The sequence below is a fragment of the Giraffa tippelskirchi genome, chromosome 4 (assembly GCF_054371585.1).
Source record: "Giraffa tippelskirchi isolate mGirTip1 chromosome 4, T2T-mGirTip1v1.2.pri, whole genome shotgun sequence".
Taxonomy (NCBI): Eukaryota; Metazoa; Chordata; class Mammalia; order Artiodactyla; family Giraffidae; genus Giraffa; species Giraffa tippelskirchi.
In genome coordinates, this window is record NC_137278.1 from 80996997 (window position 1) to 81069085 (window position 72089).

A 72089-nucleotide genomic window follows, 5' to 3' on the forward strand; every position below is an offset into this window, starting at 1 on the left:
GGGGAGAGGAGCTCATCACGGGATGATTTGTTGAAAGACTTTATAAGGAACAGTTAACGCACAGGGCCCTTCCACACCCTACCCTGCAAGATGACTACCTCTCCTTTACCCCAGAGGAAGAAACGAAGTTTATTTGCTTAAGAAGTTCAACCTCAGATGGTCCCCAGCTTATGATATTTTGACTTATGATTTTTCAGCTTTACGGTAGTGCAAAAGGAAAACTCATTCAGTAGAAACTGTACTTCAAACTTTGATCTTTTCCCAGGCTATCAGCATGCCCTATGATATTCTCTCACACATGAACTGCAAAGGACCCAGAAGAGTCACAACAACTTGGAAGAAGAAGTACAAAGTTGGAGAACTACAACTGCCTGGTTTCAAATTTTATGATACAGCTATAGTAAGCAGCACATAGAGTGGCTCCAAAGTGGAAACAGCCCCAAATGCCCATCAACAAGTGACTGAATAAGCAAATGGTGGTATGTCCATGCATAGTGTCACTTCTGCCACACCACAAGCCTAAGCAGGTTCAAGGGAAGGGTACACAGACCCCACTTCTCACTGGCAGGAGGCTAAGTCACAGTGTAAGAAGAGCATGTGGGATGAAAGCTACTGCTGAATATGTCACGGTGTCCTTAGAAATACTAACACTTTTTAAAGCCCTACATCATATGTCAAGCTCAGACAACAGAGAACCATTGTCCCATAGCATGGTACAGGGCTTTTGTTTGTTGAAAGCCCATTAACTAGAACAGCTCTGCCTCTGCTTAATGAAAGCTCTTTTCTGAGAGGCAACAGAGTATGTGCTATCATAAACTCAGTGCTCTTCAAGAACTGTCTGAGCTCAAAGAAATGAAGTATAGGATCGTGGCTTGAGGGTCAGGTATGAACACTGTGACTAGCTTGGGTCAACACTCACTGTGTTGGACTTCCCTGGTGGTTCAGATGGCAAAGAAGCTGCCTGCAATGCAGGAGACCCGGGTTCAGTCCCTGGGTTGGAAAGATCCCCTGGAGAAGGGAATGGCAACCTACTCCAGTATTCTTGCCTGGAAAATTCCTTGGACAGAGGAGCCTGGCAGGCTGCAGTGGATTGTTTAAACCAGATGCATAGGACATTTTAGGGATGACTGAGGAAATCTGAATATGGATTGGTATGAGAAAAGATAAAATTTTATTTATATGGAACAGTAGTAATCATTAAATTAAAAAGCCAGGTATCAGGTTACGTAATAAGGTCTGATTTTGGTATAAAATATACAGAAATACATTGTTGTCTCTCAGTATCCCAGAGAGATTGGTTGCAGGATGCCCTTGTGTATAACAAAATCCAAGGATGCTTTAGTCCCTTGTATAAAATAATGTAGTATTTGCATATAACCTATGCATATCCTTCTGTATATTTTAAATTATCTCTAGATTATTTGTAATATCTAATACAATATAAGTGCTATGTAAGTAGCTGTAAATGCTATGTATATTGTTAGCAGCACAGCAAATTCAAGTCTTGTTTTTTGGAATTTTTCCCCCTAATATTTTCAATTTGTGGTTGGTTGAATTCATGAATGTGGAAAGTGAAAGTCGCTCAGTCGTGTCCAACTCTTTGCGACCCCATGGACTATAGAATCCATGGCATTTTCCAGGCCAGAATACTGGAGTGGGTAGCCATTCCCTTCTCCAGGGGATCTTCCCAACCCAGGGATCAAACCCAGGTCTCCCGCATTGCAAGCAGATTCTTTACCAGCTGAGCCACTAGGGAAGCCCATTAATGTGGAACCCATGGATAAAGAGGGCCAACTGTATATGCAAATTGATTGTCTAAACTGGAACACCTAGGAAAGTAAAGGAGAGCACTATTGATAGTTATGCTAGGACAATAGATACAGGTTGGTTCTTCCAGGGGAGCCAGGAGACTGGCCATCCTAGGAGCAGCTGTTCTCAAATCTTACCGGGCTGCAGAATTGACTGGGGTGGGTGGGTGGTGGGGTGTGTAAAATAAAGTTTCCTAGCCCCATTCTCAGAGATTCTGACTCAGCAGCCCTAGGGTGGGCCCAAGAATTGGCCTTTTTCACTAGAGCCCAGGTGATTTTGGTGCTGGGAATGGCACTTGTCCTAAAGCAGTTTTTCTGATGACAGTAAACAGGGATTGGCTAACCTTTGTAGACATATTTAACTGAATTCTGCTGTTTTTTTTCCTTCTTGAATTAATGGCTCAGAAATGCATCTGTTGTCTATTAAAAGAGACAGGAAATCACAGTGGTTTATTGAATGGCCTCTACAGTCTGATAGAATAGGTTTGAGCATCAGCTTTAGCACGTATTAACTGTAGGAGATGGCTATGTTTCTTCACATCTCTAGGTTTGTTTTCTTTTAGGTAAAATAAGAATATTGATAAGGTTATGAGAATTAAATGAGATAAGACATTTAAAGCATATAGTAAGTCTCAGTAAACAGTGCTTATGACTATTTTTATGATCATTATTACCTTACTGAACCGGCAAGGATTGCACTGGGCTGACCCTGGGAGTGTGCAATGTGTGTCTGTCACTCCCTCTCAAATACAGGGTGTCTCCTGGAAAGCAAATGGGCTCCTCTCTCCTGACCCATCATCAATGCTTGGTGAACAGCTTTATCTGCTCCCTGAGAGCCTCTGAGAAGTCTTTGGAACAGTTTTCAGCGTCTTTGGCATGGGAGCCTGGCATGAGAGTCCTACACGGCACAGTTGCTTCAATACTGTGCTTTGAAATCTTGGTTCTGGTTGCTGCAGAATAAAAAGCTGAGCACAGGAACCAGAGGGAAATTTGCCAGCCTTTTGAACTCAACTTGTCCTTTCTGGGTGTGTTTTATTCCTTATCCAATGTAAGTCTAAGAAGGTGAGATTTTTGTGGCAACATAATGATGGCTAGCCAGTAAGAGAAGATGATTTCCTAAAAGATTTCTGCTGTTTTCTTAGCAGGTGGAAACTTGTGTCTGCTGCAGAGACTGTGTGCGGTCATTGTCCTTTCTGGGTTCATTCTTTGTGTTCTTGAGACAGGAAACAAAACATTCAGAGGAAACAATTGGTAATCTGTCCCTATTAGCACCTATTGGGGGCACGGGTTGGTTTTTGTTTGTTTTTTTGCTTTGTTTTCTTTGTCTTTTGTATTTCCATTCTGTAACATTATCACCTATATTTTTTGAAAAGTCAAGATGCATCATTTGACTCATGGCCTGATAAAATATTTGAAATAGGAACTGTCTTGAAAACTCTGGGGCTTCTGGCTGCTGTGGGCACTTCCTTCTAGAGGACAGCTCTGTGCAAATACTTGTGAGGGATTTGCAAAGGTGCCCTTGGTGTGTCCTACTTCATTTCATATAAGGCCCAGGGGCAATTTTATCCTTAAGTTTTAGGAAATTAAGCTTCTGTACCCATCACTTGCCAGGGTCTGGTTCTTTCTAAGACACTTGAAGGGGACGTAGTGATATGTTGATATGTTTTTGTATAAATAGTAAAAATAAGACATTTTGTATTGTTTTCCATTAAAGATGATCTCAAACATTTTTTAAGCTTTAGGCCAGACAAATCTGCATCTACTCCTGACCAGGCTTTCCTTTCTGGCCACACCTGTTGTATTTCACCTTTTCATAACCAGGTGGTAAGCAACCTCAATTTCAGGCCAAGACACACTGGAATGCCAAGGTTCAAATGCAAGAACAGAGCAATATTCACCATTCCATTAGCTACTGCAGGACCACCCTGGCAGTCCAGTGTTAAGAATCCGCTTTGCCACGCAAGGGATGTGACTCTGACCCCTGGTCGGGCACATAAGATCCCACATGCCACGGGGCAGCCAAGATCCCCCGTGCCACAAGTGAGACCCAATGCAGCCAAATAAATAAGTAAATTATTTAAAAGGTATTATCTACTGGATGAGGAGAAAACCACAAGCTGAGGCAAGAGCACACCTCTAGAGGGAAGAGGAGTTACAGATTCTGGTCTGGTGCGAAGGGTTCTTTCTTCAGAGGAATGGGTGGCTAATCATTTACTTGTGTAAAAGTCTTTGAGAAAAATTAATGATCTACATTTAAATCCTTTTCATATTAAAATGTCTGGCGTGCTGCCATCCATGGGGTCGCAAAGAGTCGGACACGACTTAGCGACTGAATAACAACTTTAAAATGCCATTGCCTATGTGCTGTGTCTCAACCACCCAGAGACCTTGAGGGTTTATCTCCTGCAGTGGAGAGAACCCCTAGTGGCTACTCCTAACCCCAGCTACTTTGCTAAGCCTGTGATTTTGGCCAAATTATTAATCTCCTCCAAGCCTTACTTTGTTCATCTTTATTTATTTTTATTTTTGGTTGCCACTGCAGAGCTTGTGGAGATCTTAGTTCCTTGACTGGGGATTGAACCTGGGACCTCAGCAGTGAAAGCTTGGAATCCTAATTGCTGGATGACCAGGGAGTTCCCATTTTGTTTATCTTTAATATGAGGTGTAGGATTAGGGAGCCTTATTCTGAAACTTGAATAATTTTATGGTATACAAGTAGAGTTTAGAGGATTTCTATAGTGATATGAAGAAATTTCCACTGGGAAATATGATGCACCTGTTGGGAGGGAGATGGGCATATGGAGAAAAATTGGACCATATGGGATTAGGAAATTAAAAATTATCTCCTTCTGCTAAGTAAATGTGCCAAATATGAGCCTCTCATCCTAAGAACTGTCTTTCTTTTAGCAAGTGAGAAGACATTATGAGCATTTCCAAAATTAAAAAAAAATATTCATGTCATGTCAAATGTGAGATGAGTGTAGGCAGTGATGTGTTAGGTTCTAGGAAGGAAATTTGTATTTAAGATGTGTTATGGGTTATTTGGGAGACTACAGCTAAAATAAGACTATCCCAGATGAAACAATCAGCAAACAAAGCTGATCAGATATAACCATGAGCCAAAATTGATGATGAGTTGATTTAGGAAATCATGGTGCATCCATTCTGTGGAAAACTATCTAATTATCAAACACAATGAATCACGTTTATATGTATTGACTTAGAAAGGTGTAGAAGACATATTGTCAAGTGAAAATAAGCAAGTGTTGAACAATATGAAGGGAACAATCGTGTTTCTATAAAGAGCAAAACTGAGACTCCAAATAGATAATTCTCTGTTTGTGTAAATGTGAAAGAAGCATGGAGGGATACACACCAGCATCCTACCACTAGTTACTTTAAGAGGATGAGGTTGGACAGAAGAGGAAGAGAGAATTGTTGTTTAGTCTCTAAGTCATATCTGAGTCTTTTGCCGCCCCATGGACTGAAGCCTGCTGGCTCCTTCTGTCCATGGGATTTCCCAGGCAAGAATATGGGAATGGGTTGCTATTTCTTTCTCTAAGGGATCTTCCTGACCCAGGGATCGAACCCATGTCTCTTGCATTAGCAGATAGGTTACTACTGAGCCACCTTTTTTTTTTTTTAAATCTTTCTGTAATCTGAAATGTTTAAACTGTTACAATAAGTGTGTCATATACTTTTTACAAGTGTTCTTGTAAAACAAAAAAAAAGCATAACCTTTGTTTCTTCAGGCCTCACCAGTGTGTGGGTGTATGTTGGTTCATATGGTTCAATCTTTGACTCTGCAGTGTGTATCCCCAACTCTGTACTAAAACCGACCCAGTGGTTTCAGAGTCAGACTCCGCTGTTTAGCACAGGAGAGACTTTAGCACAACCCTGGAGAAGGAAATGGCAACCACTCCAATATTCTTGCCTGGGAAATCCCATGGACGGAGGAGCCTGGTGGGCTACAGTTCATGGGTTCCCAAAAAAGTCTGACATTAACTGAGCGACCAAGCAACAACAAAAGAACTTAACATGCCTGGTGGCTCAGATGGTAAAGAATCTGCAAAGCAGGAGACCTGGGTTCAATCCCTGGGTCAGGAAGATCCCCTAGATAAGGGAATGGCAACCCACTCCAGTATTCTTGTCTGGAGTATTTCATGGACAGAGGAGCCTGGTGGGCTACTGTCCATGGGGTCAGAAAGAGTCAGACACAACTGAGTGACTACACTTTTACTTTCAAGGCAGATGCCTGTCGCAAGGGGGCGCTGACGGTGCTCAGCGCTTTGCCAGAGCTCTTTCCCTTTCGGATTCCTGAAGCATCTTTGTTAGGGAAGGAGATAGGCCTTTCCTCTCGCTTCCCCATCACCCTTTACTGGGTGGTCACCGGTGGAGGGCCCACTTGGGCTCCTCGAGCAATCAGCCCTCCCAGTCTGGTCCCACTCGTCAGAAATGCCTGGGCCCTCGACGTGGGTTCAGCCTCCATGGGCATTGTGAGGGGGAAGCAGAAACTCGGTAAAGGGCAAGATCTAGGGTCCAGATGGGGCTGGAAGGAGGGACGGAGACAGAGGACATCAAATTGTGCACAGTAATGCCAGCAACATCAACAGAGTGGAAGGAGAGTAAGAAGGGGAAGAGCAGCCGGCCCAGCACTGTTGGTCAGTGTGGGGCACATTCTCCTTAAACACCATCTCATTGAAGGGTCCGTGTCAGACAAGACCACTTTGTGACCCTGATGGATGGAGACAAAAACAAGACTCCTCTGGTATATCTGACCATAATCAAAATCAAGAAATCATCTAGACCACAAAAATGGCCACCAAACTCTATCCTGGGTAATATGAGTGACTTTGGCTTCTTTACCAATTACAGCTGTGGGCTTGCTTTGCTCCTTCTGCCTTTTAGGTAAAGAATAAGGTACCAAGTGCTTTGGAACAACCTAGAGGGATGGAGTGGGGAGGGAGTTGGGAGGAGGTTCAGGATGGGGAGACACATGTGCACCCATGGGTGATTCATATCGATGTATGGCAAATACCACCGCAATATTGTAAAGAAATTACCCTCCAATTAAACCAATAAATTAAAAGAATAGTAATAAGGTACCAATCCTAGAATCATCCCTGCTTCCTGACAACATCCAACCCAGAGCAGAGCCCCACTTCCTTGAGCCCTCCCCAGAATCACCAAACACAAGCCCCCCAACCCTATCCTCAGTCCCTTTTAACACTGTATTACTCAAAAGAAGTCACAATGTCCCAGCTGGACATGGGAGAGAATGAATGATGGGGGTGGTGGTGTCTGATACAGCAAGCCTTCATGGGATAGGGTGGAAGGAAGAAATGCTATAGAGGGGGACACTTCATGAAAGGCAGCCACACCTTGGGCTAATGGAGACAGCAAGAGAAACAGGTCCCCTCAGAGTGCAGTCGTCAGCAGAGGGATTCCCACTTCTAACCCTGAAGTACATGGACCATAACCCCTTCCACTTGTGTGTTGTTGCCAGGGCTTTGCCATCACACAGAGAAAGGCTCCTTCCAATGGGAAGGACAACGCTGAGCTCCAAAGGTCAGTTCTGGCTTCTTCCACATCTTACTGTAGGTGAGTGACCAAGGTGGGCCATTTCACTTTAGCCCAAGGGCAACCGACCCCAAGGAGGAGAAAATAGATGATAGGTGTCCAGAGCTACATTTTGCAACCACTCTTTCCTCACCAGCTCTACCTCTAGTGGTTGCTGAATTTTACAGTTAATGGTACCCCAGCGGACCTTCAAGCTAGTGCATCTCTCACCTAGCAAGGAGGTTTTGGATCTGGAGGGTCTTCCCTGGTGGCTCAGATGGTAAAGAAACTGCCTACAATGCAGGAGACCTGGTTCATTTTCTGGGTCAGGAAGATCGCCTGGAGAAGGGAATGGATATCCACTCTAGTATTCTTGCCTGGAGAATTCCATGGACAGTGGAGCCTGGTGGGCCACAGTCCATGGGGTCACAAAGAGTGGGACATAGCTGAGTGACTCACACTTTAACTTTTGTATCTGGAGCATTTATATTTCAAAGCAAACAAAATTCATGGTGAGTTGTGAATGACACACAAAAAATTCCAACATGTACCATACTGCAGGTGGTGTACAAGAGAGCAAAGTCAAGTCAACAGCAAGTTGCCTCCATGATTAGAATAATCAAATCAACCAACGTTTATTGGGGACCTACTTTATATGAGGCTGGGCACTGAGGAATTAAAAGATAAATAGCTAATCTTCATTACCTAGTGGGGAAACTGAAAGTATATCAACAAATCTAATGCAAAGTCATAAGAAATGTACCGAGATCACCATGGTGATGGAAAGAAGGGAATGATTACATCCATCAAAAGGATCAAGCTTGTAAAGTTTGGATTTTAAAAGAAGAAAAGGATCTTGAGGAGTTCTTAATTTAGGCTTCAGTACATTGGGCAACAGCCAGGAACATAAAGGTCACCTCCATGTCCCTCTCCTGGAAGTGTGTGAGGGTCCTGGTCCCTAAAAGACATTTTTTCTGTCTCTTCATGTCTCTGCCTTGCCTCTTGGTAGCCTGATAGAAGGATGGACTCAAAAAGGAGTCAACCACTGCTCAGCTCTCTTGATCCCAAAGGAACCTCATCCCCAAGGTGCAGAGGCCATAGGAATTGAAGATGTATCATTATCACACTCTCAGCATCCTAATCCAGACACCGGAGAATGATGATCAGAAAAGGTATTGCAAGTGTCAAAAGTGTAATTGTGATAACTCATGCAGCTTGCTGAAAGAGACTGGAGGGATTGGGAATTATGTCCCTTGGTCTAAGTAGTCTCTCTGCTAGATTTAATGCGGTCATGTTTTTTTTCCTGTTTTGAGAATGAGAGGAAGACAGATGCCTACTTCATAAATATAAGAAAAACAGCACTAAGGTCTGTAGAGCACGGTTGATTCAGTGAGGGAATCCACTTAGCTTATTCAAACCACAAAGTGTGTGTGTGTGTGTGTGTGTTTGTGTGTGTGGTCTCCCTTGCATTTTCTGTTCAGTGTCCTCCTTTGCAAAATGGGCATAATACCAACTTTACAGGGCTGTGAGGATTAAATAAAGTCTTTTTGTTGAAAGTGTCTTGTAATATAAATATCAGAAGGTCTCAGACACCCTGATGCTGGCTACTGCTATTATTACACAGAAAATAAGCTAACCCTTTCCAAAGAAGCTCAAAAACATCCCTAAGCGCTGCCTGATCCTGCCTCCCATTGTGTCAGCATCTTCCGTCAGGCAGTATGTAGTGACACAGCCAGCAGTAGTGCAAATTTCAAACAGTTGAATGAGAACCCTATTATTTGTCTAGTTTCCATTTTCTTGTCTCAAAAGGGTCTTAATGTAAGGAATATTTGGCAGTTCTTGATCTGTAATGTAAGGAATATTAGGCAGGGGTGTGTGTGTATGTTTATGTCTTAAGTCAATAATTTAAAATGTTAACACAGTTCCAAGATGCCTTGAGGGGAAAAATTTGGCTACAATTTCAGTGTGAAAGTGACACTGACATTGTAAAAAGAACACTCTAGGAGACAATGGTTCTAGTGTGCGACCCTGCTCCACCTGGAAATATTGGGTATATATCCTAAAATCAAGTGTCTGGAAAAGTGGTTTCTTCTTAAAATGGATCATATACTGCTCTGTGTGCAGGAATCTAACTATTTAGGAGACATCTCTTTCCCTGATGGTGAGAATTCAGCCTGGGGTGGGTCACCATGGATCCCAGAGATGCCTTTGGATTCTCCCTGGAAGGGAGTCAGGGGCTGAACACATGGTTCCTTCAGTAGAGAGAAAACGTCTCTTGAGAAATGGGAGTACTTTTCCAGGAAAGAAACTGCTACTGATTCAACATTCAGTTCCAGCTTCTATGTCAGATGCTGATGTGGAAAAGATTCTTGTGTGTGAGAAATCTCGGGACTGATGACTACAACAGATTGCACAGAGACAATATTAAATAACACTGAACTTTAAAAATACTGTGTAATAGTCAAGTATTTACAGACGAAATGATATGAGATGAGATTTGGGATTTGCAACTGACTGGGGGTAGAGGATGTGGGATACAGATGAAACAGAACTAGCCATGTGTTGATAATTATTGAAAGTAGGTGATAGCTCCTTGGGGATTCATTATACTATTTTCTCTACTGTTGTAAACGTTTGAAAATTTTCATATAAAAAGTTAACAAAAACCCCCAAAGGTATGACTTGTCTTGTTTGAATGAAAGATCTTTTTTAAAATAAATAATTCATAGACGTTGCATACTAAAATATATAACATTATTGGTGCTCATTCTGTGCTTGGCATATAACTTTATATTATGTATATATATTAATATAATGATGTATTTTATGTAACGTATAGATATTCATATGTATTTAATATCATATATAATTTAATCTACACATATACTAAATACACACGTCTAGGCAGTGTATCAATTCGTTTAATTCTTGTCAACAATCCTATGAGGTAAGCTCAATGTAAATTAGTGGCATCTACAGAGAAGGCAATGAGGTGATATGCAGGTTAAATACCGTACACAAGGTTGTTACAGATTTGAACGCTAACTCCATCACCCACGCCCCCTTTTTCTCTATTTATATTTAAATTTATTTATTTTAACTGGAGGATAATTACTTTATCATATTGTAATGGCTTTTGCCATACATCAATATGAGTTGGCCATAGGCATACACGTGTCCCCTCTTTCTTCAACAGCACCTCTGCTGTTGCCTGTGTTCAGGCTGTTCTGTACGTTGTCGCCAGCTTCCCTGATCAGTTTCTTTTTTATTTTTAAATTGATTTGGGAGGAACGTTGGATGGCATCACTGACTCGATGGACATGGGTTTGGGTAGACTCCGGGAGTTGGTGATGGATAGGGAGGCCTGGCGTGCTGCAATTCATGGGGTCGCAAAGAGTCGGACACGACTGAGCGACTGAACTGAACTGGGAGGAACGGGCAGTTGGAAAATTTTTTTACAAGACTGTTCAGCAACTCTGCTGAAGCAGTCTGTCCTCCTTGGCCCCAGGCGCGGGGCTGGTAGGACCGAGACCCGGGTGCATTCAGGGGCTGGGGGAAGGTTGGCTCAGAAGGCCGGTTACCGCGGATCCCCGCCCCATCCCGGGACTCGCACCTGGAGCGGCGCGCTGGCTGCCTAGTGGCGCCATCTGGTGGCCAGAAGCCCCACAGCGGCGCCTCCGCAGGGCGGGGACGAAGCGGAGGAGGTCCAAGACCTCTCAACCCGCGCGGATGGGCCGCCCTTTAACTCTCGTCTGAACCGAGCGGGCCTCGGGGAGGGCGATCGGGTCTCCGGCCACGGACACCGAGGGAGCGCTCCGCTTCTTCCAGGCTGCCTTCCCATCCCGAGGCAGTCTTCCCTTCAGAATTTGCTCCACCTTCGAAAAGGGAATTCATTTAAGAGGGGGTGGTTTTGCCTAAGGACTCCTGAAATGAGCCCTTAAACATTTCCAAGTACTTGAAATTCATGTATTTATCCATGTAGGCACATGCATATTTCTTTATAACCTCCCTTCTTTCCAGAAAGGGCTATTAAAGCTGGAATTATAACATATAATTGTCCCCCTGACGACAGTCATCTTAGTCTTGTGAAGAGCAAGTATGATGACCCCTCAGAGCCCTGACCTATGGAGTCAGCATCTGGCAGCAGTCTTGAGGACCTCCTGCATGGGTTCTGAGACCCCTTGACTGGCAGATCGGCCCTTCCCCCTGGCGCTGGAGGAAAATGACACAACTGGAATGGCAGAACAGTGCTTTGGGGCCCTGGCAGAGGGCACAGTGCTCCAGAAGGTGCAGCTCCCATCAGAGCAGGGGTCTGGGTACCGATTCTCCCTCTCCCATTAGCCTGCCTGTACAAGGTGAATTCCCAGGACTTCGCTGGCTTCCTGAACCTGAAGGCAACCCTCTATGGCGCATGCTCCCGTTCCTATGGTCGGCACTGCTGTGGGGCTAGGCACATCCTGAAGGAAGCTCCTTCCTGGGCCCTCTTCAACTCACAGGTCACAGGCCATGTTCTGTTCCACACCTCCTACTACATGAAGCAGGCCCTGGGTGCCACAGAGGTGGGGGCCACCCCCCAAAGGTGGCCCCTCACCCAGACCTGCTAGAGATACTTCAGTGACTGCCCAAGTCTATGGCGCCTTTCCTGGCCCAAGACTGTGCTGGCCATCTACTTTACCTTGTGAACACTGTGTTATTGTGCTTAAGGGCACCCCTCTCCATGAAAAGGCAGTTTCCTAACTGAAGGGTGAGATCATTTATTATGTCACTCGATTAAAGAGGAGGAATATTTCTCAAATCTGATCCTGCTGTCTGAGCAGAGAATATTCCAGTGGGCTACAGAGCCAGTGATCTCACTTTGCATATAGAGAGAGGATGTCAGGATTGCCAATGAGGGGACTCTTGGGGGGCAGGGCTGGAGGATGGTGTAGAAATGAGAAACCCAAGGGAGATTCGTGAAGACTTGTTTCAGACCCTTTGGGCAAGCGTATAGGTCTCTCAGATACTGAGTGAACTGGGTTACAACTTGTGAACTCTGGGGACAAATTAGCCATGTTGGAGGCAACTTGCATACTGGCAGTGCCACTTGTTCTTAGCAGAGTCGAGAGAAAACCACCAACAAGGGAAGATGTGGTTCTACTCTTAGCCTAGAGCTGGGACAGAGGCTGCAGCCCCAGTACCAGTGCAGTGTTGACCTGGTACCGGGAGTGACAGCACGCAGAGCTTAGTGATGGAGCTGGGGATCCTTAGATAACCATCCTTTCCTCTTTGCCTTCTTCTGATGGCAAACCTTGCAAGATCTAAGATCTTGCAAGATCTAAGATCTTGCAAGATCTAAGCTTAGTTTTTATTTAGGAAAACATGTCTCCCTGTAACCCGTGGTTTTGATATGAGCCAATAGAGAAGCTGGTTAAAAAGGTAAATGTCAGGTTGGTTTGCATTAATAGCAGCACAGCATCTGGGCCAAGGGATGTAATGATCTCACTGTAGTGTACTTATTCTTTCTTGGCTGTCAGCTGTTACTCTGTTGGAAGGAGATGGAGATGGCTGGGTCTGGCCAGCCCTTGCGACTGGGTGAGCTTCGAGCACTCTTTTTCCCTCAAACTAAGTGAAAAACCTCTTTGGCCCCCTTTATCTGAACTTTTTTACTTGGTTGATGAGTAGGCCTGGCAGAGGGACCACAACATTGCTCTTGATCTAGAGTAGAGCTCTAGGTCAGTCACTCCCTATCTCCTCTACCTGGCTTCAGCTTGGTCCTGCTGGCCAGGGCAGGTTCCATCCCCACATAGGGGGCAAGTCCTGGTCCTTTTGACTAGAGGCATGTGCTTCTGTGGGATGGAGATCCTAAGGAGGAGAGTGGAAGAGGTCAGCAGAATGCCCAACTCTGTACCCTCGACCAGGTTCCAGATGCCTCCTTTCCAGACTAAGGGGGCCTTGACTGTCCCCTTGTGGCTAACGTGTGTCACAACTCTGGTCAAAGCATCTCTCTAAAAAGATGTGTGGTCCATCAGCATACAGCTGGCTAAAAGGCCATCCTGGATGACAGGCCTGGGAACCAAGAAGCAGTTGCTATAACTAAGGATGTTTAGGTTTAGGATAAAGAAGATATGCAAAGACCAGTCTCTCTTTTAAATATTTAGAATGTTCCTGGAAGAGAAGATTTTTTTTCCTGTGTAAGATTTGAGGGCAAAATTGGGACCAAGAAATAAATTACTAGGAAATGGATTTTATGTTTGTTTGTTTCAATAGTAAAACCAGCCCCCATGGAGATATTCAAGGAGATGCTTCTGACCATGTGGTGTTGCTCTGGGAAGGAGCATCCTTCTGGAAAGCCATCCAATCCTCCTATCCCTTGTCTCAGGTTTTTGGAACAGTCCTGTTTTCAATATTCTCCCTGTGATGGTGACTATAAGCCATCACATGTCCCGGAAACTCCATAACCCTTTGAAAGCCTCTTGATTTTGGAAACAGAATAAAGATGTTTGGTCAAATATATTCTGACTTATGGTTCATAAAATATGGGCAAGATTTTAGGGTTTTATCCAACTCTGAAGGTCTGTAACTCCACATTTACCAGACAAGATTAAGTAATCACTTTTGATTATCTAATGACATAGTGGCAGAAGAGGAGCTAGAACCAAGGATCTGACTTCCCTCTGGATATTATTTGAGACTTTTACAAACATGGCTCAAGAGGAGTCAGCTTTCCTAAATGAGTTGCAGGAACCATCTCTTGGTTTGGAGCAAGCTCTGCCTGCTCCATCTTGCAGGTCTTTACTCATCCCCCTTCTTCCTGTTTAACACATCTCCATAATGATGGCTTTCACCTGTTGGCTCGCATGCGCCTGGCACAGTTTGAGACGAGACAGAGTTCACTTCTGGACTGAACTGTGTTTTTCTGCAGTATTATATCCATCTACCCTTGGCAAGGACAAGCCCTGGTATAACTCAGTGTCCCTACACTAGCAGTATATTTGGAGAGTCTGCTATTGCCTTAGAGGCTATAAGTCCTTGAGGGCAAGGAGCACGGAATCATTACTCTGAGTCTCCAGACAGTTAATAAAATATTACACCCTGTGGGCATTTGATAGCTATTTGCTATTTGCTTCTCTTCTCCCACATGAAATCTTAAGATTCCACCATTTGGGGACTCAGTTCTACCGGGCCACTCCTCTTCCAAGCTCAGCTTTGGGAAATAAGGAGTGTGTCTTCCCACATACGGCTCTTTTCAACTTAATGTGTTCATTTGAGCACCTAGAAACCATGGTGACAGGTGCCATAGAAATAGAAAGAGCAGGGAGGTGGAACACAGAAAGGGAGGGCCCAAAACACCACGGGGCTGGAAGCAGTGCTTTTGGGACACCAGTGTTTATTTTGAGCCAGCTGGATTATTTATCATGTCTTCATGCACAGCCTCTCCCTTGGGAACGTAGATGCTGTCGCTTCCTTACACACTTACTTTCTCTGGGTCTCCAGAGGAGGAGAGACGCTGCATTGCATGTTTAAAGATACACGTCACCATCACTGTCTTACTTTTGTGTCCCTTGTCACTTTTCAGTGCACATTCATGCACATTATTTCCCTCATTTGATGCTAACTGCGGGCAGATATTAATAGTATTCATTCCTGTTTTTCTGGCTCAGACTAACTTGTCTAACATCACACGGCAGGTGAGGGGTCAGAGCTAACCTCCAGCTCTGTTTCCTTGAGCAGGCCTGCCTCTGCTAAGATCAGGCTGTACAGTGATGGGAATTCAAAGCAGGCAGGACAGATGGCCAGTGCCTTTTGGCCAGTGTCATTCAGGTTAGAATGAGCAGGGTGCAGTGAATCATGGAGAGACAGCTGGCACTTCTGCATGAAGCCCACAGAAAGCTGTGATTGGATGCAGGAGAAATTTTGCTAATTTTATGCCCTGAGACAAACAAAAAGGTAAACCATAAATGGATCCTGTTTTCGAGGCCGATGCTTCTTCACCGGCATGAGCAAACTCAAGTGCTTTCAGCTTGATCTGCCTGTGCTAACCCTTTGGTCCTGAGAAAGGCCACACAGCTGTCTCTGTCCCTCCTTCAAGCACACTGAGCCAAAGGCAACAGGAAATAGAGTCCTGGGCATAGTGGCTGGGCATGTTCCAAACTCATATCAAGGACCCCGCTTTGTGCACGTCTGATGTAGTTGAACAGTGCTGCCTACAAATCCTGCCCCTTCTTGTCCTCATGTTACTGAGAAGCACCCTATAGGGCTTTCCTGGGACAGATTTCCCTGTCCTTCTGCCTCTTCTATGATTTGCGTAAGCAACAGAATAAGTTCGTGTGTCCTGAGAATGAGTGGTGAATAAGTTTATTTGAACCACCATAAGGAGTTTTCATCATGGCTGAAGGTACTTTTTAATGTAGAAATTCCTTTTTCTATTTTAAGTAACCAACGTCCATTCTCAAGAATACATTGTCCAACAACTAAAACCCTCCCAGGATTTGTTTCTTATTTATACTGATTCTGCCTTCTGTTATCATCCAAGAGCCTCTGGAATGGCATTTGCTTTTCGGCAGTTATCTAGAATCTAGGGTCAAGAACTAACTCAGAAAACGAAGTTTCTTTTAAAAATTTTGATCAGACATGAGTTTGATCAGACATGACCTCTAGCACATCTATGCTACTATGACACAGGGCTTGTGTACATCTTTTAGCAGAGTCCAGCCCTTCTTGTTGGTGGACAAGCTTTGTTACGTCTGCAGCAAGTTGTTTTTGAAGACCCCACTTCACTGGCTCTTTGACATGCAGCTGCATTATGTATGTGATCAGTCTCTGGAAGGGGCAGAAAAACGAAGAGTTTCAGGAACTTTTCTATCAAATCATCTTGCTGTCTGTGAAGAATGGATACAACTCAAATGGTGATGTCTTATCTCTGTTTAGCCAAACAGCATTGCTAGTGGACTTTCCCAGTTTTGCTCCATTTGTAATTAGAGGAATAGATTCCAAATATGTCTTCTCTAGTCAGCTTATGGATGAACTCATATCCGAATATGATATTGCCCAGCTGATCAGATCCACCTAGTTAGACCCAGCGTCCATAAGGCTGGAACATGTAGTAGAAGTCACAAGCCTAGATACAATAGCCAGGACAGGGAAGCAAACTAATTGACAGAAAAATGGATAAAGAAGATGTGATACATATATACAATGGAATATTACTCAGCCATTAAAAGGAACAAAATTGGGCCATTTATAGAGATATGGATGGACCTAGAGTCTGTCATACAGAGTGAAGTAAGTCAGAGAGAAACAAATATCATATATTAACATATATGTGGAATCTAGAAAAATGGTACTGATGAACCTATTCACAGGGCAGGAATAGAGATGCAGACATAGAGAAGAGACAGGTGGACACAGAGGTGGAAGGAGAGGGTGGGAAGAATTGAGAGAGTGGCACTGATATATATACACTACCATGTGTAAAATAGATAGCTAATGGGAACCTCCTGCTGTATAGCACAGGGAGCTTAGCTCGGAGTTCTGTGATGACCTAGAAGGGTGGGATGTGGGGGTGGTGTGAGGGAAGTCCAAGAGAGGGGGATATATGTATAAGTGTGAGGCTTTCAGTCGTGTCCAACTCTTTGTGACCCTCATGAACTGCAGCCCACCAGTCTCCTCTGTCCATGGAATTCTCCAGGCAAGAATACTGGAGTGGGTAGCCATTCCCTTCTCCAGGGGATCTTCCCAACCCAGGGATCAAACCCAGCTCCCTGCATTGCAGGCAGGTTCTTTATGGTCTGAGCCCGATATATGTATACATATAGTTAATTTACTTCCTTGTACAGTAGAAACTAACACAATATTGTAAAGAAATTATTCTCCAAAAAAAAAAAAAAGAAGAAAGGAAAAGAAATCATAGGCCTGGAGTGCCTGCTATAAGAGCTTTGCCAGACTATTGCCTTTTAGGCTCTTGAGCCCAGTCTAAGTGCCCAGCCAACTCAGCAGCATGCCCCCTGCCCCCCACCCCTACGTAAGGGGCCACCCACTGCCTTTAGGAAGCCCACTAGGAGATACTTCTGCTACCATGCAAGGTGTCCAGCCCCACGAAGTTGCCCCAGGTCCTCCCATTAGTGAAGAGCTGCCGGTGATGAACCGCCAGGGCCTCGAGCCCTGGGCAAAGGCATGCACTCTGCGATCATCGCCTGGTGCTCCTCGGAACCGCCACTCTGATCTCTCAGGGGTGCTCGGCGCCTCCCACTAGTGCCATCACACTGTGGCCAGCTCGCTGGAAGAGAAGAGGTCCAACAGTGCCAGCAGGTGTTCACCATGAAACGAGTCAGCCTGGGGTCCCGCCCGCCATAGATGGTCCTGGGGAAAGTTTTCCGCCAGGTTGCAATGGAAGATCTCTGGGAGCTCTGTTGTTGTACATGTCTCGGGGAAGAACTCCTTGAACAGACCTCGAGCCTTCTGCACCACCAACCACCCCTGAGTGTCCATGTAGGCCTCACGACTTCCCGGGGGCAAGACTCCTAACCCGCCTGCGGTACCAAATCACTGTGAAATGCACTGCAGTAAGGGTGCCGCCTTCTTGGTGAAGCACTGGACTAAGAGAAAGAGGATGATGAGGGTGGGGATGAAGATGATGAAGACGAAGCTGGTCTGCCTGAAGGATATGAGGAAGAGGAAGAAGAGGATGAGGATCAAGATGAACCAGGACTCTGGTGTCTGTCTAGTTTGGTCTGGTCTGTGAGATACCTCTGGTAAGTGGTAGAACCCGGAGTGTGAGGGCACCAGGGTATATTTCTGTACTGAGGTGCACTGATTGGAGATTTTCCTTTTGAGGGGAAAGAGGTATGATTTGGTCACCTGGTTTTGAGTGGAGTGCCCACTGTAATTGGATTTTCCCTTCTGGGATGAGGAGTCCTTTGGCCACCTGGCACCGCCTGAGTTGTGTTTGGGAAAATCCCCTTAAGGCCAAGGCTCGTCTCTACCCCTGTCTGAAGCAATAGGTAGGAAATCTTCCATTCTTGTACTAGGGAACTGTAGCCCTGGGAAGCCATTGAGCACTGATTTATCTGGTTCTGCTTTGTCTGTTTCTGGTAATATCTACTGTGTGAAAGAACAATGGGGAAACTGAGGGCCCGAATGACAATTTTTAAAAAAACGAGAGTTTCTAAGAATGGCTAATGTGGAACTAAGTTCACTGGCCTGGCTGCCCAACTTAAATAGACTTTGAAAGTTGGAACTTAGTCACAATATAATTTCTGGAGGCTTGGAAGTCCTGGCAGAGAAATGTCTAAATCTTCCTTATAATTTGAGTGGAAACGAAATCAAAGATCTTTCTCCCATGTCTTGGCTGTTGTAAATAGTGCTGCTGTGAACATTGGGCTGCATTTATCTTTTCAAATTAGGAAATTTTGTTTTGCTTTTCCCAGATATATACCCAGGAGTGGGTTTGTTGGGTCACATTTGTTGTTGTTGTTCAGTCACTAAGTTGTGTCTGGCCCTTTGTAACCCCATGGACTGCAGCAAGCCAGGCTTCCCTGTCCTTCACTATCTCCCTGAATTTGCTCAAACTCATGTCCATTGAGTTGGTGTTGCTGTCCAACCATCTCATCCTCTGTCACCCCCTCCTTCTCCTCCCCTCAATCTTTCCCAGCATCATTGTCTTTTCCAATGAGTAAGCTCTTTGCATCAGTGGCCAAAGTATTCGAGCTTCAGCATCAATCCTTCCAATGAATATTCAGGGTTGATTTCCTTTAGGATTGACTGGTTTGATCTCCTTGCCATCCAAGGTACTCTCAAGAGTCTTCTCCAAGACCACAAATGGAAAGCATCTATTCTTCAGTGCTCAGCCTTCTTTATGGTCCAACTCTTACATCCATACGTGACTATTAGAAAAACCATAGCTTTGACTATACGGACCTTTGTTGGCAAAGTGATGTCTTTGCTTTTTAATATGCTGTCTATATTGGTAGCTCTATTTTAAGATTTTTGAGGAATCTCCATATTGTTCTCCATAGTGGCTATACCAATTTGTATTCCCACCAACAGTGAAGGAGGGTTCCCTTCTCTCCACATTATTGTTTGTAGAATTTTTGATGATAGCAATTCTTACTTGTGTGAGATGATAATTCATTGTAGTTTTGATTTGCATTTCTCTGATAGTGATGTTGAACATCTTTTCACATTTTTTGCCCATCTGTATGTCTTCTTTGAAGAAATGTCTATTTAGAAAGGTCTCCCACCCATTTAAAAAAAATTGGGTTGTGTGTGTTTTGGTTATTGAGCTGCATGAGCTATTTGTATATTGGAAATTAATTCCTTGTCTGTTGCTTCATTTTCAAATATTTTCTCATTCTAACGGTTGTCTTTTTGTCTTGTTTATGGTTTCCTTTGCTGTGCAAAAGCTTTTAAGGTTAATTAGGCCCCTTTTTTTTTTTTAATTTTCATTATTCTAGGCAGTGGATTGAAAAAGATCTTGCCGTGATTTATGTCCGAGAGTGTTCTACCTGTATTTTCCTCTATGAGTTTTACAGTATCTGCCCTTACATTTGGGTCTTTAATCCATTTTGGACTTATTGTTGTGTGTGGTGTTAGGGAATGTTCTACTTTCATTCTTCTACATGTAGTTGTCCAGTTTCCCTGGCACCACTTATTGAAGAGACTGTATTTTCTTCATTGTATATTCTTGCCTCCTTTGTCATAGATCAGGTGGCCATAGGTGCGTGGGTTTATCTCTGGGCTTTCTATAGTTTGGGTAAACTCCGGGAGTTGGTGATGCATAGGGAGGCCTGGCGTGCTGCGGTCTATGGGGTGGCAAAGAGTTGGACATGATTGAATGACTTAACTGAACTGAACTGAATCCTGTTCCACTGATCTATGTTTTTGTTTTTGTGCCCGTACCATATTGTTTTGATTACTGAAGTAATCAAGCTTTGTAGTATAGTCCGAAGTCAGGGAGCCTGAGTCCTCCTGCTCTGTTCCTCAGAAAAAGCATTTTTGAACTGCTGCAGTGAATCACATACTTAGATACATTTGACCGGGAGGAGAGGCCCCATAGGGTCCTGCTAGTTACAGACTCAGTCTTAAAGCTGAGATGATCAAAGGTGACTGGAAAGCTATAGAACATGGCAAAAAAGTGATTAAGGGACCCACTATTTAGGAAAAGAGGGATGGGCCAATTTGGACTGGTTAGAGAGTAATTATAGGATCAAAAATCGTGTTTGTATTTTCCAACTAGTTGACATTATTCACTAAACTCTTTAGAATTATTTTTGCTCCTGGTTTGTCTCTCGTTTTAAAAATTGTGGAAAAAGACACAAGATTTATTATCTTAAACATTTCTAAGTGTACAGCATTAAGTATATTCACACTAGTGTGCAACCACTCTCCAGAACTTTTTAATCTTGCAAAACTCAAACTCTGTGCCCATTAAACAACTTCCCCAGCCCCCTCGGAACTATCATTTTACTTTCTGTTTCTATGAATTTGACTTCTCTAGATGTCTCACATAACTGCATTTGACTTTTTGTGACTGGTTTATGTAACTTAGCATAATGTCCTCCCTGTTCCTTTATGTTGCAGCATGTGCCAGAGTTTCCTTTTTTTTTGAGGCTATATAATAATCCATTGTACGTATATATACATTTTAATTATCCAGTCACCTGTTGATGGATACTTGGGTAACTTCCACTTCTTGGCTATTGTGAATAGTGCTATTATGAACATGAGGATGCAAATATCTCTTCAAGATCCCGCTTTGGATTCTTTTGGCTATATTCCCAGACATGGGATTCCTGGCTTGTCTTAGTTTGTTTGGGCTGTTATAACAGAAGACCTTATATTGGGTGGCTTATAAACAAGGGAAATTTATTTCTCAGGGTTCTGGAGGCTGGAAAGTGCAAGATCAGGACAAATTAGGTGTCTGCTGGGATCTGTTTTTGGTTCATAGATGGCAGTCTTTTTGGTGTGTTCTCACATGGTGAAATGGGTGAGGGAGCTCTGTGGGGTCTTCTTTATAAGGGCACTAATCTGATCATAAGGGCTCTGCCTTCATGACCTAATCACCTCACTTCTTAGGGACCCTGGCTCCAAACGCCATCACAGCAGGGGTTAGGATTTCAACATATAAAAATTAGAGGGAAACAAACATTCAGTCCCTTACATGGATCATATAGTAATTCAATTTTTAATTTTTGGGGGAGCTACCAAACTGTTTTACACAGTGGCTACACTATTTTACTTTCCCACCAGCAGTGCACAAGAGTTCTTATTTTTCCATATCCTGGCCAACAATTGTTATTTTCTTGGGTTGTTTTTTTTTTTTTTTGGCAGTAGCCAGCCTCATGGGTGTAAGGTATTATCTTACTGTGATTCTGACTTGCATTTCCCTGATAAATAATGATGGGGAGCATTTTTTCATATGCTCGTTGATCATTTGTATATCTTCTTCAGAGAAATGTCTAGTCAAATCCATTGCCCACTTTAAAATTAGGTTGTTGTTGTTGCTATGGTTATTGAGTTGTAGAAGTTCTTTATATGTTCTGGATAGTGACCCCTTATGAAGTATGATGTGCATGCACGCTCAGTCGAGTCCAACTCTTTGTGACTCCATGGACTGTAGCCCACCAAGCTCCTCTTCCCATGGAATTTTCCAGGCAAGAATACTGGAGTAGGTTGCTATTTCCTTCTTCAGAGGATCTTCCAGACCCAGTGATCGAACCGGCGTCTCTTGTGTCTTCTGCATTGGCAAGCGAGTTCTTTACCAGCTGAGCCACCGGGGAAGCCCCAAGTATATGATATATACTATGTATATGATTCGCAAATACGTTCTTCCATCCCATCGGTTGCCTTTTCACTGCTTTTTCACTGTCTGTTTCAACTCCTCAGACCCTAGGGGTCGCCATCCCTGAATCAGCCCAAAGAGGGCGCATCATTGCAGAGCTGGGGGGAAGATGTCAGGATCTACTGGGTTATGCTGCTGCCGCCACGTCGCTTCAGTGTCCTCTGTGCGACCCCATAGACGGCAGCCCACCAGGCTCCCCCGTCCCTGGGATTCTCCAGGCAAGAACACTGGAGTGGGTTGCCATTTCCTTCTCAAATGCATGAAAGTGAAAAAGGAAAGTGAAGTCGCTCAGTCTTGTCTGACTCTTAGGAACCCCATGGACTACAGCCTACCAGGCTTCTCTGTCCATGGGATTTTCCCGGCAAGAGTACTGGAGTGGGTTGCCATTGCCTTCTCCACTACTGGGTTATAGATCCCCACTAATAAGTTCTCTATTTAAAGGTGCAGCAAAAATTATAGGCAGTTTATTGAGGAATTTCAATAAACTTTATTTCCTTTGAAAACTAAAACGCTCAATATATATGACTGATAAATGTATTTAAAAGATTAAATGCTTAAGGAAATTCTCTAGTGGTTCAGTGGTTAGGATTCTAACACTCTCACTGCTGAGGGCCCTGGTTTGATCCTTGGTTGAGGAACTAACTGCATATTTAACTTATATGCAGAGTACATCATGAGAAACGCTGGGCTGGAAGAAACACAAGCTGGAATCAAGATTGCCGGGAGAAATATCAATAACCTCAGATATGCGGATGACACACACCACCCTTATGGCAGAAAGTGAAGAAGAATTAAAGAGCCTCTTGATGAAGGTGAAAGAGGAGAGTGAAAAAGTTGGCTTAAAGCTCAACGTTCAGAAAACTAAGATCATGGCATCTGGTCCCATCACTTCATGGGAAATAGATGGGGAAACAGTGGAAACAGTGTCAGACTTTATTTTTTTGGGCTCCAAGATCACTGCTGATGGTGATTGCAGCCATGAAATTAAAAGACGCTTACTCCTTGGAAGGAAGGTTATGGCCAACCTAGATAGCATATTTAAAAGCAGAGACATTACTTTGCCAACACAAGTCCGTCTAGTCAAGGCTATGGTTTTTCCAGTGGTCATGTATGGATGTGAGAGCTGGACGGTGAAGAAAGCTGAGCGCCGAAGAATTGATGCTTTTGAACTGTGGTGTTGGAGAAGACTCTTGAGAGTCCCTTGGACTGCAAGGAGATCCAATCAATCCATCCTAAAAGAGATCAATCCTGGGTGTTCATTGGAAGGTCTGATGTTGAAGCTGAAACTCCAATACTTTGGGCACCTCATGCGAAGGGTTGATTCATTGGAAAAGACCCTAATGCTGGGAAGGATTGGGGGCAGGAGGAGAAGGGGACGACAAAGGATGAGATGGTTGGATGGCATCACCGACTCGATGGACATGGGTTTGGGTAAACTCCGGGAGTTGGTGATGGACAGAGAGGCCTGGTGTGCTGCAATTCATGGGGTCGCAAAGAGTCGGACACGACTGAGCGACTGAACTGAACTGAGGAACTAAAGTCCCACAAGCTGGTGTAGCCACGAGGTGTGGCCAAAATAATAATAATAAGAATAATAATAAATAATAAAACTAAACAAATAAAAAGATTTGTTGTATTTATTGACATATTGTGCTTCATAGGTGCCAGTCACTGCTCTTAGTACTTTACCTATATTTAACTTACATGCATTTACTCACAAACGTCCTGGGAAGTAGGTATTATTATCACTCTCCTTTGAAGATAGGGAAACTGAGGCACAGGCTGAGAAACTGGTTCAAGGCCCCACAGTTAGGAAGTGGCAGAGCTGAAATTTGAACTGACAGTCTGGCTCTAAAGCCTGTGCTCATGGCCATGGATGGTTTGATTTTTAAAATTTTAAAAGAAATACAGTTAATTTACAGTATTATATTAGTTTCAGATATTCAGCATACTGATTCAGTATTTTCACAGATTATATGCCATTAAAAGTTTATAGAAGATAATGGCTATAACTCCCTGTGCTATGTAATATATATCCTTATCACTTATTTGTTTTATACATAGTAGTTCATCCCTCTTAATCCCATAGCCCTAATTTGTTCCTTATCCCCGCTTCCTTCTCCCTCTTGGTAACTGCTAGTTGTTTTCTGTATCTGTGAGTCTGTTGCCGTTTTGCATATACATTCATTTGTATTATTTTTTTAGATTCCACATATAAGTGATATCATATAGGATTTGTCTCTGACTTATTTCACTAAGCATAATATTCTCTAGGCTCGTGTTGGTACAAATGGGAGAAATTCATTTATTTATGACTAATATTCCATTGTACGTGTGTGTGTGTGTGTGTGTGTGTGTGTGTGTGTGTGGTGTGCACCACAGTTTCTTTACCCAGTGCCTGTTGATGGGCGCTTGGGTGTGTCCATATCTTGGCTGTTGTAAATCTTAGCTCTGTTGTTCAGATGCTTGGGAACCTCACTTATAGCCAAACTTGAAAAAAAATTCAGAATAAATTAAAACACACACACACACAAGCAAAAAGACATAGACATAGGGGAAAACACTCTAATAAGAAAGGATTTTAAAAAGTTACCATAATACCATTATCACATTCAATAAAGTTAAAAATAAGCCCTTAATGTCATCTAATATTAGAGTCCAATTTTCTCAGACTATTTCTGTTTTCTTTGATTATTTCAAAACTCTCCTCTCATAGGTGTGTTTAGTTTTAGGTCTCTTAAGTCTTTTCTAATCTATAAAATAATACCTTCCTTTTAGTTTTTAAACATGTTATTTGTTGGTGAAATTGGTTCATTTATCCTGTGCAATAACATGGAAGACTGAGACAATCAGTTTTAGATGTTTTTGTGGCTCCCTGTGTCCCTAGGCGCTATTCCACTAGGGGTGTTCAGTCAAAATACCATGTTTTAAATTCACTTGAGATAATTCTTCCCTATGTGATTATGAAATCAGTTTGATATTCTGTTAGTTTCGTTTGTTTCAGCTTGTTTTTGATTGATGGGAGTTGCTTTTTCTAAATATGATTTCATTTTACAATGCTGCAAGATATCTACATGGTTGAAAGTCAAAATTATAAAAAGATATGAATAGAGAAGTATAGCTTCCATGACTGCTGTCTTCTCCATCCAAGAGTCAACCTCTTCCTTGCCTTGGAGATGTTTTTGGTTTTTTAAAATTAGTTTTGGCTTTATCCTCCCATTGTTGTTTATATGGGTGCATGTTTGTATTCCTCCTCGCTTCTTCTGACCTTGTATTTCTGGAGGCCATCCTTATTCCTTTTTTTATAGCAGCATAACATTCCACTGTGTGTGGGTTCCAGAATTTTCCAACCAGTCCCATACTGATGGACATTTGCGTTGTTCCCAGGCTTAGCTACTGCAGATAATGCTGCAGAGTGTATGTCATTTTGTAATTTTGGTCATTATGTTTGGGGTAGACTTCTGGAACTGTGATTGTTGGGTCAAAGGGAAAAGGCACATGCAGTGTTGCTAGACATGACAAAATTATTCCCTGTAAAGATTGTTCTATTTTCAGTTCCCATCAGCAATGTAGCAGAGTGTTTCCTTGGAACCTTACCAATAGAGTGTATTGTCACACTTTTGGATTTTTGTTTATCTGAAATATAAGAAGTGATATCTCAGGGTAGCTTAAATTTGCAGTTCTCTTGTGATGAGCAACAATTCATTGGTTTTTCTTTTTCTGTGAATGACTGTTTATATCTCATTTTAAAAAATCAATTTATTGGGCTTTTTCTTCTTCAAAGTCTTTAATTGTTAAGGATATTAGCCTTTTGTCTGTGACAGAATTTGCAGTTATCTCTCCCAGATTTTCATTTGCCCTTTGATTTTACTTAGGACTTTAAAAAGATTGTCACGGAGCCAAATTTATTATTGTTTTCTCTTATTAGTTTTGGATTTTGCCTCTCCTAGGATATAAAATATTTCACCCATTTTTCTTTGTTATTTGTATGGTTTCATTTTTATATTTAGCCCTTTGACCCATTTAGAATTATCCTGGTGTTTGGTGTAAGAAATAGATCCAATTTTATCTTTTACCTTATGGGTGTCCACTGGTATGTGAATTATATCTCAATAGGGCTATTATAAATATATATGTATATATGTATTTGGAACAATACATCCTATGCTTTAAGAGTGGTTGATTCTGGATGGTAAGATTCAAAATATTCTCTATTTTTTTCTCTATATGAATAGATATGCCCTATTCTATTCTCCTATATTTGCAGGAACTTCTTTCTATGTTATATACCTCATAAGGCTAGGATATTTATTTCTGAAAGGATATAATGCAAGCCCAATAATTTTTTTGAAAGAAGTTTGTCCATGGTTAATGTGTATTAATACTTACGAACCAAACAAGTATTTGAATGTTTACTGTGCACTCTGAACTATTGCTATGTGTTGGGGGAAATTTTAGAAGAAGTGAAGTCATCTAGACAAACATATTTAAAGTCGAGTCAGTGAACCTCAATGTGAGTAGAGACCGTGGAAAAAGTTGAACGAGAGGTTTAGACAGACAGTGAAAACGGAGGGAGAGGTCTCCATAGGCAGGGCTGGCCCTGGAGGCTTCAAAGAGGATGTGTCTTTTAGTTAGTTCTTGAAGGATGAATACAGTTCAAACAGGGATAAAAACAGGGATGTGCAGGCGGGCAACCCACTCCAGTACTCTTGCCTGGAAAATCCCATGGACGGAGGAGCCTGGTGGGCTGCAGTCCCTGGGGTCGCTGCGAGTCGGACACGACTGAGCAGCTTCGCTTTCACTTTTCACTTTCACATATCGGAGAAGGAAATGGCGACCCACTCCAGTGTTCTTGCCTGGAGAATCCCAGGGACGGCGGAGCCTGGTGGGCTGCCATCTGTGGGGTCGCACAGAGTCGGACACGACTGAAGCGACTTAGCGGCGGCAGCAGCAGCAGGCAAAGATTACTTGTGAGTAGAGGGAAATGGGAGCCCTTCAGGACATTTGGGGCACCAGGTAGGCAGGGCTGGTCAGAGGGTCTGCCCTGAAGATCTGACACTGTCCACTGTGACTGGGCGCACAGACTGCTCCTGACAGAGGGTGAGCTGTCTTCAGTCTCCAGGGACTGGGAGCCTTTCAGAGGATCCAGTTACACACAGAACGCCTCCCCAGGGAGCTCATTTCTGGTGATGACACTGCTTACAGCTGCTGAAGCTTGCAGGAAAAGGAGCTGTCATGATTTGCATTTGATTTTTCTCCTTATCATTCCATTCTTTGCTGGCACCCATGGTGTGGGGGCCCTGGGTCTACACCAAGACCCAGCCGGCCCGCCACGGATGGGCACACAACAGCTGCCTGGCAGGTCAACTGCCCAGGCTCAGATTGACTTCTGCTTCGAATGACTCTGAGCACAAACTTGCCTCCTCCTCTTCCAAGTGTCGGAATAAGCAATGGCATATGTTGGGGCTGGGGGTCAGGGAGGTGGGGCGGACAAGTCTAACAGCCTAAAACAGCCACCTCACCACTTGTCGGACATCCCAGCCTCAGTCCTTTGAGACTTAACGTGAAAAAAGGCCCTCAGATTTTCAGTTAATCTTTTTGATTGTGTGTGTGTGTCTGTTGGGTAGGGGTGGGAGGTTTCTGCGGTTCACCGTCCTCTGTGACTCTCCGGAACCACTTTCAGACCCCACATAACATTCCTTTTCCTCTGCACTCCCTCTCAATTGCGACCGGTGCCCTTCAGCATGTGTTTTCCTAATTCAGGACAGGGCAATAATTCCAAAGGGATTTCTTTAACTTCCTGAGATAATCCATTTCCTTTGTAACCAATCCTACTCATGTGTAACCTAACACTCTCATGCTGAAGAAACAGAGAATCCCTGAGTGCCACCTTTATTCCCTTAATTGCAGACCCTAATGTGTTCTTCCTAGAGAGCCACATGATGGGATGGACAGAGCGTGGATCTCAAGTCTGATGGACCTCTGGCTCTGTCACTACTAGCTGAATGACCTCAGGCAAGTGATCTAGCTCTGAGCATCTTTTTGCACCGTTGCTTGGTTGTATGTGTGCGTTAGCCCCTCGTGTCCGACTCTTTGCGACCCCTTGGCCTGTAGCCTGCTAGGCTCCTCTGTTTATGGGATTTCTCAGGCAAGAATATTGGAGTGGGTTGCCATTCTCTTCTCTAGGGAATCTTCCCCACCCAGGGATTGAAGGCGAGTCTCCTGCATTGAAGGCAGAGTCTCAACTATCTGAGCCACCAGAGAAGCCCTCGCCTGGTTGTGATGATGACTAAATAACACAGGCAAAACTCATGGGTAGGTGCTACAAAAAAATTTTCTTTGGTATCTTCAGAAGCCCTCAGCCTTCTGTGTTTTGAGTTCCCTAACTCAATCCATCCTGTTTTCTGAAGCTTTAATCAGCCCCCTGCCCTTTGAGCGTGTTGCTGTCCCTGAGGCGCTGGCTCACCCAGCAGCCTCCTTTGAGTCTGCAAACAACAGAAATATTTGTTTCCTGGCAAGGTTTCTATGCCAAGAATGGTTTCTAGGCCTGAGGAGGCTGCCCCTGGGAGAGAGCGTGCTGGACATTGTTCACAGAACAGGAGTGGACACAGGCGCCTGTGTATAGTCTTGTCCTCAGTTACCTGACACCAGGCTCCAAGGGAATTAGCCAAAGACATCTCAAATGTCAGGGCACATATTTCTGTCTGAGGTTGAGCTGTCTTCTCCCTCCATGGGCCTGTACCACATCCTTCCAGAATTAAGTGACCCAGTCTCCTTGTGGAATGGCCTATACAGAAAATGTGCCTTCCTGGGTACTGGACGAGAACTGGGACAATGCAAGAGGGGGAGGTGAGGCTGTTGTGAATTTAACAGGGCACACGCAGCTGGTCAGGAGCCAAGTCATTAATGTTTCTTTGATTTCCCTCTGGAGTAGTCAGGGACTGTTTTTCCTCTCACCTCTCCTCCTCTCCTTTGTATCTTGCAACTGTTTGATAATCAAGATGGAGGTACATACAAACAGGTACCCAATAGCTCCCTGTAACCCTATTTCAGTGTCCCCTTTCCTCCTTTGCTCTTGAGAAACCACCCTTATACCCACATCTTCAGGCTGCCCCCTCCTCCCATCTCATTGTCCCCTGGGGCTGGTTTTAGCTGTGGTCCTACATATAGAATTTCATTGCATCTCACTATCTCAACACCAGAGTGTTAACAAACTAATTTAATGAATGTTTCCAAGCTGAATGAGAGAAGACCAGAAGGTACTCCAGGTTCCCTGTTGAGTTCCCTGTTTAGATCTAGACACACCATCCCTGACTTGGTGATTCTGATGTTGGAACTTTCTCATGAAGTGGGAGATACTTTTGGGCCAGTGGGTCATTTGGGCGATTTCATTAGATGCTGGATACCAAAGTTCTTCATAAATTGAAAACAAAATTATGAGATGATCATGATGCTCATAAGCAATCAATTTTTGAATACTGTGTTTGGTGATTGGAACCATCCTGTAATTAAGTATGCCATACAAAGACAATCCAATAATCTGATGCCTATTTAGTGATGTTATTTTTTGCTTCCCTCCAGCCCCGATTATAATTAGCCCTTGAGGAAGAGTATCTTTTAATTTGGCTTTTTAATGACAGTGTATATTTTCTGATAAGTTTTTAAAATTTTTGGCTGCTAAGCTTGTGGGACCTCAGTTCTCTGACCAGGGATTGAACCCACTGGACCACCAGGGAATTCTTAGATAAGCTGTAGTTATCTAAAATTCTCAATCTTAGATTCAAGTTTGAGATCCAATGACGGAGAGTAACCCATTAACCAATCAATAATGTATTAACCTGCTCTAGCTTGGAGCACCAGCCCGCCCCTTTGTAGGAAATCTTCCAGAGAAAATACAATTCTTGTCAACTCTGTCTCTTTTCTAATCAAGTTGCCTTGTTTTGTCTGGAGTAGTGAATTGAGATGAGGAGGAGGGATCTAGTCTTTGGAACAGCAGAAGTACCTGCTTAGCCTGACTGAACCACAAGCAGGCGGTGCACCTGGGATTAAATTGAGCAAAATGGGAGGCTCAGACATCCCCTTTGCCCAGAGGGCTGCTGGGCCCCCCTCCCCAGTGGTAGGTTCCTTGTCTGACCATTCTTCAGTGGGATAAACTTCTTTTATTGCTGTGTGGTCAGGTTTTAAAGTAAGTCAGGAACAGAATTTATCACAGGGATGGTCTACAAGGGTCCAGCCTTTTTCTTGACACAGACGTGATAAATTAGATTTTAGATTGGAAATGATTTCTCCAAAGTGTTGCAGTAAAAGGAAAAAAGAGGAATGAATTTTTCTCTTCCCCTTTCCTGAGAACAAAGCAGATGAAGAGAACGGAACAGTGAGCAGGCCTGAACATTCCTAGTTTTCTTTAACTGCTCCTAACTCTGCATGTCTGTAACCAGGTTTGCTTTTCTGCCCCCTAACTCTGCAGGAGCTACAATTCACATTTTTCCTTTGACTCTATGCTAAATACATCCCGTATCTGGTGTTTACCTTTACAACACCCTTCCCCTTATAGTTCCATATCAGAAAGTAGGCGGCAGAGCCACCAAACTGCCAGACTCAATTACTGGGTTACTGATGCCAGTCTATGACTGTCTTTGAAACAACACAAGAGGAAGAAATCAAGATCCTATCACATTTATTCCTCATCTCCGACTCCTGACTTTGAGCCCTTGCGTTATATAAGCCCCTAGACTCCTCATGGAAGGGGGCACAGTTCTTAAGGCATGAGCCTACTGTGGTCCCCTCTCCGCCGACTGAGAATAAAAGCCACCTTTCTGTTTTCTTCAAACTCTGTCTCCATATTTTTTATTCGGCTTTGGTGGGCAGAGAAGGCCAAGATTTTGGCCAGCAACAATTGGAGGTGTTAGAATCGTAATGGTTCACATTGGCTGAGTGCTTCTTACTACAGTGTGGCCACACCAGTTGATGAAGCTGGATAAATACCAACCACCTCATTGTATTTGCTACTCAGAACAAGTGTCTTCAAGGGAGACACTATTATTAGTCTCTTTATCAACGGGGAAACTGAGGCTCAAAAAGATAGTCAACTGCTTGTTGTAAAGAGACAGAACTGGTGCTAAAACTAAACAGCCTCAAAAGCCCAGGTTTTAAGCACCAAGCTGGTCTCCCTACCGTGAGTCTAAAGCAGTGGTACCCATCCTTTTTAGCACTAGGGACTGATTTCAAGGGAGACAGTTTTTCCACAGACCAAGGTGGGGCGAATGGGGATGGTTTTGGGGTGATTCAAGCTCATTACATTTATTGTGCACTTTATTTCTATTATTGTTACATCAGCTCCACCTCACGCCATCAGGCATTAGATCCCGGCAGTTGGGGTGTGAAAGTGAAGTCACTCAGTCGTGTCTGACTCTTTGTGACCCCATGGATTGTAGCCTACCAGGCTTCTCCATTCATGGGATTTTCCAGGCAAAAGTACAGGAGTGGGTTGCCATTTCTTTCTCTCCAGGGTTCTTCCCGACCCAGGGATCGAACCCAGGTCTCCCACATTGCAGGCAGATGCTTTACCTCTGAGCCACCAGGGCTTTAAAGGACCAGAATCTCCTTTTATTCGTTTTCCATGAAATCTCAGCTTCTCTGCCCCTCCCCCTTTGCCTTCCTGCCCCTCCCTCCCATTTAGTCTCCCTCTTTTTATTCTTGTTTGTTGACAGTCTTTTCTCTATCCTGGCTGAATGCTTTGTCTTCAGGGGTCTCTATGTGCTGCTTTTTGCCTGATCCATCCAAAATTAACCCAGAAATTTATATTTAATTTTTTTTTGCACTTTCTCAGGCTAAAAAAAAACAATAGGTTTTGAATAGTATTTATTTTCTGAATGGAGGAGTGGCATCAGATCCCTCTTTAGGTATTGATGGTATTGGGCTGAAGTGGATACTATGACTAAACCAATAGTTGCTGGAGCCCAGAGCAGCAATTCTCTTGAGCTTGGATAAATAAGCCACACTTATCTGAGGGACGTCCGAATCTGAGCCTGGCTATTTCAACTCTTCTCTCCCACTCTGATTCTGAATTCCCTGGATAGGGATCAGGACATTGGCTGTTATTTAGAGGTCCCCAGTAATACTTAAGATCAGGCTCTTTGGGAAATGCTGGACTGAAGGAGTAAACCTTGGTTCTCTCATTTTCTTGCACCTCCAGATCACCTTTTCCAGAATTTCCTTTTGCAGATCCTGAGGCCAAGGGTCCCAGGACCAAATTTGGGAACACTGCTCTAGAGTACATATTCCTAAATTCGAGCATGCATCAGAATCCCCCCCAAAGCTTGTTGAAACACAGACTGTGGGCTCCTTTCCCGGACTGTCTGACCCAGTTGGTTTTGGGCGAGGCTGGGGGATTTGCACTTCTGATAAATCCTCAGGTCACACTGATGCTGGGGGTCCTGGGACCACACTTTGAGAATTACTGTGCTAGATCATTCCACTGCATTAAAAAGTAGATTGACCCTCAGCCCAGACCAGAGACCTTTCTTCACTTCAAGCTAAAATGTATAACAATAGTAACTCTTGAACGGCCAGAGCTTTGTCAAACATTACCAGGCTCCTTATTACCTCTGTTCTCAAAAGGTGCAGCAAGTGCTCTCTTTGCTGTCGAAACCAGGTGCTGGGAAACCTGGGTCCTAGGATTTCATTTACATCCCAGACAACAATGTTGGGAATGACCAGAGGGAAGTCATCTACCTTTCTTTGGCTTGTTCTCTCCCCATCTACAGACTGTGACATCTTTAGGAGATAAAATGAGAGAACCAAGTAAAACACATTCAGGAAATGTTTAAAGCTCAAGATACAGATACTGTCCATGACCCTGACCCATTGACTGGGGAGGTGAAGACTGGCTGCTGGGTCTTGGTTTTACACTTACTTGTGGCAGTCGGTGGTCCAGCTGCTATTTCTTCATCTGAGCTAAATAGAACTAGACCCTGAGAGGAGCCTCTGCAAATTTAGCTGCTTTAGTGCTTTACGTGTAGCTTGCAGGTTGCATTAAAACTACCTTTAACATTCATTCTCATTGGTTTTTTTGTTTGTAAGTTCTTCTGTTTATAAGGGGAGAACTCTGTGCTAATGGCTCCTGCCTGGTTGTGACTGGTAGGCTGTTAGCCAGCAAAGGCTAAAAGTGGGAGACGGGATCAGAGTTTGAAGGAGGAAACAGAACAGGCTCTATCTTGAAAGCAGGACTCTTGGGCCGGACTGTGGACTTTGACCTATATGCCCAGTATCTATGGAAACAACATACCAACTGGAAAACCAGGCCCCTGGAACGAAGGGCCCCGGGGCTCTCCATCGCCTAAAAGAGTACCCTAATTATCTGTGTGACCGAATAGTCATACATTCTATTATGTTTATTGGGGAATGACCACAAGCCTATTGATAATTGTCCACTGTTAACTACCTAAGTTTAAGGCATATGAATCACGGGTTGACTTTGATAGTATCTTTCTTTTTGCTTTGTTCAGACTAGTTTCAGGGAATTTGGGGAGGTGGGTTTAGGCACATACGCTTAAGGTATATAAGGTTTTCACAAAAACTGGTCGGGATCTTTGGCTAAGAGGAGACCCTGCCTTAGGCCCACTGATTTAATAAACTGCACTCCACTATCTGCATTGTCCTTCTGAGTGAGTTTGTTTCCTGTAACGCGTGGCTACAAGTTCAGCTCAGTTCAGTTGCTCAGTCGTGTCTGACTCTTTGCGACCCCATGGACTACAGCACACCAGGCTTCCCTGTCCATCACCAATTCCTGGAGCTTACTCAAACCCATGTCCATTGAGCCGGTGATGCCATCCAATCATCTCATCCTCTGTTGGCCCCTTCTCCTCCTGCCTTCAATCTTTCCTAACATCAGGGTCTTTTCAAATGAGTCAGTTCTTCGCATCGGGTGTCAATAGAGTACATAAAATATAAACAGCTATTGTTCTTGTTTAGTTGCTCAGTTGTATCTGACTTTTATGATCCCACGGACTATAGCCCGCCAGGCTCCTCTGTCCATGGGATTTTCCAGGCGATAATACTAGAGAGGGTCGTCGTTTCCTTCTCCAGGGGATCTTCCTGGCTCATGGATCTCTCCTGCATTGGCAGACAGATTCTTTACCACTGAGCTGCCAGAGAAGTCCATAAATAGCTATGAACATTAATTTTTGTAATAGTTAAGGACTGACTGATAGCAAGAGAGGCTATTTAGCCATGATCACTAGAATTACAAGAGAGTTAACATGAAATTGTCTTATAATTTCCTGTTTATGTGTCCACAGTTGCACTTAGACTACAAGGTACATTTGGGTGGGCCCATCTTTATATTTTCACTGATGTTGTCTCATTACTGTTAGAGGTGGCATTTAATAATTACTTGTTGAATTAAATTATAGAATGCCATGGATGATAGATGTGAATTAGCTTAAAAATGTCACCTTTTGAATAAACCAGTTTTACCTTCACTCTCTTTTGTAACAAGGCAGGGATAAATATTTTAATGTTGAGTGACTGAATATAACAATGATCAGATGGTAAATATAAACAGCTGTTGTTGTTTAGTCGCTCAGTTGTGTCTCTTTTGTGACCCCACGGACTGTAGCCTTCTAGGCTCCTCTGTCCATGGCATTTTCCAGATAAGAAAGAGACATATCAGCAAAAAATACACCAGTAGCCTCTTGGTTGGTCTGTACTGGGTTCCACATAGGTCCCTAGTAGTTTAGCCCAATTTCGATGGAGACTAAAGGAATGAGACCAGGGTCATCAGCTTGACTCACAAAGGAGCCCCTTAGTTTCGCTCTGCCCAGTGGCCTAAGCTGCATTGTGAAACCAGACCCAGGTCAAATCGGTCTTGATAGATGATGGTGTGAGCAACACACTTGCCTTCTCAGAGATCCTCCCTTGGGGTGATTCTTTATCTTCCTACAGCGGCCAGAGTCACAGTCTACATCCCAGGAACAAGTTCCCATCACACAAATAACCGCATTCCATGGGTTAGCTTTCCTCCCCATTTAATTCGTCAAAGGGCCCTTCCCATGGTATTCCGCTCTGCTCTGCTCTTTTGACAGTGAGAAGGACCTGCTAATGGTTAACCTGGTAAAAAGGACCAGTCTCCAAGAGGTAGAGACTCTTATGAAAAGACTGTCAGACCTAATGAGAGCCTGAGGAGAAGGCATTTCTGGGAAAATGGGTCACACATTTCCTCCTTCTATAAATTAGTTGTTTACGTGTTCGATTCCAGGCCCAGTGCTGCAGAGGATTAAATACAGACACAGATGGAGAGGCATGCATATACCCACGTGTACACACACGGGCACACACACACTTTCTACTTTAGAATCTTATAAATGCAGGAAGCCTCACAAATGCATAGGTAATTATAATAAAGGCAACAGGTAATAAGAACAATTGTTTTCTGTTTAAATAATGATTTGCTGATTCCTATCAATAGCCTCTCTTGCCTCTGTTTTGTTCCCATTAATCTCTCTTTCCTCTCTACCTTTATCTGATTGTGCTTTCCAGCTCCTGGGCCTTACACACTTCCTAGGAAAAGCAAAAGCGAGAAAAACAATAACCTTTTAGTGGATTCTTATTTGTAGGAAATACCAGAGACTGGAAAGGTCATGTGAGTCAGCGAACTGTTGCTCCTGGCAACTGAAATCCTTGTCTTCTGAAAAAGAGAGGTCAGGTCTGCCCTGGAGCTCAGCTAAAAGCCATGGGGTTACCTGAGGTCTGGGACCTGGTGGCCAGGAGCTGGGAAGGGAGATAACCGGGTGGGGCCTGGGCAGCAAAGGCTCCAGGAAGGACTTGGCTTCTTATCTCTGCTCTGCCACGTCCTGTCTCTGATTTCAGGAGTCACACTGCTTCTCTGAGCCTTGGTGCCTTCAGTCACAGTGTGGCTGTAACATGCACTCTACCTAATGCAGTTGTTGTGAGGCTGAAAACGCTCGTTTCAGCAGAACTCATGTTTCTTGGTTCCCTGGAGAATTGGCACATATTTGACAACCCCTTAAACTTGAGAAGTGATTCAGCAGTTTCCCAAAGGATCTTGAAAGGAAGCATACAGCTTTATAAGGCATCTGCTCTGTAGTGATGTATGTGATTCAGTCTAATGATCTCAGTCAGTTCAGTTCAGTCGCTCAGTCGTGTCCGACTCTTTGCAACCCCATGAATCACAGCACACCAGGCCTCCCTGTCCATCACCAACTCCCGGAGTTTACTTAAACTCATGTCCATCGAGTCGGTGATGCCATCCAGCCATCTCATTCTCTGTCGTCCCCTTCTCCTCCTGCCCCCAATCCTTCCCAGTATCAGGGTCTTTTCCAATGAGTCAATTCTTTGCATCAGGTGGCCAAAGTATTGGAGTTTCAGCTTCAACATCAATCCTTCCAATGAACACCCAGGATTGATCTCCTTTAGGATGGACTGGTTGGATCTCCTTGCAGTCCAAGGGACTCTCAAGAGTCTTCTCCAACACCACAGTTCAAAAGCATCAATCCTTCGGGACTCAGCTTTCTTTATAGTCCAACTCTCACATCCATACATAACTACTGGAAAAGCCATAGCCTTGACTAGACAGACCTTTGTTGGCAAAGTAATGTCTTTGCTTTCTAATATGCTATCTAGGTGGGTCATAACTTTCCTTCAAAGGAGCAAGCGTCTTTTAATTTCATGGCTGAAGTCACCATCTGCAGTGATTTTGGAGCCCCCACAAATAAAGTCTGACACTGTTTCCACTGTTTCCCCATCTATTTCCCATGAAGTGATGGGACCAGATGCCATGATCTTGGTTTTCTGAACGTTGAGCTTTAAGCCAGCTTTTTCACTCTCCTCTTTCACTTTCATCAAGAGGCTCTTTAGTTCTTCTTCACTTTCTGCCATAAGGGTGGTGTCATCCGCATATCTAAGGTTATTGATATTTCTCCCGGCAATCTTGATTCCAGCTTGTGTTTCTTCCAATCCAGCGTTTCTCATGATGTACTCCGCATAGAAGTTAAATAAGCAGGGTGACAATATACAGCCTTGATGTACTCCTTTTCCTATTTGGGACCAGTCTGTTGTTTCATGTCCAGTTCTAACTGTTGCTTCCTGACCTGCATACAGGTTTCTCAAGAGGCAGGTCAGGTGGTCTGGTATTCCTGTCTCTTTCAGAATTTTCCACAGTTTATTGTGATCCACACAGTCAAAGGCCTCGGCATAGTCAATAAAGCAGAAATAGATGTTTTTCTGGAACTCTCTTGCTTTTTTGATGATCCAGAGGATGTTGGCAATTTGATCTCTGGTTCCTCTGCCTTTTCTAAAACCAGCTTGAACATCTGGAAGTTCATGGTTCATGTATTGCTGGAGCCTGGCTTGGAGAATTTTGAGCATTACTTAACTAGCATGTGAGATGGGTGCAATTGTGTGGTAGTTTGAGCATTCTTTGGCATTGCCTTTCTTTGGGATTGGAATGAAAACTGACCTTTTCTAGTCCTGTGGCCACTGCTGAGTTTTCCATATTTGCTGGCATATTGAGTGCCAGCATCATCTTTCAGGATTTGAAACAGAATTCCTCAACTGGAATTCTATCACCTCCACTAGCTTTGTTCGTAGTGATGCTTTCTAAGGCCCACTTGACTTCACATTCCAGGATGTCTGGCTCTAGGTGAGTGTGAGTGATCACACCATCGTGATTATCTGAGTCGTGAAAATCTTTTTTGTACAGTTGTTCTGTATATTCTTGCCACCTCTTCTTAATATCTTCTGCTTCTGTTAGGTCCATACCATTTCTGTCCTTTATCGAGCCCATCTTTGCATGAAATGTTCCCTTGGTATCTCTAATTTTCTTGAAGAGATCTCTAGTCTTTCCCATTCTATTGTTTTCCTCTATTTCTTTGCATTGATCGCTGAGGAAGGCTTTCTTATCTCTCCTTGCTATTCTTTGGAACTGTGCATTCAAATGGGTATATCTTTCCTTTTCTCCTTTACTTTGGGCTTCTCTTCTTTTCACAGCTATTTGTAAGGCCTCGTCTGACAGCCATTTTGCTTTTTTGCGTTTCTTTTCCATGGGGATGGTCTTGATCCCTGTCTCCTGTACAATGTCATGAACCTCCATCCATAGTTCATCAGGCACTCTGTCTATCAGATCTAGTCCCTTAAATCTACTTCTCACTTCCACTGTATAATCATAAGGGATTTGATTTAGGTCATACCTGAATGGTCTAGTGGTTTTCCCTTTCTTTAAGTCTGAATTTGGCAATAAGGAGTTCATGATCTGAGCCACAGCCAGCTCCCTGTCTTGTTTTTTACTCACTGTATAGAGCTTCTCCATCTTTGGCTGTGAAGAATACAATCAATCTGATTTCAGTGTTGACCATCTGGTGATGTCCATGTGTAGAGTCTTCTCTTGTGTTGTTGGAAGAGGGTGTTTGCTATGACCCTCTTGTGCGTTCTCTTGACAAAACTCTATTAGCCTTTGTCCTGCTTTATTCTGTACTACAAGGCCAAATTTGCCTGTTACTCCAGGTGTCTCTTGACTTCCTACTTTTGCATTCCAGTCCCCTATAATGAAAAGGACATCCTTTTTGGGTGTTAGTTCTAAAAGGTCTTGTAGGTCTTCATAGAACCGTTCAACTTCAGCTTCTTCAGCATTACTGGTTGGGGCATAGACTTGAATTACTATGATATTGAATGGTTTGTCTTGGAAACAAACAGAAATCATTCTGTCGTTTTTGATATTGCATCCAAGTACTGCAGTTTGGACTGTTTTGTTGACCATGATGGCTACTCCATTTCTTCTAAGGGATTCCTGCCCACAGTAGTAGACATAATGGTTATCTGAGTTAAATTCACCCCTTCCAGTCCATCTTAGTTCGCTGATTCCTAGAATGTTGATGTTCACTCTTGCCATCTCCTCTTTGACCACTTCCAATTTGCCTTGATTCATGGACCTAACATTCCAGATTCCTATGATCTCAGCTACCCTACAAAGAAGATACTTTCTTCTTCCCAAACAGAGGGAAAAATCAGAGCTTAGGGAAGTTGACTGCACCATACCTGGGATCCCTCAGAGACTACAATTCAAGTCTGTCTGACTTAGCATTTGTCCATTTCTCTTTGTGCCCCACTGGCTCACAGTTTGGATACAGATGGATATAGAAATAAAACCTAGGCTTCTCACTAAGTCATCAGGAGCCTGTACACTCAAGTAGGCCATGGAGAAATGGGAGAAGAGACAGTGGGACCGTAGAAGACACCCACCTCAGGACTGTTTTGTGGAGACAGCTGAGGGCCAGTGAGAGGCCTGTGTCTACCCAGTGGGAGTCACGTCTTCCTCTGTCTCTTTCCTTCTCCAGTATCTATTTAGACAAGATCAGGTGTGTTCAGGGTGGTATGGCCATGGACTCCAGTATCTATTAGGGATGACCCCAAAGCGAAAGGTCCACAGAACATTTTCCTGGCCTCACACTGGGCTCTCAAAGCTGCTTAATTGCCCTCCAGCAGTCAGGCCAGGTGGAATGGTTCCTGATGGGGGAACAGCTTGGAAGCTCCGTGGGGGTGAAGGGTCGTCAGTGGCAGGCTTCGCTCTAACTCCCTTTCATGGTACAGGCTGCCTCCTCCTCCTGGCCTGCTTTCTGATATCCCTATGGCCTCTCCAAGTAGGGAGAGTGGAAGGACAGAGTGGATGTGGCCAATCAAGAGATGCCATCCTCTAATCAGGTCACCCCGGTAGCCCCCTGTCTAACCCAGTTGGCACTGAGCCTTTTGCTTGGGGATCATTCTGTTCTGTAACAGTAATGCTGACCTCAAGCTAGGCCACTCTGTCCAGAACCTTGCTTGATCTAAAGCAACTCTCCCTGGGAGTTACGTCTTGCTGGCAGGTCTCCAGAAGGAGGCGGTGCCATTTAGCCAGAGGAGTCAGCAAATGGCCTTTCTCCCAGCTTGGTCTGCTTAGATAATCTGATGATGGGTTTTCTTTGAGTACAGAAGGATCCAGATTTTCTAGAGATGTGTGAAAAAGAGCCTCAGTTTATCAGAGAAGGCATCAAAGTTGCTAAATAGAAGCTTGTGGTATAAAAATCAATTTGGATTTTTATGACCAGTCAGTTAGGAAACAAAAACTTTTAAAGTAAACATTTATAAGAGAAACAAAAGCTATGAGGGGCCAGAAATAAATCCAATGAGATATATGTGTAATCTCTATGAAGAAAATTGCAAAACTTCACTTACTTAGGTATTCTTTGCTAGAGAGATGAGGCGTGTTCATGATATGAAGATTCACTGTTAGAGGATTTTAATTCTCCCTAAATTAATCTAGAAATTATAAAAATCCAGAAAGGATATTTTGTGTAACTTGGTAAGATGATTCTAACCTTGCTTCAAAAAAGCAAAGGGCCAAAATACCTATGAAATTTTGAAAAAAACCAAGATGAGTGACTTGCCTTATAAAACCTATTAAAGTGGTGTGGTATTAGCCCAGAAGGAGACAGATAGGCCTATGAAACAGACTAGAGAGCCCCCAGGCAGATTCCTGTGCATGTGAAGGCTTGGTATATGACAGAGACAACATGCAAATCTGTAGAGAAAGGATGAGTTATTCAAAGAATGACACTAGGAATTCAGTAACCCATGTAGAAAAACAAAACCAAACACAACCCACTTAATCAGAGGTGAAAAATTTCAAAAGCAGAATTTTAGGACATCCAGGAGAAAATATAGAGAACTCTCAGGATCAGAGAGTATACAATAATACCTGAAAACACAGAAAGGACAGACTATAAAGAATAGTGATAAATTTATCAGCATTAAAGTGTAAAGCTCCTTCTCATCAAAAGACGCCATAAGGCAAAAATAAAAAATAGACAAGTATGAACTGGGAAAAGACGTTGGCAATGGGGCAGTTATAAGGGGTGCTTGGTCTCCCTTCAGGAGAGAGGCACCTGGCAGGTGTGTGATTGGCTGGCAGCCTGTAGCTGCTGCACCTTCAAGATCCACTAGTGTTCAGGCCAAGACCATGCTCTCCCTGGCCCAACTGAGCATAGTCGGGGAACTCAAGCTGAGCCATTTTTGCCCAGCATTGGTCTCCTTTAAAAGGCAAATTTTCTTCTGAGGCTCTCCATTAGCTGGACAGAGATCTCAGAACTCCCTGCACATGAAGTCTCTTCCTACCCAATCCTCCTTTCTTTTCTCTCCCATCACAGGTGGCAAGATCTGCATCGGGATCTGAAGGCTCTTCCCAGCCACTCCTGCTTTTTCCCATTACCTTTCAGAAGCATTGAAAGTAAAAAAAGTTAACATGTTAGTCACTAAGTCATGTCCAACTCTTTGCGATCCCAATAATTGTCTTCACTTCTAATTCCTTCTTGGTGTCTGCTTCTCGGAGGGCCTGAACAGGCATAACCTATAAAGTCGTAGAGGACTGCGACTTTCCTGGTGGTCCAGTGGTTAAGACGTCACTTTGCAGTGCAGTGGTGGAGGTTCAGCCCTTGGTCAGGGAGCTAAGATCCCACATGTCTCGCAGCCAAAAAAACCAAAACATGAAACAAGCAATATAGTGATAAATTCCATAAAGACTTTAAAAATGGTCCACATAAAAAAAAATCTAAAAAAACTAGATTGGTATTCAAATGTCTATATAAAAACAGGTAAACTACAGATCGATGAGGTAAAAAGAAACAACTCCAGAGAAATTTAGGTAAAAGATGAAAACAAGCAATCCACTGAAGAAATCTAAAAAGTCAATACATACATGAAAAGATGCCCAGTCTCACCACTAGTCAGGAAAATGTAAATTACAGGAAACCAGTACTATTTAATACTAAGATAGCTTGCCAGGCTCCTCTGTCTATGGGATTTTCCAGGCAAGAATACTGGAGTGGGTTGCCATTTCCTTCTCCAGATGTTCTTCCAGGGATTGAACCTACCTCTCCAGCTTGGCAGACAGATTCTTTCCACTGAGCCACAGAAGAAACTTTTAATACTTGTAAGACTGGTAAAAACCAAAAACATTTGCTGAAGTATTGGGGAAGATGTGGAGCAACAAGAACACGTGTGCTATTGGTGGGAGGGTATATTCATGCGACCATTTTGGACAATATAGTAGTTACTCATTTAGACAAGATAAGGACGTGCTTACCCATCTTTAGGCTTCCCCACATGTGCATAAGGAGACACACAGAAGAATACTCTGCAGAATTATTTAAAAGACGAAAAGAACCCAGAACCACCTAAATGTCCAGCAAAACAAAAACGGATGAAAACATTGTGAAATGGACATTGCTAGGGAATATCATACAGCCATAAAAATAAGTAAACCACAGCAAAAATTTCTGCTTGGAATGGAAGTGGCAAACTGACTTTTGGCTGTGAAAAGTCCTGACAACGTATACTTTATTTATTTTAAAAAGCTAAAAGATGAAACACAAGGGGGTGGAGAAAAAGGGACTTGTTTATCCTCTAGTCTACAGGAACTAAGTTGGCGAATAATTTGATGTGGCTTATCTCGGCCACACTAACTGCTGAAGGAAACTAATTATAATTTTGTAAATCTTTCATCTATTAAAAACAGGCACAGAAAAGGGTCATTTGTTGGCAATTTTTTTTTCTCATCGATCCCAGCAGATGTTGAAGTTGCTCGAAGTTGGCGGTACTTTTTCAAATGTCTGCCTTGAGTGGGCCTGGCATTCAGGAGTACAGAGGGAAGGAAGAGCGTGGGGAGGGGGCTTTGCCAGGGGAAGGGGGAGGACTGGGAGGGCTGGGGAGTTGCCCCTCCCTCCCCCCCACCCCTCACCCCCAGACCCTACTTTCCTGTCGCCCGAGGCTGACAGCCCAGCTGCTGCCTCCTGTGTACTGTCCCGGAATTCTTATTATGTCTCAGGAATCTGGCTCTGGCCCATGATGAAATTGCAGACTGTGGTGTCCAGCCTCACCGATGTGACCTGCGAGGGGGAGCCTCTCTTCTGGATGCCTGCTCTGGTAAACCTCCCGGGCCTCTCTGCCAGGGCCTTGTCCCCAGTTGCCTTCCTGATCTGGGACTGACTGACAAGCCCTGGGCTGTTTACCAGCCCCTCCCTTCCCCTAGGAGAGTGTCCCTCCTCGCCTGTGTCCACAATAGCTAGTAAGCACTTAGAAAGCAAAGCAGAGCAGGTCTGAGGCCCAGAGTTTCCAATCAAAGGAGTATTATTTTTAAAAATCCAATGCAGAAAATGTTCTTTGAACCTTATCAGGTACTTGGGGGACAACACAAAAGAAGATCCTTTTAAATAAAGGGTTAAAGAAATCTTTTATATGTAAAAATTAAAAAATAATTGAATTATAGTTGATTTATAATATATTAATTTCTGCTGAACAGCAAATTGATTCTTTTTTAAATATTCTTTTCTATTATGGTTTATCATCAGTTCAGTTCTGTCGCTCAGTTGTGTCCGACTCTCAGCGACACCATGGACTGTAGCACACCAGGCCTCCCTGTCCATCACCAACTCCCAGAGTTTACCCAGACTCATGTCCATCGAGTCGGTGATGCCATCCAGCCATCTCATCCTCTGTCGTCCCCTTCTCCTCCCGCCTTCAATCTTTCCCAGCATCAGGGTCTTTTCCAATGAGTCAGTTCTTCGCATCAGGTGGCCAAGGTATTGGAGTTTCAGCTTCAACATCAGTCCTTCCAATGAACACCCAGGACTGATCTCCTTTAGGATGGACTGGTTGGATCTCCTTGCAGTCCAAGGGACTCTCAAGAGTCTTTTCCAACACCACAGTTCAAAAGCATCAATTCTTTGGCACTCAGCTTTTTTATAGTCCAACTCTCACATCCATACTTGACTAATGGAAAAACCATAGCTTTGACTAGACGGACCTTTGTGGGCAAAGTAATGTCTCTGCTTTTTAATATGCTGTCTAGGTTTGTCATAGCTTTTCTACCAAGGAGCAAGCGTCTTTTAATTTCATAGCTGCAGTCACCATCTGCAGTGGTTTTGGAGCCCAAGAAAATAGTTTCTCACTGTTTCCATCATTTCCCCATCTATTTTCCATGAATTGATAGGACCAGATGCCATGGTCTTAGTTTTCTGAATGTTGAGTTTCAAGCCAGCTTTTTCACTCTCCTCTTTCACTTTTATCAAGAGGCTCTTTAGTTCCTCTTTGCTTTCTGCCATAAGGGTGATATCATCTGCATATCTGAGGTTATTGATGTTTCTCCCAGCAATCTTGATTCCATCTTGTGCTTCATCCAGCCCAGCATTTCTCTTGATGTACTCTGCATATAAGTTCGGAGAAGGCAATAGCACCCCACTCCAGTACTCTTGCCTGGAAAATCCCATGGACAGAGGAGCCTGGTAGGCTACAGTCCATGGGGTGGCTAAGAGTCAGACATCACTGAGCAACTTCACTTCCACTTTTTCCTTTCATGCGCTGGAGAAGGAAATGGCAACCCACTCCACTATTCTTGCCTGGAGAATCCCAGGGACGGCGGAGCCTGGTGAGCTGCCGTCTATGGGGTCGCACAGAGTCAGACACGACTGAAGTGACTTAGCAGCAGCAGCAGCAGCAGCATATAAGTTAAATAAGCAGGGTGACAATATACAGCCTTGACGTACTCCTTTCCCTATTTGGAACCAGTCTGTTGTTCCACGTCCATTTTTAACGGTTGCTTCGTGACCTGTATACAGATTTCTCAAGAGGCAGGTCAGGTGGTCTGGTATTCCCATCTTTTTCAGAATTTTCCACAGTTTATTGTGATCCCCACAGTCAAAGGCTTTGGCATAGTCAATGAAGTAGAAGTAGATGTTTTTCTGGAACTCTCTTGCTTTTTCTATGATCCAACAGATGTTGGCAACTTGATCTCTGGTTCCTCTGCCTTTTCTAAATCCAGCTTGAACATCTGCAAGTTCACAGTTCATGTACTGTTGAAGCCTGGCTTGGAGAATTTTGAGCATTACTTTCCTAGCGTCTGAGATGAGTGCAATTGTGTGGTAGTTTGAGCATTCTTTGGCATTGCCTTTCTTTGGGATCAGAATGAAAACTGACCTTTTCCAGTCCTATGGCTACTGCTGAGTTTTCCATATTTGCTGGCATATTGAGTGCAGCACATTCACAGCATCATCTTTTAGGATTTGAAATATTCAACTGGAATTCCATCACCTCCACTAGCTTTGTTCATAGTGATGCTTCCTAAGGCCCACTTGACTTCATATTCCAGGATGTCTGACTCTAGGTGAGTGGTCATATCATCGTGATTATCTGGGTCATGAAGATCTTTTTTGTATAGTTCTTCTGTGTATTCTTGCCACCTCTTCTTAATATCTTCTGCTTCTGTTGAATATAGTTCCCTGTGCTATATAATAGGACCTTATTGTTTATCCATTCTATATGTAATAGTTTGCATCTGCTAGTCCTAAGCTCCCAGTCCATCCTTCCTCTACTCCTCCTCCCCCTTGGCAACTACAAGTCTGTTCCCTATGTCTGTGAGTCTGTTTCTGTTTTGTAGGTAAGTTCATTTGTGCTGTACTTTAGATTCCACATATAAGTGATATTATATGGTACTTTTCTTTCTCTTTATGACTTATTTCACTTAGTACAATAGTCTCTAGTTCCATCCATGTTGCTGCAAATGGCATTATTTCATTCTTTTCTTAATGATTGAGTAAAATTCCATCGTATATACATACTACATCTTCTTTGTCCACTCATCTGTTGGTGGACATTTAGGTTGTTTCCACGTCCTGGCTATTGTGAGTAGTGCTGCTATGAACACACAGGAGTGCATGTATCTTTTTGAATTATAGTTTTATCTGGATATTTGACCAGGAGTGGGATTGCTGGATCATATAGTCTATTTTTGGTTTTATGAGAAACCTCCACACTGTTTTCCATAGTGGCTGCACCAACATACATGTCACAAGATTCCAACCTTGTCCTCACAGCAGGTAAAGCTCAAAGGAGACAGGCCTGTGATCAGGCAGTTATAAAAGGATGACACAAGGACTGGCTCGAATAAGAGCAGGGTGCTGGTACCCATTGGAGCTGGATGAGAGATGCTGGTGCAGTGGTATTGGGATAGGAGGAAGAGTGTGGTAGGCAGAGTAATGGCCTACAGAGGTCCATTTCCTAATCTTCAGAACCTGTGATACCTTATAAGGCAAAAGGGACTTTCCAGGTGTGATTAAATTCAGGATTTTGAGATGAGGAGATTATCCTGGATTATCTGGATGGGCTCAGGATAATCACAAGAATTCTTGAAAGATAGAGGAAGGCATTTCATCAAAGTCAAAGAGAGCTGAAGATGCTGTGCTCCTGTCTTTCAGGATGGAGGAAGGGGTCAAGAGTCAAGGAATGCAGGCAGATGGAAAATATCAAGGGAATTGATTCCCCCCTAAAGCCTCTGGAAGGAACCACAGCCCTGCTGACACACTGACTTTAGCTCAGTGAGACCCATTTTCCACTTCTCACCTCCAGAACTGCAAGATAATTAATTTATGTTGTTTTAAGGCACTGAGTTTGTAGTGATTTGTTACAGTAGCCATAGGAAGGGCTTTCCAGCTGGTGCTAGTGGTTAAGAACCTGCCTGCCAATGCAGGAGACATAAGAGATGTGGGTTCGATCCTTGGGTTGGGACGATCCGCTGCAAGAGGGCATAGCAACCCACTTCAGTATTCTTGCATGGAGAATCCCATGAGCTGCCGAAACAGAGGAGCCTGGTGGGCTACAGTCCATAGCGTCACAGAGAGTTGGACACGATTGAAGGGACTTGTACGCAAAAATACAGCCATAGGAAACTAATATAAGGTGAATAGGTTCAAGAATGATTAAGCAGGGACTTCCCTGATGGTCCAGTAGTTTGAAGACTCTGTACTTCTAAGGCTCAGGGCAAGGGTTTGATCTTTGGGTAGGGAACTAAGATCCCATATGCTGCATGGCAGGGCCAAAAAAAAAAAAAAGATTTAGTAAATAATTTGATTAGAGAGAGAAGAGGAGAGAAAGATCTCCTGGGGATTTCTGGGTGAGGCATTAAGGTGAACTGAAGTCCTGTCCCTTGAGCTAGAGTCCACTGGGGAGGGCTGGAGGGAGGAATCCTGGGATAGTGATGAGATGCTCAGTTTGGGACACGTAATGGCGTTAAGTTGGAGTGTACGTGAGTGTCAAGGTGAAGATGTCCAGTGAGCAGTTGTCTGCCAGGAGAGAGACTGGCCTGGAGCTGGGGGTTGTCCACGGTGGCAGAAGTCCTGGGCCCCATGAGATAACCCACAGAGAGTGACTCTGTGGGGGGAGCTGAGGACCTGATCTTGGAGGGAAAATCTCTTTTTGGTAAAGACACAGAACAGAACACACCTCCATTCTTGTGTCCCCTCTGCTCCCCACCCCCAGGGCTCTTATTAAACCTCCTGTCGGGTACAGAGGGGCAGATTTCAGTTCTGCACACCTAGATTCTCCCTTTTATCCTGGTTCATAACCTCCCGGATACATAAGGGGTTTAAGACGTCCCCGGGCTCCAGCTCCCACACTTTCTTCTTGCAGAGCAGCCCCACTCTTCCTACTTGGGGCCATCAGGGTCTGCACAGAGTCTGCCTGGCAGCAGCGGGCCTGCCTCCTCTCTCTGGTTGTCTGGCTTGGATTTTGGCCCCATCAGAAGGAGGCCATGTTCCTAACACTGTTCCTGGCATTTGAACCTGAGCTTTAATGTGACTGTTTCAGAGTTAGGGCACGTTGCTTTTGTACATACTGTTCTCTCTGCCTGGAACACCCTTCTGGAAAATACCACCACATCTGCCTGACTCAACTTTCAGAGCATTGCTGCAGGAGTTTTGTCCAGTGGAGATAGTTTCCTTGTCTTTTCACGTGGACTGTAAATGACTGTTTACTGGCCCACGTTCCTCTTCTTGACCATGAGCTCCTTGGGAGCATGGACTCTGGTTTACTTAGTTCAGGTTTCCCAGCACCTAACAGAGTCCAGGGTTCAGTAAAAGCTTTTGCTAAACAGAACCGACCCTTCTCGATTGCGTCTGTCCGCATCTGACAGCTCAGTGGGCCTGCACAACTGACAGGCAGCGCACTGATCAGCAACAAGTGCAGAGCTGTGCTCGAACCCACATGCTTCCTTATGGAACAACCTTCCTGGTTAGCTAGCTCCAGGCGTAACACAGAAACCCCTGCGGCCTCCGCTTCTCCTTGTGCCAGGTTGCCAGCATCATACATCTGGCCTCCCTGACAGATACCTGTCTCTGGCCTCACGTATCTTGCTTGACAACGTGAGCCAGGCAGGAAGCAATCGCCTCTGTCTTGGAATGTTCTGGCAGGCCCAGAACACACACACAGAGAGCCAGATGGAATGTGTGGCGGGGGTAGAAAGGGTGAGGGTAGAAAGGTAGAAAGGATGAGGGTAGAGCTGAGTGTCCAGGGTGATAAAATTCCATTTTCCCTGGGGATTGACTGGGGGGGGGGGGGGAGGGCGATGTTGAGAAGTGCTAGCATAAATGAACCTGAAAGATGAAAAGGACCCGGGGCAGCGTGTAAGCCATCTGAACAGTTGCTGCCTGTCTCGTGCTGTCCTCTGAGTTCTGGTTTCCAAAGGGAAGGAACAAACTGCTGCAGGTCTTAAGGACACTTTTCCGTTGCCTGGCCAATCCAGACAGCTCAGAGGGAGCCAAATGCAGCCACAGCTCTTTTTTTACTTTGCTGCACTTCCCCAGCCTAAAAAAGAAAGATCCAGGGGATCCAATTACAAATTTGACCCAGGCACCTCCTCCTCACCCCCGAAGTTAGAATAGTTGATTCAACAATATGCATAACGCCAGAAACCTTGAGAAGTTAGAATAGTTGATTCAACAATATGCATAACGCCAGAAACCTTGAGCTACGTGTCACTGAAAGTTTAAATACAAAAGCCAAACAGAGATCGATAAGTAGTGAAAAGGTGAACTATTTAAGTCTCTTATAGCCCAGTGGGCCTTCATTCTGCTAAGGAGCAGTTCTCAAACGAGCTGGTATCACCATCAACGGAACAGGTTGCTGGCCCCGCCCCTACAGTTTCTGCTGCTCTTGGTCTAGGGTCAGGTCGAGTGTCTGTGGTTATAACAAGTTCCCCCAGGAGATGTTGGTGCTGCTGGTCCAGGGACCCCTGCTTTCAGAACCACTATTTTCCTAACAGCTAAAGAAACTTGTTTAGAGAGAAATTGAAACGAAAGGACAAAAGCAGTAACTCAGTTTCCTTAGAGAGGTGTGGGTGTGTGTTCTTAGAAAAACAAGAGGGAGTAACATTGGCTTTTAAGGTCAACTCTAGAAGATACTGAGCTTTGCTCACTGCTCAGTGGTAAAGAATCCGCCTGCCAATGCAGGAGATGTGGGTTCAATTAGACAAAAAGTACTGGGTGAAAACCTCAAGGCAGTTGCAAATAGAACTTCTTTGGACACTTCTCTTTGCCCTTTGTAGAACTATCCAAGGTTGAGGAGAAATGGCTTTTGTAAAGCGGTGCCCTGGGATTCACAAACTTTTTCCCTTTGGGCTCCCATGGAGTCCCTCCCACACAGCGTCGACGTACCCAGCATCCTGGTACACAACCAAGTGAGGATGAATCTCAGGGGATGGTACATCTAAGACTGCAGGATTTGGAGGTCAGAAGGCTCAACCTGTATTAACCAAAAATATTACTGTTATCTCCAAACCTTTCTGATCTCTGCTCCTCTCTGCTTACCTAGCCCTGACTTGTGAATATGGTATCTTCTAAGTGCATGTGTACGTGCTCAGTGGCTAAGTCACGTCCAACTCTTTGTGACCCCATAGACTGTAGCCTGTCAGGTTCTTCTGTCCATGAGATTCTCCAGGAAAGAATACTGGAGTGGGTTGCCGTTTCCTTCTCCAGGGGATCTTCCTGACCCAGGGATGGAACCCAGGTCTCCTGCATCTCTTGCTTTGGCAGGTGGATTCTTTACCACTGAGCCACCAGGGAAGCCCAGTATCTTCTAAAGCTGACCTTAAAAGCCAGTGTTTCTCCTCCTTGTTTTCCCAAGAATGCACACACACTTCTCTGTGGAAACTGAATTATTGCTTTTGTCCTTAATTTCCTGGATGAATCAAGATAATTTTCTGCTTGGGCTCCATGTCTTCCCTTTGATCATTCTCTCAGAGGCTGGAACAGCCTTAGTTCCTTCCAGAGACTTCCTGTATTGGATTCTGCTGTCTCTTCCCTACCCCAAGATTACAGCATCAGGCTCAGCTCCTCCAGAGAATTCTTGTCCCTCCCCCAGTAAGCAGCCTTACAATGGTCATGGCCTACTTTAGACCACTTTGCAGTGTAAGGAAGTCTCTCTTTCCCCCCTGAGGAGGATCTCTCACTTTCTAAGCAATAACTTCCTTAAATGCAACCCCTCTCTACCCTCACCCTTTAGGCCAGATTAGAAATTTGGTGGAGGGAGGAGGGTTAGAGGAGTGGAGATCTTTTGCTAGTGAAATATTCCTCACAGGAAAAATCAGATCCTTGTTTTCATCCCTTCATTCTTAAAAAAATGTGATCTAGTATTATTATTTTTTAATATTTAGGGTGAGATTTCTTAATCGGTTTTGTGTTTATGGTCTCCAAAGGTCTTACTTGGACTCTGACCACTACTGCTGAACCAGCAAATCTTGTTTAGTGAGAGGAACTTGACACATTGCTTTGCAGGCTGTTTTAATCTTGCGCTGTGTGTGTTCTCAGTTGCTCAGCTGTGTCTGACTATTTGTGATCCTATGGACTATAGCCTACTAGGCTCCTCTGTCCATGGGATTTTCCAGGCAAGAATACTGGAGCGTGTTGCCATTTCCTCCTCCAGGGCATCTTCCCGATCTAGGGATCGAACCTGCGTCTCCTGCATTGACAGGCAGAATCTTTAGCACTGAGCCAACTGGAAAGCCCTGTTTTAGTCTTATGCTGGTCAAATATTTGTTGAAGGAGAGAATGAATTATGCTCCTCTGATTCCCTGGGCCTTTGGTTAGTTGTGTAGTGGGATTTGTAATAACAATATCATACCTCACATAGACTTTGCCTCAGAAAATACTGAATTTAAAAAAATATTTTTTTGGACATTGGAAAAGGTAAAATCTGCAGAATGTATTTTGACCTCCACAGAGAAAACCTCAGTGCCGACACCCTCTTATTGGTGTAAAGAGAGTGATCCTCCTTGAAGGAAAATGACGTCCATCAAAGGTCAGGGCCCCTGCCGCAGGCTGACAAGGCAGGAGCCCTCTGCCCTTCTTTTCTAACCCAGAGATTTGCGGGGGTTGTGTGTTGATGGAGCTCTAGTGCTGCTTACCTCAGATCACATGGGTCAGTTATTAGGACTCACTCAGGAGGTGACTGTACAAGCTGGGTTGGCAGAGTCCACAGTTTGGTTCAGGTCTGATTCAAGGACAAAGGTCTTCATGCCACCTAAGCAAATACCAATAACTGGTCACTGCTGAGGTACCATTCGCAGCTCGCATCTGGGGGTTAGGAAATCCAGACTCGGGGCCAGAGATGTCATTCTGGCTGCACAAGAAGGCAGTCACTGATCACTTCATTGTACACCTGTAACTTACATAATATCTTACATGAACCAGATTTTAATAAAAAAAAAATTAAAGAGAAGGAGGTCACTGACAGACGCTGCGGCCAGTGTGGCAATCCAGCTGGTGACCGACTCAACACACAAGAGCCACTCACAATGCAATGGGACTCCCCTTGCCCGTCCTTCAGCTCCAGAGGAGACCCTTCTTGGGGTCACCGAGCAGTTTTCCTGAGAACTGCTGCAGAAACAGTGGTGCATGGTGGAGACTCCCACCCTGGGCCGCTCAGAGTGGTCAGCCTGTGCCAGGCCCCCAGGGTTTGGGGCTCCTTTGTTCACGTCACACGCTCGGCAACAGCAGAGCAAAGGTCACCGAGGCTGGGTGCCCACTCTTCCCACTTCCTGCCCACCCAGGGGATCAAGGACCGCTGGTCACAGTAAAGGGCTTGGCAGAGAGGAACAGGGTGAATTCTGGAAATTAAAGTCCTTTTAAAAGGTCCACCTCATTTTGAACTCAAGGTGGGGGATTTCTGTGTCTCCAACCAGGAATATAAAGGCCTGAGAAAAGGCTGGGCAATCCTTTTTTTTTTGGTTAAAAGTGGACCAACTTTATTTTATTTTATTTATTTTTTAATTGAAACATAATTGCTTTACAGAATTTTGTTGGTTTCTGCCAAATATCAGCATGAATCAGCCATATGTCCCCTCCCTCTTGAACTGGGCAATCCTTTTCTTTAAAGGTGTTTAAGGCAAAAACAATTCTCTGTACTTTTTCCAGGGAGTCGCTCCTCAGCCCTGGACTTGTTTTTCGCCCTGATTCGGTGAGGTGTATATGTTCATGTTCCCCCTGCCCCCACACTCAGGGCACACCCTGGAAGTCTAGGGGGAAGCGCTTCCTCTGAGACGTCACTAATAAACCACCCAGATGATTGTTTGTGCCACTGGCCATTATGACGGTCTTTCTCTTCTGGGGGGAGACCGAGGCTCTCAGGTGGGGGGGCTGCTGAGGCCCCAGATTGCAGGTGCAGCAGAATGGGGGCCCGGCCCGCCTCTGTGGGAGGAGGATCCCCCCAGTCAAGGCTTCATTCCCAAGTGCACAGGAAGGCTGCGGGAGCCTACACAATGTGCTTCTGGCCAGAGGAGTGTGTTCCTTCTTAATATAATGAACATGTATTGAGCGTTCACTCTGCAGTAGGCTCTGTTCTAAGCCCTTGACATGCATCAACTTCATTATCAGCTCTCTGAAGCAGAGGCTATTATTATCACTCCCTTTTACAGATGAGAAAACTGAGGCACAGAGAGGCTAAAGTCATTCGTTTGAGGTCACCTGTGCAGGAAGTGCCAGAGCCATGATCTGACCCCAATCAAGTCTGACTCCAGAGCCAGCGCTCTTAATGTCCACATCCTGCTGTCTCATGCCCTTCACTGTTTGGGTATGAAGACAACTATTTATCTCACAAATTGTTTACGCCTAAGAAGGGTCACATACATGATCACGTTTTGATTTGTTTCTACAATAGCCCTAAGGAGGTGAGTGGATTGAATGATATTGTCCCCATTAGTTGCTGAGGAGACAAGACAGAGGTCAAGCACATTTGGCAACATCACCTTGTTAGTTAATAATAAACTACGCAGGGCTCCTGATTAAAAAAAAAATTTATTTGGTAGCACTGGGTTTAGTTGCAACACTTGGGATCTTTGATCTTACTTTCGACATATGAGATGTTTTTAGTTGCAGCGTGTAGGATCTAGTTCCCTGATGAGGGATCAAACCCAGGCCCCCTGGGTTTATTGGGAGTGCAGAGTCTTAGCTACCAGACCACCAGAGAAGTCCCCAGGGCTCTTGACTAAAGGAATATTTGGTCTGGTTGGCCCACAAGGAATTAATCCACATGTTGAATTAGGAGCAAGTCCTGCCCTACATGGGACTCAAGGTGTCAGGTGATTTATGACCCAGGCCTTACCTATCATGACCTACTTACAGAATAGAATAGATTAATTGCTCAAGGTTCTTAGGGTTGCCAGGACAAGACAAGGAAGCCTGGCTCTCCTCAGGTGATGGGTGTTGGCTGCCAGGCCACAAGAGGAAGAGCCCTGGAAGGTGTCTCAACAGTGGCACAGCTGTGCCTTGTCTGAGTGCTGCCAGCGCTGTCTGTGGGAGTGCCTTGGAGAAACTGACAGTGTCTAGTCCTTGTCTAGAGCACCCTGTCTCCTGTGGTCACTCTGACATGCTCTCCAAGACCCTGGTATTCATCCCCTGATACAGGAGCACCTAAGGATCTGGCCCCCGTCAATAAGGAGGGTCCCTTTGGGACAGACAACCTCTCTGGTGGCAGCCTCACTTGGCCCAATGTGTGAATTGCTTTTGTTCTGGGCATCTTCTCTCTTTCAGCTGGCCCTGGGCAGGACATTATCCAAGTAACTTCTCCAAAAGAGCCTCCCGGACACCTTTTCTCAGAGCAGGTCTAAGGGCTCGCCAGGCAGTAACCATTGGTGACATTCTAAACATGAGGGTAGAGCTAGAAGAGACCTTAGAAACTGCTTTTTTATTGAAAGGCCAGTTGAGTGAGTCAAGACATTTGCTCAGGACCATTGGGAGGGTTTGTAGCAGAGCTGGAAGCAGAGCCGGGCTCCTGACTCCGGGTTCGGCACACATCCTGCTGCCCCCAGGAGAGACCAGGGAGGAGACTTCCATTTGGCTTTGCCTGATGCTCACTAAAGGCTGCTCAACAGTTAAAAAGAAGAGTAAGACTGTCTTTGTACTAACATTTCCATACCCGCTCTTCCTCTGCAAGTCCCTGCTGTCTGATTAAAAAACTTTTTTTTACCTATTTATTTTTTTTAAAGATATTTGTTTGTTTGTTTTCGGCTGTGCTGGGTCTTTATTGCAGTGCCTGGGCTTCTCATTGTGACGGCTTCTCTAGTTGCAGAACACAGGCTCTAGGGTGCACAGGATTCAGTAGTTGCAGCTCCAGGGCTCTAGACCACAAGCTCAATTGTTTCCGCACTTGGGTTTAGCTGCCCCTTGGCATGTAAGATCTTCCCGGACCAGGGATCGAACCTATGTCTCCTGCTTTGGCAGGCCGATTCTTAACCACTGGACCACCATGGGAATCCCCTGCTGTCTGATTTGATGGAGACTTGGTATAGAATGGGTGAGAAGGCATGAGGAAACCCCACACAATAGAGCCAGGAATCTGTCTGCAAGAGGGAGAGATGTGGGAAGGATCAAGCAGGAGGGCAGGTATCAGATGCCTCGTCTCCTCGGGCCAGCGGCACTGCTACCTAATGCTTCCGAGGCTTCTGGCACTGTAGGCCGCCCGCCCCACTGTTCCCTCTCCCCGCACCCCCAGGGATGGTGCAGCCAGAGGCCACAGGAGAACCTGTCAGGCATGAAACACCGAGTAAACAGCCCCGAGGAATTTCTCTTACTTGAATTTCAGCTCATTTACTTGGGAGCATCTGTCCTCCCCTCTGGCTGGGGGAAGGGAGAGTAGGGGTGGGAAGGCTAGGTAGGATTACAGTGCCCTTCTGCCCAAAGGAGGCTACTGGTCCAGAGAGCAGTGGTTCCTAACACTTCCCATTGTATTTGCTGGAGGTGTGGCAAGGGCCCCCTGCCCCCAGGTGCTCGACTTCAGCTTTTCAAAATTATAGTTGATATAAAATATTATATTGTAACAATAATATGTATACAATACTGTAATATATTACAATAATATTTACACAATATTATTTTCAGACATACAGCATAGGGATTCAGTATTTTTGACAGATTATACTCCCTGGTAGCTCAGCTGGTAAAGAATCCGCCTGTAATGCAGGAGATCTGGGTTGATCCCTGGGACAGGAAAATTCCCTGGAGAAGGAATAGGCTACCCACTCCAATATTCTTGGGCTTCCCTGGTGGCTCAGATAGTAAAGAATCCATTTGCAATGTGGGAGACCTGGGTTTGATCCTGGGTTGGGAAGATTCCCTGGAGAAGGGAGTGGCTACCCACTCCAGTTTCTGTCCTGGAGAATTCCATGGACAGAGGAGCCTGGCAGGCTACAGTCCATGGGGTCGCAAAGAGTCAGACCCAACTGAGAGACTTTCACACACACAAGACAACATACTCCATTATAAGTTATTAAAAGATAATGGCGTATGGCTCAGGAAACTCAAACAGGGACTCCGTATCAACCTAGAGGGGTGGAATGGGGAGGGAGATGGGAGGGAGTTTCAAAAGGGAGGAGATATACGTATACCCATGGCTGATTCATGTTGAGGTTTGACAGAAAACAGCAAAATTCTATAAAGCAATTATCCTTCAATAAAAAAAAATAAATAAAAGATAATGGCTATAATTACCTGTGCTATACAGCGTATCTTTGTTGCTTATCTATTTTATGCATAGTAGTTTGTATCTGTTAATCCCAATACCCCAAATTTGTTCCTCTCCCCTTCCCTCTTCCCTTCAGTAACCACAAATTTGTTTTTTGTATCTGTGAGTCTGTTTCTGTTTTGCATATACATTCATTTGTATACTTTTTAGATTTGTTTTTGTCTGACATTTCATTAAGCATAATATTCTATAGGTCCATCCATATTGCTGCAAATGGCGGAATTTTATTCATTTTCATGGTTGAGTACTTGATATATAGATTAAGGAGATGTGGTGTGTTTATGTGCTGCATCTTCTTCATTCATTCATATATTGAAGGGCTTGTGGATGGCTTCCATGTCTTGACTGTTGTAAATATTGCTGCTATGTACATTGGGCTGCATGTATCTTTTCAAATTAGTATTCTCGGTTTTCCTGGAGATATACCCAGGAGTGGAATTGCTGGGTCATATAGTAGTTCTATTTTTACCATTATGAGGAACTTCTATACTGTTCCCTAAAGTGGCTGCTCTAATTTACATTCCCACCAACAGTGCATGAGAGTTTCCTTTTCTCCACATCCTCGTCAGCATTTTTTATTTGTGGACTTTTTGATGATAGTGTTGCAGTGAGAAGGAAAAAAGAGGAATGAGTTTTTCTCTTTCCCTTTCCTGAGAACAAAGCAGATAAAGAGAACAGTGAGCAGACCTGCACATTCCTAATGTTTTTACTTTAACCGCTCCTAACTCAGCATATCTGTAACTAACTTTGCTTTTCTGCCCCCTAACTCTGCAGGAGCTACAATCCACATTTTTCCTTTGACTCTATGCTGAATACATCCTGTATCTGGTGTTTACCCTTACAACACCCTTCCCTTTGCAGTTCCATGTCAGAAAGAAGGTGGCAGGGCCACCAAACTGCCAGATTCAATTACTGGGTTACTGACGCCAGGCTATGACTATCTTTGAAACAATGCAAGAGGGAGAAATCAAGATCCTATCACCTTTGTTCCTCATCACCGATTTCTGACTTTGAGCCCTTGCCTTATATAAGCCCCTAGACTCCTCATAGTGTTGGGGTACAGTTCTTGAGGCATGAGCCTACTGTGTTCCCTTTTCTGCCATCTGAGAATAAAATCCACCTTTCTATTTCCTCCAGACTCTGTCTTCGTATTTCTTATTTGGCTTTGGCGGGCAGAGAAAGCCAAGATTTTGGTCAGCAACAGTAGCCATGCTGTTGGATGGCATCACTGACTCAACAGACATCATGAGTATGAGCAAATGCTGGGAGATGGTGAAGGCCAGGGAGGCCTGGCGTGCTGCTGCAGTCCATGGGGTTGCAAAGAGTTGGGCACGATTCTGAACTTCTGTCTGCTTTGAACAGTGGATTCTGCCCAAATTTTGTTTCAGGTGAAGATCCTGTCGCTAAAATGTTTTGAAATGCACTAATCTAGTGAGAAGATGTAGGAAGGGAGAAAGCATGATTTTAGGCAATACCTGCCATTGGCTTTGGAGTGAACTTCATCAAGGCTGCTCATCCCTTGGTCAGACCTTGGTCATTTTTCCACCTGGAAGAAGTCTCACCTGGGCTGTGTCCTCTCTTCCTTCATGAGCACTGGGTCAAGGTCACAGTCTGGTCAGGCTGTCTTTCTTGAAACCTTTCTCAGCCTTCCACTTGTGCTCTCAGGCCAGCCCCAAGGCTCCCCCACCCACCTGCCATCCCATCCCTAAAGTCTTTCTTCAGTTCAGCTCAATCGCTAAGTCGTGTCTGACTCTTTGCAACCCCATGGACTGCAGCATGCCAGGCTTCCCTGTCCATCACCAACTCCCAGAGCTTGCTCAAACTCATGTCCATCGAGTCAGTGATGCCATCCAACGATCTCATTCTCTGTCGTCCCTTCTCCTGCCTTCAATCTTTCCCAGCATCAGGGTCTTTTCCAATGAGCCAGTTCTTTGCATCAGGTGGCCAAAGTATTGGAGTTTCAGCTTCAACATCAGTCCTTCCAATGAATATTCAAGACTGATTTCCTTTAGGACAGACTGGTTGGATCTCCTTGTAGTCCAAGGGATTCTCAAGAGTCTTTTCCAACACCACAGTTCAAAAGCATCAGTTCTTTGGTGCTCAGCTTTCTTTATAGTCCAACTCTCACATCCATACATGACTACTGGGAAAACCATAGGTTTGACTAGACAGACCTTTGCTGGCAAAGTAATGTCTCTGCTTTTAATATACTGTCTAGGTTGGTCATAGCTTTTCTTCCAAGGAGCAAGCATCTTTTAATTTCACAGCTGCAGTCACCATCTGCAGTGATTTTGGAGCCCCCCAAAATAAAGTCTCTCACTGTTTCCATTGTTTCCCCATCTATTTGCCATGAAGTGATGGGACTGGATGGTGTGATCAAAGTCTTTCTTAGATGGGGTCAAAGGTGTGACACTAACTGAAAAGATTTTTAAAAATGACTCAACATCAAGGTGTTAGTATGACATAAATTGACAAGGAAGAGGAAAGACTGGAGGGGATGGTGGAGAGGGCAGGAAGGGGGAGGAGAGATCCTGAGCCTGTAAACACTCCTAGGGCTACTTTTAGCAATTAGCATGTACTGTTTAGTCACACAAACTTCATAGACTCAGTAGAAAGCAATGCAGAGAGTGTGCAGCAGCCCCTGATGGTGCTGGTTAGGTAAAGTACACTAATTAAAATGGGGTGGGAAGCCAGAAAACACATAATTACTCATCCGATTCTGAATGAGGCTCATTGAACCAATGGGAAGCTTGCTGTGGTAACACACCCTGTTGGAAAGGTCAAAATCAGCAAATGGAAGCTTCAGGCAGATCAGGAGTGTACTCTTACATTCAACCCAAGACTGACTGGTCTCCAGAAAAAGGACTGGCACCTTTGCTGACTGTTGAATTCCCAAATGCAAGCCTGCTCTCCAAATTCCATGACGAGCTCGATAACTCCACCTCCCCTGACGGCCCCCTTGCCATTCTGTGCAGGTATCTATTAAAGGAAAGATGACTTTTCAAAACAACATTCCCTGTGTGGTAGGTGTTCAGGTGGGAGGAACTTAAATGATTTGGAGAGCCATGACGATGAAGAAGAAGATAAAGATAAAATGGGGGGAAAAAACACACCGAGATTATAAACAGATCAGAAAATCTGGATTTTTAGAAAATGGTTTTTGAAGAATATCTGTTCTCCCCAAAGTAGAGGATATGGAAGAAAAAAAAAAACAGGCCTAACCTTTCCATTAAGATTCTTAGGAACAGATGGGTTTCATCCCCAGGGGACGATAGCATAGTAATTCAACTCCCTTGTCCCCACGACTAAAAATAAGGATGATTAGAGAATGGAATCTTAGCTCTCTGTCATCTCAGACAGCCAAGCCTTGTCGCTGGACTTGGGAATTCAGCAAGCAAACACACGTTTATAAAGGCAAAACGTTGGCCCTTTGTAAATATTTTGACTGTCATCCACCCATTATTAAGGCAGTAAGGTTGAGGACCACAGTGTTGAGGACACCCATGGAGTCCTCTGGCCAACTGCTGTCTGAGTGGGTCAGAGAGTACATGCCTGAAACGACTCCAAAATCATCTTCCCTCTTTCAGACCATCTGTCCACGGGCCCCTGTATCTTCAGCAGCTGGTGGCCAACTGCACGTCCTCCAGAATTTCTCAGGCTGGATCTCCAGATGCCTTCCGCACTGTTTGGAATGTCATCCTCATCTCACAGCCTGTTCTCTGCATCCAGGGATCTCTCCCGTGGCCTTCACCGCATCTACATCATGTGCTCACGTTGCCTGAGTGGTGAGAAGAGAGCCAGCCGTGGACATGTGAAGCTGTCACTTCAACAGTTTCTCAGATGTGGCAAAATTATTCCAGCAACAACAGAACCCAAAGAATGTCTCCTTCATGGGGGCTGGTCAGAGGAACACGTGAATCCTTAGAGGCAGGGCTCAAAGATTTCTGCAGGGTCAATGCCAACACTGTGGTCATGGGGCAGTAAAAGACTGTACCTAGGCCTGAGCCTTTGGCTCAGACAGTAAAGAATCCACCTGCAATGTGAGAGACCTGGGTTCGATCCCTGGGTTGGGAAGATCCCCTGGAGGAGGATATGTCAATCCACTCCAGTGTTCTTGCCTGGAGAATCTGCATGGACAGAGGAGCCTGGTGGGTTACAGTCCATAGGGTCTCAAAGAGTCGGACATGACTGAGCGACTAAGCACAGCATAACAACAGGCCTGGAGGAAGGAAAAGTGGGGGATACACATAAATCCTGAAATGCCTTGAACTGGGCCAGAGAAAGACAGATTAAACACCAGCTTGTGATTTTGCGTGTGTGTATGTGTGCGTGTGTGCATCTTTATTTTTTTAACTGGAGGATAATAGCTTTACCATGGTGTGTTAGTCCCTGCTGCACAACAAAGTGAGTCAGATATACGTACATTATCCCCGCCCTCTTGAGCCTCTGTCCCACCTCCCATCCCACCCCGCTCGGTCATCACGGAGAACAGAGCTGAGCTGCCTGTGCTATGCAGCAGCTTCCCCCTAGCTATCTGTCTGTGTGTATGCATCTTTAAGTTACTTTTGGGATTCCCCGACTACTAAATTCTCTGAGACTTTGAAATGATAGCAAGTGTAGGGTCTAAGTTGCTCTGGTCCTGTTTCCTTTCAACTAGAGTTGTACAATTTATGATAGTCTTGGGCCCCTGTAAGTTGGCTACCAGATGACGCGGAATCCATGAGAGGTAAAGACATGTTTATTTAACTCTTCCAGAATCCCACAGAGAGATCTACACACATATACACACAAACACACATGCATGCACACATACTCACACACAGCAAGACTTTATTATTATCTGTGTTGAGTTGATGTTTCTGCTCTCCTAGGAAAAGGAAGGAAGGAAGTTGTTAATGGTGTCTGTATTTACCTGAGTTGGTATAGGGCTTTTTTTTTTTTTTTTAGGTTTGTCTCTGGCCCTGGAAAGTGGAAAATCAACTTGAAAAAGAAAACCAAATTACCCTGCCATCTAGAAATCTCAGGAGATAGGCAACACAAAGTGAACTTGTTTTATTGGTATCTCCAAGGCCTCCTGTCAGCTCCAGTCATCCTGAAGATCTCAGGGGAGCAGATTCTCCCTCCCATAGAGGTGCTTATGGGTGGGCTGGCCCCATGGGCTGTTCCAGGAGAGAGTGGGGTCCTCACACAGCCACTGAGGACCACAGGTTGGATAACGAGGGTGCTCCTGAGATACAGTATCATTGACAAGACCTGATTTAGAATCTGGGCTCCACCATCTACCAGCTGTGTGATCTTGCCCACGTGTTTTGAGTTCTGGGCTTCAGTTTCCTCGTGTGATGCAATGATGAGAATTGTCTAAAGTGATCTTCCGGGAATGGAATTGTCTAAAGTGGGTGCTTACTCTGGGTTGCAGGGATACTGAGCCATCTGGGACTGGATGGGCTTTCCTGCCTTCTCCCTTGGGAGCTGCTACATCTCAGGTAAGCCTGGGGGCTCAGGGGTTCTTTCCCTGACAAGAAGGTCTCTAGTGTCCACATTGGTGTTTCATATCCTAAGATCTGGGCAGTTGGCATTTTCAGACAACTCCTGTAAACATCAGGCAAACCCAGACTTCCTGGCACCACTGTCAAGTTTGTTCTGGCAATTGGACTATGTGAAGAAAGAGTGACGGTTGAGGTAGGGGCCTCCGTTGCCACACAGACCCACACTGTGGGCCCCAAAGCTTCCTGGCCCCTGTGTGTCTCTCTGTGGGAGGACAGGAGGATCCAAGGGACCTTAGCTTCCACTTATTTTGTTGATCCTTGCTTGATTCACTTGCCTTCCCCCAATATAGCATATTGCTTAGTCCATGCCTGTGATGTTGTGGGATTTGTCTTGGATACTTGTAAGAGGATCCCATCTTGCATGCCACCTTGTTTGCAGAGATGGGGTTAAAGACATTCGCCTTAAGAGACTGGGGTAAAAATTCACTTGAAAAGCCAGGCCCATCGGCAATAGCCTGAATAAAGGCATGAAGTGGTGCCTGGGGTTGGCCTACCCAGGAAATGATAAACTCAGTGTGGCTTTAGTGCGGGATGCCTGGTGGGGTAGGGATAAGACATGAGAGATGAAGCTCCAGAGGGATATGGGGCTAAGGAAATGTTTCTTTTCCTTGAGAGGAATTGAATATCTGTAAAGGCTTCTAAGCTTGGGAATGACAGGGTTAGCCTCTCCTTCCCCCAACCTCTGGTCCCTCGGAAAATACTTAGGGCAGGCAGTGTGAGAGTGGCCTGGAGGAGTGGGGAGTGGTTATTAGGGAGCGAAGGCAATCTCTGATGAGGCCCAAATGGAGCTGTGAAAGCGGGAATGGAGAGATGAGGTCTTTCAAAAGAATATTGAACAGGATTCACTGGCCATTACATGTTGGGGTGGGATGTATTTGAGGAAGGAGTTGAAAGGAAGAAGAAAAGCAAATGATGCTCAACAGATATCATTTTTCTTCCCTTCTTTCCCTCTAGTGGATAGAGGTACCCAAGAGCCAGAAGATCCACCCTGGGGAAAGGGCTGACTGGCTAGTTTTGGGAGACCGAGATGGAAGCCTTGATTCTCAAGCATTAGGATGTCCCCTGAGCCCTTTCATCTGGCTTGGTGGCTCTGTTTGCCCACTTGTGCACACCTGTGCATGTTGGGCTCCAACATACATCCCCTCTCTCCCTGTTAAAAGACAACGAATACCAATAACCATGACTATGTTGAGACCTTATACAGTTTGTCTAAAAAAAGAATCAGCTGTCAAGTTATGAGGATCTGGACTTCCCTGGCGGTCCAGTGGTTAAGACTCTGCGCTTCTACTGCTGTGGGCATAGGTTCAGTCCCTGGTTGGGGAATCCCACATGCCATGTGGCATGATGGAAAAAAAGAGGACCAACCATTGAATATGGAGCTCCGGTTTGGCAGGCGCCACACATCTGTCTATCCAGATAAATCTTTTTTCATACAGGACTTTTCTTTCATCTTTAAAATATTGAATATCACAGATAGATCTGCGGAATCATCTGGCATTTTGTTGTGCCTGTAGTTGGACAACTTTGTTGTTGTTCGGTCACCAAGTCTTGTCCGAATGTTGTGACCCCATGGACTGCAGCATGTCAGGCTTCCCTGTCCTTCACTATCTCCCAGAGTTTGTTCAAACTCATGTCCACTGAGTCAATGATGCCATCCAACCATCTCATCCTCTACTGCCCCCTTCTCCTCCTGCCCTCAATCTTTCCCAGCTTCAGGGTCTTTTCCAGTGAGTCAGCTCTTTGTCTCAGGTGGCCAGGGTATTGGAGCTTCAGCTTCAGCATCAGTCCTTTCAATGAATATTCAGGGTTGATTTCCTTTGGGATTGACTGGTTTGATCTCAACGACTTAGATCTTATTAATCACCCTGTGAAAAAGCTCCTTTCTCAGACACATAGAAGCCATCATAATTTTTCTAGTGTCTTTGCTTTTAAGCAGCTGTGGCTTGCTGAATCAAAGCAGCTGCATTTGATGTAAGTTCAATGTTGTTTCCTTCCAGAATTAACTCATCTTTATGGTCTTGAGATACTTAACAAGCAACACCTGGCCTCATCTAAATCCCATGTATTTTCTGTCCAAGAAATTTTGGAAATAATGTGAATGAAGAAGTGAGTATACACAGATGTCACCTGCTAACAAAAGCCCAGTGTAAGGGGGGTTCAAAATGGAGAACACATGTAAACCCATGGCTGATTCATGTCAATGTATGGCAAAAACCACTACAATATTGTAAAGTAATTAGCCCCCAACTAAAATAAATAAATTTATTTTTAAAAAAAGGAAAAAAAAAAAAAAGCCCAGTGTAGCACCCTTGATTGTGTTCTGTCCATGGCTACAGAGAGTGCAAACAACAGCCAGTCCCTTTCTGTTGAATAGTGCCTCACCGTTTGTCAACCTGGAGCTGCTTCTTTTTCTTCACAAAGAGACTGAGTTACACATTGATGTCATTGAACTCCCTCTGCATGGTTCCTCCGGGGTCCTCCACAGTAGTTGTGCTTCTCTTCAGAGTGATGTTGATGTTTTCTGGAATGTTGACAGTCTAATTATTGGGAATGATCTTCATTCTCACAGTAGATGCAGCAAAGAGAGCTGTGTATTTAGGTTAAACCTAGTAAGCAAGTATGAAGCATGGTGAAGCCGTGTAGGGAGGGGTGGGACAGCTTTAGCCTTTGCTGGAAGTGTAAGTCGCTCAGTTGTGTCTGACTCTTTGCGACCCTGTGGACTATACAGTCTATGGAACTCTCCAGGTCAGAAGATGGGAGTGGGTAGCCTTTCCCTTCTCCAGGGGATCTTCCCAACCCAGAAATCAAACCCAGGTCTCCTGCATTGCAGGCAGATTCTTTATCAGCTGAGCTATCAGGGAAGCCTGAGCCTTTGCTGGGAAGAGGCCAAATGCTTTACATATCTGTAAACATCTCATTTAATCCTCCCGAGACTCTGCTGGCATTCGTGTTCCCATTTCATAGTCTGGGAAACTGTGGCTCTGACAAGTGACCATCTCTACTTGAAGCTCTTGACCTGCCCCCAGAATGCATTCCTAGGATAGGCAAGGCGGTCAGTGGTCCAGGGTGTGATTTCCAAGGGCTGCACGTTCTGCTCAGTGCTTAGGGAATGCTGTTTTCCTGAGAATCCTCATGTGGTCTCGAACCCAAATCAGTGGTTCCTTTGACCATACTCATTATAACCATTGTTAGGATAATCAATATGAAGTTGAAGCAAGATAGTTAAAAATATCCACAAAATCAAAATAAATTGCAGCACAATGTTCATCTATTAGTAGTAAAGTAAAGCAGGCAGCCTCTCAGTACTGGATTCTCCTTTGGCCCATGTGCAGATATTGGTTTTCTTACTACAAGCACAGTGCCATTTCCTGGTCACCATGATTATGCTATAAACTGATGTCAAAAATTAGCAGGTCACAGGCTGTATCCAGGCTGCAGATGTGTATTATTATACCTGGAAGGTGACTTTAATTTTCTTTTTTAAAAAAAATTGAGATAGTTATCAACAATGAAATAAATATTAAGAAATTTTGCCCAAAAACCTTATTCTGACTTTTCTTGAAAATTCAGAAGAGCTCGTAACCCAAGACCCCCTTTCCCCATAGCAGCAACCGGCTGGAACTAGCAGCTAACCCCACAGCTGTCCCAGTCCCTGGCCTGTTTGCCACATTCCCTTGGAGCTTGCTTCATTCACCTGGGTTTCCTACCGGCATGGTTCAGGCATCTGAGTTCATGTCTCCTGTATGCTGCAGATCGAGATCCCTGATTATTTACATTAGATCACATTAACGGCATGAATACTATGAGCGAAGTATGTGCCCCAAGACCTGAGGTCTCTGGTTGAGTATGATGGTAGTGATGGTGTGAATCCTGATGTTAATTGAGAGAAGGGATGTGGACATAAAAAACATGACTGTTCTTACTTCCCAGTACAAAAATGCTCCACAGCCAGCCCAGCAGACTCCAAATCCTGATGGGAGTCAGTGCTTCCTAACTCTCCTGGTCCCAGCCCCCAGCCCCAACTATACCCAGAAGCCAGCCTCTCCAAGGATTAGCCCTTCTCTGTTCCAAAGGCATGAGCAAGATTAACACCAACAGCAACTGTTCCTGCCCTGCCCTACTCTGGGATAGGGTCTTCAGCTGCCAGATGAAATGACTGGGATCCTGGGGGAACATTGTCTGCAACAAATCCAGATTCCTGACGTGGCAGAGTGGCTCTGGGTGTCAGGGGGAGGAAAGTCGAGGGGAGCTGTACCTGAAAATTCATATCTCTTGTCCAGTTATGGATCAGTTTTTTGCTTGTTTGTTTGTTTTTTTACTTTATACAGCTCTTTGAATTTGCCTCAGAATAAATTATAGTAAACATTGATTTTTAAAAAAGTTTTATTGAGATATAATTCATATGTTATACAGTTCACCCTTTTCAAATACAACCCAATGGTTTCTGATATATTACAATATTTTTAAAAATTGTGGTAATGAAACCGTTTACCTCAGATGGGGCCTTGAACTCATGTGCTGGGGCCTGAACCCTTGTGGCTAGGACTCGAACCTATGTTGTTCTTCCAACTGAAATTGTAGACCTGGTTTTAGGACCTAATGAAGCTCAGATTCTTGATGTTTCATCTCAGGAAGAATTCAGTGAGAGACAAAATGATAGATTAGAAGTGGATTTATTAAGAGAGAAACACACTCCACAGACAGAGTGTGGGCCATCAGAGAGGGTGAGTGGGGCCTCAAAATGGGACATGGTTAGCTTTTATGGGCTGGATAATTTCATTGTCGCCCTGCTTATTTAACTTATATGCAGAGTACTTATATGCAAAATGCTGGGCTGGATGAAGCACAAGCTGGAATCAAGATTGCTGGGAGAAATATCAGTAACCTCAGATACACAGATGACACCACCCTTATGGCAGAAAGCGAAGAAGAACTAATAAGCCTCTTGATGAAAGTGAAAGAGGAGAGTGAAAAAGCTGGCTTAAAGCTTAACGTTCAGAAAACTAAGATCATGGCATCTGGTCCCAACACTTCATGGCAAATAGATGGGGAAACAATGGAAACAGTGACGGACTTTATTTTGGGGGGCTCCAGAATCACTGCAGATGGTGACTGCAGCCATGAAATTAAAAGACACTTGCTCCTTGGAAGAAAAGCTGTGACAAACCTAGACAGCATACTAAAAAGCAGAGATGTTACTTTGCCGGCAAAGGTCTGTCTAGTTAAACCTATGGTTTTCCCAGTAATCATGTATGGATGTGAGAGTTGGACTATAAAGAAAGCTGAGCACCGAAGAACTGATGCTTTTGAACTGTGGTGTTGGAGAAGACTCTTGAGAGTCCCTTGGACTGCAAGGAGATCCAACCACTCCATCCTAAAGGAAATCAGTCCTGAATATTCATTGGAAGGACTGATGTTGAAGCTGAAACTCCAATACTTTGGCCACCTGATGCGAAGAACTGACTTGTTGGAAAAGACCCTGATGCTGGGAAAGATTGAAGGTGGGAGAAGAAGGGGACGACAGAGGATGAGATGGTTAGATGGCATTACTGACTTGATGGACGTGAGTTTGAGCAAGCTCTGGGATTTGATGATGGACAGGGAAGCCTGGCATGCTGCTGTCTATGGGGTTGCAAAGAGTTGAACATGACTGACTGACTGAAGTGAACTGACTGAATTTTATAGGTTAATGAATGACAGGAGTATTTCAACTATTTTGGGGAAAGGGTGGAGAATTCCAGGAATTGGGCCACCACCTACTTTTTGGTCTTTGATGATTGGCCTTGGAACTGTCATGGAGCCTCTGGGTGTGTTATTTAGCTTGAAAGTGAAAGTTGCTTAGCTGTGTCCAACTCTTTGCGACCCCATTGACTAGTCTACCAGGCTCCTCAGTTCAGGGAATTCTCCAGGTAGGAATACTGGAATGGGTAGCCATTCTCTTCTCCAGGGGATCTTCCTGACCAAGGGATTGAACCCAAATCTCCTGCATTGCAGGAAGATTCTTTACTGTCTGAGCCACTGTCTTACAGTGAGCATATACTGAGGATCAAGGTCTAGTCAGAGTTGACTTGTCTGTCATCTTGGACCCATTTGATTCTAATCAGTTTATGTTGTGTCCTTGGGCTATGTCATTCTCTCAAAAAGTGTGCCTTGCCCCCTTCCCTCCTGCTTCAGTAAAACATAGAACATAAAATTATTTTAACTATTTTTAAGTGTATAATTCAGTGGGATTGATATAATTCACAAGCTGTGGAACCATCACCACTATTTCCAAAACATTTTCATCATCTCAAACTGAAACTCTGTGACCTTTAAACTATAACTCCACATTCCCTCTTCCTCCCCAGGCCCTGGTAACCTCTAATCTACTTTCTGTCTCTATGAATTTGCCTTATAAAGATATTTCATATAAGTGGAATCATGCAATGCTTGTCCTTTTGTGTCTGGCCTATTCCGTATAGAAAAGATTCATTCATGTTGTAGCATGTGTCAGAACTTCATTCCCTTTTATGGCTGAATGATATTTCATTGTGTGTATATGCCCCATTCTGTTTATCCGATCATCTGTTGATGGGCTCTGGGTTTTCTTCCCACATTTTGGCTCTTGTGATTATTACTGCTGAGAACACTGGTACACAAGTATCTGCTTGAGTCTCTGCCTTCAATTCCTTTGGATGTATATCCAAACATCTTACAAAAAAACTGTTGCAGGAAGGGGGACCCCTTCCAGGGCCCAGGAATGGGCCCTTGCCCAACACTTGGAAGTGAATTGTCTAAGGAGACACATGTACTGACAAAACAAGAGATTTTACCAGTAGGGTAAGGGAACCCAGGAGAACTGGTCTACCATGTGGCTCGAGGCCTTGGATTTTATGGTGATGGGATTAGTTTCTGGGTTGTCTTTGGCCAATCATTCTGACTCAGGGTCCTTCCTGGAGTGTGTGCATCACTCAGCCAAGATGGAGGCCAGTGCAGAATTCTGGGAGGTGGAAGGACGTGTGGCATCTCCTTTTGACCTTTCCCAAACTCTTCTGCTTAGTGGTGGCTTATTAGTTCTGTGTTCCTTACCAGGACCTCCTGTCATAATATAACTCATGCAGATGGTTATTATGGTACATGGCCGGGGAGGGTGGTTTCAGTCAGTGTGCTTCCCCTAACCAAACCCAATGAACTTTTGGCCAGCCCAATACCTAGGAGTGAAACACCATCCACTATAGACTTCCTCTGCCATTGTGGCTACTCATACCAAGCCAGAAAATTAACTCTGATCCTAAAAATAGACAGAAATTTAGATGTTCTAGGGCATGCTGACTGTAGTGTGACACTTAGGAGTACCTGTGTGAGTCCTTTGTATCTTCAAAGCCACAAGTGACATCAATCCTCTGTTTGCAAATAGCCAAGCCCCCATGGGAGGCAGTGTGTGAGGAGTCTGTCAAGGGGGCTCCTGCTGCTCCCCTCCTCCCTGAAAGAGCAGAGAAAGAACAAACATCCTTTTGTGAAGAGAGTGGCCATTCAAGAGGAACAGAGAGGGAATCGGCATGTTGAGGTTTTCTGGGGGACCAGGTGTCACACATCTGTTTGCTTATTTAATCCTCTGGAGTATCACTGTTCCCATTTTCTAGATCAGGAAACTGGCTCAGTGGCAGAAACTGAGCACACAACAACTAGGAAATGCAAGCAGATGATGCCTGCTGAAAGGGATGGAAGGGAGAGACCTCGGCTTCTGGGGTTCAGAGAGTTTGCATGGAGAAGGGGGACTATGAAGCTGGACCACGAAGGATAATTTTACTTCCACAAGAAGATGGGGCAAGAAGGGGGCAGGAGAATTAGATGTTGTAGAGCAATCTGGAAATTGGTTTGGCATCTTTTCCTGTTGTACTGTGCTTTGCTTAGTGGCTCAGTCATGTCCGACTCTTTGTGACCCCATGGACTATAGCCTGCCAGGCGCCTCTGTCCATGGGGGTTCTCCAGACAAGAATACTGGAGTGGGTTGCCATGCACTCCTCCAGGGGATCTTCCCAATTCAGGAAATGAATCCAGGTCTCCTGCATTGCAGGCAGATTCTTTACTGTCTGAGTGACCAGAGAAGCCCACTTTTCCTGTTATATCTGGTTAAATCCCACAGTCTAGAAACTCCAGCCCCAGACTGTGGTGCTGCAGGGGCTGGGTGGGGCTCCTGGGAAGCCGACTCAGATGGAGATTAGAGGGCAGGTTGTTGACTGGGCAGTGCCATTGGGTGGGTCTACCCCTGTGCTGGGCACCGGAAGAATTGACGCTTTTGAACTGTGGTGTTGGAGAAGACTCTTGAGAGTCCCTTGGACTGCAAGGAGATCAAACCAGCCAATCCTAAAGGAAATCAATCCTGAATATTCATTGGAAGGACTGATATGGAAGCTGAAGCTCCAGTACTTTGGTCACCTGATGCAAAGAGCCAGCTCATTAGAAAAGACCCTGATGCAGGGAAAGATTGAAGGCAGAAGGAGAAGGGGATGACAGAGGACTAGATAGTTGGATGGCATCACTGACTCAATGGACATAAGTTTGAGCAAGCTTCCAGAGATGGTGAAGGACAGGGAGGCCTGCCGTGCTGCAGTCCATGGGGTCGCAAAGAGGTGGACATGGCTGAGTGACTGAACAACAGCAACAACCCCTGTGGAAAGGAGGGGCAGGGAGTGGAAGGGAGCAGGAATGGGTAGAGGCGAAGCTGGACTGTGGTGTCTGCCCAGCGAAGGCCTTCACTCACCCACAGCAAGCTCTGGAGCTGGGTGGGCCCTTTGGTTATCCCAGGCAGGCCCAGGGAGCCTGGCCTTTCTTTCCTAGATTGATCCCTCACTGGATATGAGCTGTCTTTGGGGAAAGTGGTATGACCTTGGTGAGGCAGTAAACTTCGACCAAGATAATCACCAAGGAGGGTTGACAGCTGAGACCTGACAGCTGACAACCTTCCCAGCATCTGGGGAATCAGCTTTCCAGTTCCAAAGTGGGATCTGGTGACACATCATAGAGTCCTCATGAGCTGATGCTCCAAGCGAGGCTCCTCTTGTCCTGTCATGCATCGCAGGCTGAGGACAGTCAGACTCCTTGGGCTGCTTGTCTCTCCTTATTCAGGCAATGGTTTAAAAAGAAGCAGCTTGATTATGTTGAGCTCTTCATATGTGCAGCATCTTCAATACTAGACAGGAAGACAAGTGTATAAGTTCTTATTAATTAGTTTATTTGATCAATTAAAAATATGTATATTTGTCCAAAATGCAAAAGGTTAAATGTTTATATTTAAAATGTAAAATTATATTCTGACATTATTATAACTTTTAAATGGAATCCCCAAGAAAAATGTTAAGACCCTGTAACCTTTCCAAACAAAATGAACAAATCCCCAGCCTGTTGGGGATTCACAACAGGAGTGGTTTTATGTCAGTGGAGGAAAAAAAAAAAATCAAAGCCAGCAGCTGTCCGTGCTGCCGCCCTTGCTCCAGCTGCTCACATCTCTCCACGTCTCTGGACTTTCTCACTCCAGTGTGAGTCGTTAACTCTTGAGGACGTGGGGGACTAATCTCAGTAAGTCTGTGAGTACCTCCTATGCTCTATTATAAAGTTGGCCCACTGAGTTGAGATAGGGCCAAGATTCTGCCAGCAAATTCAGCTGGAAAGGTGCTTGGTTTTCCTGTAGTATCCATAATGGAGATGTCAGCACCCAGTTCTTGGCCTTGTGGTTGTCAACAGGTGTAGTGGGCCATTTATTGAGCTGGAGTGGTCCACAGCAGACACCAGGTAGTCAAGGAGCTGGCAGCAGTCCCCATGGCTTCCTGACTTGGCCATGGCAGTGTGGTTCCAGAACCTTTGGCTTTCTGAGCACTGACCAGGTTTACTTGGCTGCTCAGTTCTGCAGGTGACTTTAGGCCTTTTTTCTGAATACTCAACCCAGAAGCTACTTCTTCAGCCCGATTTTGTTGGCCAGTTAATAAATCTGAAACAAATTCCTTCTGCTTTATTTAGTGAGAATGAACTTCCTCCTCTGCACCTGAATGCTCTTGTCTAACTTACAGCTGTTTCTTCTGCACCACTCCCTTCACCCTTGCCCCCCATGTCTTCCTTGCTGCCAGTCCCCACTCCTGCTAGAGAAGTTGAAAATCTTTCCAGCCTCTTTTGCAGCTGGTTCTATGTTGGGCATGTTGTGTGTGAAGAGGGGAGCATTTGGGATATTTTCTGCCCTAATCAAAAGAGGCATTTAAGAAAACTCTTCCCTCCTGCTTTTGGATGTAGTTGGGAGAGAAAGTGCTGTGTGATGCTGAAGAGACCCTTGTGCAGCCCTATGGCAATAAGTCTGAGGACATAAGCCAGCCCCTCTGCCACTAAATCAAGGAGCCTTGGAACAGGAAATTGTATGAGAATTTTCTAAATTTTCTATTGTTAAGCCACTTCTAGATGGGTTATCTGGTTACCTGCAGCTGGAAGTGTCCTATATCTCTC

At 44.5% G+C, this 72089-nt stretch overlaps 1 pseudogene; it reads right to left on the bottom strand.

Moving 5' to 3' along the window:
• Positions 1–15729: 15729 nt before the first annotated feature.
• Positions 15730–48369, bottom strand: LOC145545623 (tyrosine--tRNA ligase, mitochondrial pseudogene; annotated as a pseudogene).
• Positions 48370–72089: the final 23720 nt, after the last annotated feature.